The sequence below is a fragment of the Thalia democratica genome, chromosome 2 (assembly GCF_965202585.1).
Source record: "Thalia democratica chromosome 2, ktThaDemo2.hap1.1, whole genome shotgun sequence".
Classification (NCBI taxonomy): domain Eukaryota; kingdom Metazoa; phylum Chordata; class Thaliacea; order Salpida; family Salpidae; genus Thalia; species Thalia democratica.
Window position 1 is genome coordinate 94,204,849 of NC_139166.1, and position 72,089 is coordinate 94,276,937.

The 72,089-nt window shown below is 25.1% G+C and overlaps 2 protein-coding genes across 2 annotated transcripts; one reads left to right on the forward strand and one right to left on the reverse strand.

Moving 5' to 3' along the window:
* Positions 1 to 23,742: 23,742 nt before the first annotated feature.
* Positions 23,743 to 24,546, reverse strand: LOC145829945 (histone H3.3 type 1-like). Its single transcript, XM_082937832.1, has 2 exons — positions 24,414 to 24,546; positions 23,743 to 24,020 (listed from the first exon to the last, which is right to left on the reverse strand). The coding sequence occupies exons 1-2, from the start codon at positions 24,544 to 24,546 to the stop codon at positions 23,743 to 23,745; spliced, it is 411 nt and encodes a 136-aa protein (XP_082793958.1).
* A 27,548-nt stretch (positions 24,547 to 52,094) lies between these two features.
* On the forward strand, positions 52,095 to 52,979 carry LOC145829673 (histone H3.3 type 1-like). Its single transcript, XM_082937528.1, has 2 exons — positions 52,095 to 52,227; positions 52,702 to 52,979. Exons 1-2 carry the CDS (start codon positions 52,095 to 52,097, stop codon positions 52,977 to 52,979), a joined length of 411 nt encoding a protein of 136 aa, XP_082793654.1.
* The last annotated feature ends 19,110 nt before the right edge of the window (positions 52,980 to 72,089 follow it).

Genomic DNA, 72,089 nt, shown 5'->3' on the forward strand with positions numbered 1-72,089 from the left:
TTTACTTTTACTTGTTTACTATATATAGAACTATTAATAAATAAAGAGACTTTAAACTAATTTTAGAGTGTTTACTTGTATAATACAGGCTAAAAAGAGCTAAAAATAAACTTTAATGTTACGTTTAAACAGTAACAAACAAAAAAAAACGTAAAATTATTATATATTTTATTGACTATTTCACAAAAATTAATAATTAACGCTAATATTGCACAAATATATTTACATAGTAGAAATAAAAATGTTTACATATATAGATAACTTAGTAATATCAAAATTTCAGAATTTAAAAGTTTTAAATATTAAGATTTAGATTACCTAAAAAAAATGGATATCGTTAATTATGTTTTAAAATCTTTATATATGTTTATAATCTTAATGAAAACTTATTTTTAAAGATTTAATTCATTATTTTATACAAATTGAGATTTAAACGAAAAGTAAATTTTTACATGACATTTAAATATAAATGAAAATTATTTATCAAACAAAGAAAAAGCTTTGAATAGTTTTAAGAATTAAACAAAAGTTGATTTTTTAGTGTAATAAGACCTTGAATAATTTTTTGCTTAAAGATTCAAATCGGCTAATAATTATTTTATTTGAACAATTTTTAAACAAACTGGTCAACAATTAGTCACAGTAATGGTTATAAGAATAAACAGTACTTATTTCTGTTGAAATTGGTGTGAAGAAGCATTCGCAGTAACTCGGCACTCGTTAAGTTGTTTATAAAATTTTTAATTTTGTGGCAATTATTTATTTACAAAGCAACTTTAAAGTTAGATATTAGAAAACTCGTCATGGTGCGTAATAATGAGTTAAATGTTTCAATTATAAGGTAACCAGTTTGTTTTAACTATTTTCTTTCAGGAACAAACATCTTTAGTTCACTTGTACCTATTCTTTAGTTTTAAGGTTATGATTTTTTAATCAATAAAGAAAATAAGAAAAAAAGAATGGTAATTTTGAAAGTTTATAAGAAGTAAATATATTAGAGACCTTTAATATAAAAACTTTAACATAAATTATAATGTAATTTAGGCTTTTAGACAGGAGAAAACAAAAAGCGGTCAACATTTGTTATAAGTATATTTAAGTTGAAACTTTAATTTCAAACACAAAAAAATTTAAACAACAAAGTGAGGTAATTAAGCTGTAGTGCATTTTTTTAGAGTACTTAAAATTTATATTATTATATATATATTTCAAATAAGCAGTAGACTACATCAACGTAAATTTATAATTAAAGCTTTTGTTACTTTTGTACTGCCAAGAGTGAAACTATGATAAAGGAAAGATTTTATAGTATCATAATTAAGATAGAGTTAATATAAAGTAAATACTTGTCGTTATATTACCTAACTGATAAAAAAAAGTAAAAAAAATATTTTGTTAGCATACGAACACAGTCGCAAAGAATATTTTAAAAACTATCATGGAGTAATTTAAGTGTGTGAGTAACAAAGTGACGCAACAATGCTTGAGCGTAATGTTTGATTAAGAATTTTATTCATAAAGTCAACAGTCACGTAGTATTAGCTACTTCTATTTTAACAATGATGAGTTTTTTAGACCGCATCTAGCGGTATACAAGTGATAAGTACCCAATTAAAACTGAATATTTCTTTAAAGCATATTTCTTTAGCCTATCCTTTATATAAACTTATAATTATTCTAAAAGTTGAAAATAGCTCTTGTTTTATGTAAAAATGAAGCACAATACATTTAATATTAATAAAATTATCGAAAACTTTTGATTTAATTTCTTGTTGATTTGTTTAAAAATTTTTATAAGAACATTTTCTAATCAAAAACTTTGTAAACTAATTAGTAAAGTTAAAGTTGTTGCTTACAAACCAAAGGTTAACAATTTTGAAGTCTGTTATCAAATCACAAATGTGTAAATGACTATATTGACACAAGTTTAATGCTATAACTTTAGCTAAAAACAAAAACATGTAACTTGAATTTAAAATAGGTCAAAAATTTTCGAGAGTTGAAAATAACAACATGTTTAACAATTTTTGTGTCAAAGGTTTTATTGTTGCGCTAACAAGTTATGGGAATAATTTATTGAAGCAATTCTACATATAACATAGTGCCCATAAAATAGTATACATAAGGTCAAACAACTGCTTCTATAAGTTTAATAAATATAAATTACATATATACAACTATAAATCAAACAATTGGCATACGTGTGTTCAATTTTTTTGTTTTTTGTTTATAAAATCTTAAATAAAAAAGATATCAAAATTATTTGTAATATGCCTTTTAGTATAGAAAATAGAATAACATAAACAAACTTTTAAATCAAACAATCGGTTTAAGTATATTCAAGTTTTTTTTTTCTTTATTAAATGTTACATAAAAACTATCCATAATTTTTTAATAATTCTAGCCATTACTTATGTTAGTTTACAAAATATAGTTTGAATAAATGTTCAAATAAATTGAACCATTGGATTTTGTGTATTGAAGTTATCTTTTATTTGTTTGTTTATAAATTTTCAAATATAAAAACTATCCAAAATATATGTATAAGGCCTAGACAGTATTTATTTTTCATTTAATTGTAGCAACATTTAAATACTACCCATAATTTAAATGCAATCCCATTAAACTATGGGCATAAATAATTGAAGCAATTCTACACATAAAATAGTGCCATAAAATAGTACACATAAGACCAAACCACTACTTCTATAAGTTTATTAAATATAAATTACATATATACAACTATAAATCAAGCAATTGGCTCATGTGTGTTCATGTTTATTTTATTTCTTTTGTTATAAAATTTCAAATTAAAAAAATATCAAAATATTTATAGTATGCCAAGCCATTACTTCTGTTAGTGTATAAAATATATATTACATAAATATACTTTTAGATTAAACAATTGGTTTAAGTGTAGTAATTTTTTTTTTCTTCATTAAATATTACATAAAATACTATCCATAATCTTTTAATATGTCTAGCCACTACTTCTGTTAGTTTACAAAATATAATCTAAATAAATGTACAAATAAGCTGCTCTATTCAAGTTATTTTTTGTTTATAAATTTTAAAATAAAAATCTATCCATAATATTTATATAAGGCCTAGTCAGTATTTTATTTTTCATTTAATTGCAGCAACTTATTTGCAGCAGCATCTCAATACTACCCATAATTTTAATGACATAACATCAAATTATGGGCAGAATCGATTGCAGCAATACCCATAAAAAAGAGCCCATAAAATACTACCCATAAAAAATCCTACCGTTTTCGTGAAGTATTTTTTAAAATTACGTAGTGGTTTTCATACGAAGTATTCTAGATTGTCTTCATAGAAATACATTTACTGCATAACAGCGGTTTTTGATTTTTTTTAACAAAGCTTGGCTAAAGCTTAAATGAAGATAAGTTTGATACTAAAAGTTGATTTATTTATTAATCTTAATTTGATAGTATTTGATAACATTAAAAAAAGTTTAAAAATTATTGTTTTAAAAACTTAGATGTATACTAAAAGACTCATTTTCCGTTATTTACCTATCACTTTTATTTTAAACAATTACATTTAAAAAATGAGTCGCTATTTGAAGATAATAGGTTTGGAAGTTTCAACGTTGGTGCTTTGTAGTGACACGCACAAAAAAAAAAACGAAGATAAAAACTACAATTCATAAAAGCATCCTTTTGCTCAAAGAACCACTTGTCTTTGTAAAGTAGTTTCACTAAAAATATTTTTGTATCTTAGCTAGAAAAAATTTTAGATAACTCCTAAGATAAAGCTTTTTGATTATGATAATAATTTTAATAAACAAACGATGTTTAAACACGGAACTGGTAAAATATGTTTCTTATATACTTACATATTTAATATAGCATTAGTGATTAAAAATTATAATTAAAAAAGTATTGAAATTATATAAAATATAAAAATGTTTACAATATATTTATAACAAAATATATTTCAAACTTAAAACCCTTTCACGATTTTGACTACTTTTAGATAATTTAGCAAATGAAAAGTTTTTAATGTAATAAATTTTTAAACTCAAAGTTACACTTCATCGTAAGTTTGCTCTAAAAACTTTTAAAGGTATTTTTACAAAGTGATACATAAAACTTTGTAAAACTATTGAGTAAAGATAATCATTCTAAAAACATTAAAATCCACAATTAAGTTTGAGCATGTAAAAAGTATAAGAACGTAACATCGCTTTTACCAATAATTTTTAGATAAATATTTTGTATATTTATTTCGTTACATTGAATTTTAATATAAAATTTTATGATACACATGCTTTTAGTTGTTTGACGGCAAAGAGCGGGTGCACAAATTAAAGTTAAAAAATAATGAAATTTCTAAAATTGTTTTACGTTTTAACATTTAAGTACTGTTAATTATCTATTATAATTTCTTTTGAATTACAGTTTTAAGTGCGTATTATATAAATGTAATAAAATTAAAGCATATTTGTTTTTTTAAAAATGACATAGAATTTTAGCAGTTATAGCTAAATTAAGCAACACTTACATCCGATTACTTTTACAAGTGTTATTTTTAAACTCAAAAAAAAAAATACAAAATTTTACCTACCTCAACCAATAAAATTTTTAAGTTTGATGATTTCCGCTTTACAGTGACGTAATACAAAGAAAAACGTTGATTATAAGTAAGTTTCGTACAAAAAATTAGCAAGGTACAAATTCTTCGGTTTAATAGAACACAAACTATTTCAATTAAATGTTTTTACTAACTAGAGCCGTTTTTAATTGTATATGATTTAGTATTTGTTGTTGCAAAAAATTGAGAAATACTGTTATTCAGTATGCCTGAGCTTATTGCTATCACATGAAAAAAAATTTTTGAAATTATTAAAAAAAATCCGTCGTTTTTTTAACTTCATTTATACAACTGTGGCCAATTTCTTCATCTAATAGCAAAATTAAGTTGATTTTTTGTTAGAATCATAACTTTTGAAACCTTATTAAACAACGTTTTTAACATTACTTTCAAAACATGAAAGAAACTAAACAGCCATAATCAAACGATACTAATGTTTATCTACAAATTTGGGAGTAACTTTTAAGATTTTAAGCACATGAGAAGCACAGTGACGTAATAAAGCAACTACTGTTAGTTTTCCGATAAAATTTTAATAAAATAATGTGTTATATCCTAATTGGAATCAACAATTCCCAGACAGCAAAATACAAATTTATTAAATCGCATAAAGCGGTTTAAATAAGTTTTTTAGTTTTGAATTTAAAACTTCTAACATTTGTGAAAGTTATAATAACTTTTATATTAAATTTTTACTTGAATATCAGGTATAATAATTTTCATACAAAACAAACAAACGTATTTTACTAACAAAAGTTTTTTATAATTAATTAATATTGTTTTACAAAAGCTATTTTTTAAACTTAAAAATCTGTTAAACAAGTTGCTTAAAGTTTAAAAAAGTAAATAATCCTTTATTTTGTTGAAACCATTTGTTTTTCATGTCTTATTAATAGCGAATCTGAGTTGTTCTGTTAAGGACTATTTTTTTAAAGCTAAAGGTTTTTCTCATTTATTAGTTAGCCAGTATTAATTTACGTTTTCAAACACTTGTAACTCTTATTTAATTTAACTTCGCTAAAAATCTGTACTTACAGTGTTGTTTGAAGAAAAACTTTTCAAAAAAGATTTTAGATGTGAAAGACTAAAAACTAAAAGTTTTGCTGTGGTGTTAGTTAATATTAAAGTTAGCATTTAAAGTCTTCAGAATTGGATTGTAAACACAGATATTAAAAAACTACTAGTAACGTGTAGAAAATACTTAAACGAATTACAATTTTTAAAGTTGTTTTTCATTTTTTGATGATAGTTTATTATTACAAGATAAAGTTTGTTTGGAGACAAACAGCTTTAATGATACAATAACAGTTTTTAATAGCCAATTATAAACGAAAATCAATATTTTATTATGCAGTGTAACAAGACTTCGAAATTCAATTTTAAAATTTCAACGTTAATTTCGTATTTTTACAGTTTATAAGTATTAAGTTTTAAATGCGAAAATTAATTTACAAGCACTTCTTTAGACAACAAACGAATACATAACTAAACGTTTCGATCACAAACTGCTATAAAAAGTGTAAGGTTTCAATATATTAATAAATTCACCTAAATATAAAGTGATAACAATGAAAAGTATAAATAAACACTGTATTAGATTTTATGTAGCCATATTATTTAACTTTATACATATCATAAAACAGTTATAATTTTTCTCGGCATTTAAATTAACTATCTTTTATCTTGCAACAAAATCTAATCACTTCACTGGAGTGCCTATTTGTTAACTTAAATATTAAGTTTGATATTAATTAAACAATAATAAATAATTGTTAAGTTCTAAAGTACAGTTTAGAATTCATAATCTGCATTTATTTTGTAAGAATAGTGATGGTTTTATCAAATATTGAATAATTTTAAATAAGCATTTAGAAATCAATAAAATAATGTTTTTGATATAAGTATATAAACACATAAACAAAATTTTAAAACTAAATCTACTAAACCTAATAAAAAATATAGAAAAAATAAGCCCTGAGATTTTTGTTGAGATTCAAAAAAGAAGTCAAAACATTTTGAGTTATTTAACTTTCCTGATATTTTTTATCATTTTAAATTATTTTAAAATCGCGTTATTTATTTCGCGTTTATTCGCGTTATCCTGAGAAGCAAAAGAGTGTAGCTACCTTGAACCAATGAAACTCTCAAAATTTCATAGCACATGTTTGATAAGTTTCTTTTAAATAAAAAAATAACTGGTAGCCTCACTAATACAGTAAATTAAATTCAAATTAAACAATTTACTTTCCCTTTTACTGTTAACATTATACATAGAGTGGCTATTCATTTTAAGCTAAACTTTTAACAGAATTTAAACTTTTCATTTGAAGTTTGTAAATTTTTGTTTAAAATAATAACTTCATTTTATAAAACTAACCAAAATCACTATGAATAACTCGAGTCCATTAAGAAAGTACACTGTTCAAGCACTGAAGAGACATAAATGCAATTAGTAAACAAAATTTGCAAGTTAAACTGACTTTTTCTCCAATCTTTATCTAAAAAAATTCTTATATTTTCTCAGTGTTTTAACTTTGTTTATTACAACCGGAAAGCATGCAAAAAGTTCTTAGTTTGATGATTATCATTTTTTGTTTACGTTAAGATAATCGAATCTGATTCTTTTTTTTAACAAAACCTTTATTTTTTGAAAATATAGTAGTTAAATTGTTTTAAATAATTTGCTGATGTCTTACAAAAAACTATTAACGAATGGTTTAAATACTTTTATAGAGTTATTGTTAATTATTTATTGATTATATTTTAATGTACTAGTGTATGACCAAAAAACTTAACTTTCGTCGAAGTTAAAGAGTAAAGTTGTAAAATAAAGTATCTAACTTTAAAACTATATTTAATGATAATTAAGCAATGAACGATGTTATTTAAAGAGAACAGTTTTGAAAATTATCAAAAACTATTTATTATTTAATATGTATCACGTCGCACCAAGAAAAAATTAAAAAATATAATATAAATCTTTTGAAAATGCAGCATTTTTAAGTCAGTAGTTAAAAATTTTTTTATTTGTTTTACTACATTTTTTATTTCATCAGAACTCGATAAACTACAACATGTTAGATTTTTTTAAAATGATAATAAAAATTAATAAACGAAGCTATAACACAATAAGAGTACTAAATGTTTAAACAGTTATTAGTGCAGTAGTAATTAAAAAATGATAATTAATAATAAACTTATATTATAACTAATATTGTAAAAGTAAATAATGTATCAATGAAAAAAAAACTTAAAATGGTATAAAATTCCCGTTTGTCTACAATATGGCTATAAATAAATACTTCAATATAAAAAGCTTTTCATTTTTTTTTTTTTGAAACTATTCCGAAATTTTTAAGTTACATATTTTAGTAACACTTTTAAACGTAACAAGTGTTTGAATTTAAAGTAACACTTTATCTTAAGTTTTGTTTAATAACTTTAAAAGGTGTATTTACAAAGCAATATGTATAACTTTGTAAAACTACGCGGGTAGATATAAGCATTTTAAATACAAAATAATTTAGAATTAAGTTTGAGCATGAAAAAAGGTTAGTGACGTAACATCGCTCGTTTTGATAATTTCTAGAAAATAAAAATATATAATAATTTCATTAAATTGTAGTTAAATACTTGTGATAGGCCTTCATTTTTTTGACTGTATAGAGCGGTTGCACGAACTTAAAACTAAAAATACTGAAATTTTTACGTATTAACACTCAAGTATTGTAAATTTTTTATAATAATTTCTTTTTGTCTCCAGACTTGAAACTACACTTACAAGATGTTATTATAGTTTTCAATCACAGTTTTTAAAAGCTACAATATGAAATAAAACAATAACCTCTGTAGAAAAAGCAAAAACAAAAATATAATTTAAACATTAAATATTAGCTTATGGACTTTATGTGTGCACGTTGGTTTTTCTTAAAAGTTTTTAAAACCGATTTTTAAAATTAAATAAAACGTTTTATAACCTGAAAAAATAATTGCATGCGTGCTTAACAAGACTTAACAACTTAAAAAAGCATCGATTTTTTTGTAAAATAGTAATATAAATTATGGTTGTATAAAAACTATTCACCATAAAAATATTTTTGTATAATCATGAAATTATTAACTATATTTTGCATTATTCAGTGTCTAATTCTTATGAAGAAAAATATTGATTAAACAATCTATTTTATTTTAACATTAAAAATTTACGATGCTTTAATTTAAAACTAGTATTTAAAGTTATATGTATAAACAACAACTTGATTCTGGAAACTAATTTTGACATCAAATTTTTTTATAATTTTTTTTTCGATTTTATTTCTTCTAAATCATCTACCAATACATTTAAGAAAGTTTTAACTTACAAACTTAAATCTTAGTCTAAATTTATTTAAAATAGTAAATATCAAGTGTTTTTTGTAAACCGTTAGAAATGTTGAAAGTAGTTTGAAATAAAAAGTAGTAGATAGTAAATTTGTAGTAATCATTATTATCATTCAAAACGGAACTGTACGAAATGTAGTTAGTTTTTACATTTAATTATTTCAATAAAAATGGATAAAAACACATAAAATCAAAAGTTTTTGTCAAAACACGCGTATATCGAACTAAGTGCGTTATCTATTCATTTAAAACATGTATTGACGTGCGGTTAAAAACTATGTAACAGCGAAAACTATTTCGGATTTAGATTTTTTCTTTTTAACCAGCAATTTAGTAAAAATAAAGAATTTTTCTTACATGATAATTTTTTTCAAATTTGCGTTTTGAAGTATATAATTTACTATTTTTCTGTACTAAACTTGTCTATCAAAAAATAATTAAAATTTGTTCTATATTCAAAATTTTTATTATAATATATTTTTATGCAGTATGATAAACAAAAGCTTAAGTAATCAACTTATGCACAATTAATTTTTTTTTTTTTCAAATATGTGCTTAATCTAAATTTTTCCATAAGTTACTAAATAAATTATATAAGTGATATTATTAAATGCTACTTATCAACAATTATATATATTTTTACCGTTTTCTTAATCTATCTTCCTAAATCAAGAATTTTCTATGTGTTTATCAAAAGAAAAACAATTTTTCTAAATAAGAAAACCAATTTTTCTAAATAAGAAAACCAATCTTGATTGATTTTCGATTAACTTAAATTCCACTAATTTTCCTTAAACTAAGTTTTTAAAAATTAGTGAAGTTCTTAAAATTAATTTTATAGTTAATAAGTATTTTTTAAAAACTATATTAATTTAAATTATTATTGATACAAAATAATATTGTGTATTTTGTTTATTAATATAAAGTTAAAGTTTATTTAAAGACTTTAGTTTAATAAAGTAGTTGTATAAAAACAAACTTTCATTTTCATTTCATATTTAGAAGTATAATAGTTTTTTACGGTAAGGGTAAATAAAACTTACAACTTTTATAAATGCTGCATTATAAACTTAATTTATTATTGAGACATCTTATTTAATAGGTAGTTATTGTAAACATTGCATTTTGTCAGAGCTAGTAAAAACTTTGGATAAAACAATTATAATTATTTTAAACCAACGTTGTTTAAGTACAAAAGTGAAACTAAATATTTCTTTTATACTTAAAAAACTCAAATTGAAGTTGAAATCAAAAAATGATAATGCTAAAATACTTTAGAATCGTTCAAAAAATTACATGAACCTAAAATATGTTTATAAATAAAATAAATTTCAAACTAAAAACCTTTAATACTTTTTTTTAATTACATTAAGATTTTTTAGTAACGAATAAGAGCAAAAATTTTTTTTAAATTAAAATTATTCAAATTGTTTGTAACACTTTATCTTGTGTGTATTTTTTAATTTTTTAGAGTTATATTTACAAAGCGATACATAAAACTTTGTAAAACTATGAGTAAAGATAAGCATTTAATAATTAAAAAAAAAAAAAAAAGTTTAAACATGTTACAAAATAGTGACGTAACACCGTTTTTACTGATAACTTTTAAATAAAAGTTCTATATAATAGTTCCGTTAAATCGCGTAATTTATCGTAAAGTTGTTAAACCTTTAAGTAAGCATGTATAGAAAATTAGATTGTAAACACAATAACAAAAATCAACTGTAACATGTAGAAAGTATTTAAAAATACAACTAATATTTTGATTAATTTTCGATATTTTTTGTGTTAAAATGATTGTTATACGATAAAGTTTTGTTTAAGAGTTTTAATAGGACTATAACAGCTTCGAGTTACTAATTCAAAACTGAAAATAAAATAAAAAACTTTTATTGTAGTTGAACAAAATAGGGTTACCTTAATTTTTTAAACTTAACTCACCTATATTTTAAAGATTATATAGTGAACTTAAAACAATAACTTGGAAAAGTTTGTTAATATTTATTACATTTTCTTTTACAAGTTAATACTAAAATGTTGAGTTCTAAGTTTTAAAATCAATTTATATACATTAAAAAAAAACAAATGTATTCATAAATAAACAACTTCATCTTAAAATTTCAAACTTAAACTAAAATAAATAATAAGGTTTCAAATTACTTACTAATTAACATAAAAATTCAGTCTTAAAAATGAGAAATATATAAATAAAATAATTCTTTGTACTGAAATAACTATTCTGTACAGAAATTTATTCTGTTTGAAAACAATTTTTTTCAAGTACATACATAGAGTGGTTCACAATCTAAAAAATTATTCGCAAGTTCTTTTAACAGTGATGCAATAACTGTAATTAACCAATGTTATAAAATGTTGATTTTATATTTATATAATAACAAACGGTTGCAACACATTAACTTAAGTTAATTTAACATTAATGTAACTATAATTATAACGGCATATTGAGATTTTTTATTAACAAAGTTTTTTGAAATAAACTTGGTAAAAAGCAAGTCATTAAAGTTGTTAGGCATTCAAAATTTTAATATAAAAGTTTATATAAGAAAACTAAAAGTTATAAGAATATTTATAACGAGTAGCTGAATTTTGTGACCATTATCGGCTTTAATTCTTTTGGTTGATTATGTTCACTTTTATGTTTCGAATACTTATAGACAAAACAATTAATTTTAGTGTTTAAATGGAAGTAATAAAAAGACTCTCCTACTGTGTAGAAATTGCAGCTTGTGCACTTAACAATAACGTAATAAAGCAAAAAGCGGGGATATACTGTAAAAACTTCTATAAAGCCAGTAGTTGTAATAAAGATTTTAACAACATTTCTGATTTTTTACTGTATATTACGGTTTCAATTTATACTTAATCAAAACTAAACATATTTAAAAAACAAATTTAAATATAAGTATGCTTTTAATTTGTAGTTTCAAAATATTCAAACACAAACCAATGCTTAAAGCTACATGCTAGTATAAATAACTTGTTTTTGAACTATGTTTAACTCTTACAATCTATAAAAGTTTTAAAACTTTTATTTCACGCAAATACACTTCTACTAACTAAAATCTAAAATATTTAATAGTAAAAAACTAGTTTTTTTAGAACTTATATACAACATTAATAAAACGCAAATATAAATAACAGACAATTAACAAAAATAATTATAAATATAAATATTAATATTAGACACTTTAAAAAAATTACTATAAATATTAATACTGTATCTAGTAACTATTATACTTGAAAAAATCAACAAAGATTATATTTTTCATTCATTATTTTGCTTGCAAGAGTTTCAAAACTTTTATCAGCATGCAAGTTAAGTATTAAATAAACTAACTCAAAATTTTATTTATATATATTGGTTATTAAAAAGTTATAAAAAACTGTGACATGACTTTAAAAATTTAATTTAAAATTTTACATTTGAAAAGTTGGTTTACAGTATGTGTATTCGAAACTTTTAAAAGTATTAGAAATGGCAAAATTCGTAACAATAATGAAGTCTTATTAAGGAAAAAATAATTGATATTTATCAAAAGACAATGTTTAAATCAAGCTTAGTTTTAAAACAGTTTAGAAAATTAATAAAAACTAGGTTTTGGATGTGAACACAAAGGCACCCAAAATGTTATGTGCTTTGTTCCTAGTCTACAGTTTAAAATTACAGACATTTTTATTCAATTTATACTTACTAGGATTGAAAGTTTTTAAACATTTACAGCTAAAATAGGTTTTAGATACATTTATAAAAATCAATATTATAAAACCCGTAAAAAAAGTTACTAACTCTTTAAATTTTTAGTAGATATCTATATGGTTTTTACTGAAACAAACTATGTTCTTTAAACGAACTATTTTACTGTTTTTTTTTGTGTTTGGTATTAAGTATAAAAAAACTAGTACTATTAATTTAAAATTAAAAAACAACTAAATAAACTTTTTTGATAATCAACGAAAAATCAAGAATTCCACAAAACTCTCTTAAATCTAAAAAACAAAACAAATATAAAAATCGTTGTATATGACAAAGGTAACGGAATTTGCTTAATGTCTAAAGATGATTATCTTAATAAACTCAATTCTATTGTTGAAGATAAAACTAAATTCATTCAAGTTAGTAGAAAAGGACAAAAGTAAAAACTGTAGACACCCCCTAATAAGAAGAATAGAACTTATAAAAGAAATGATAAAACAAAACCTTAAACCTTATATAGACAAAAAGACATATAACAACCTTATTACAGGTGTTAACTCGACGGGCAAGTTATATGGCACGTTTAAAGTCCATAAAAAAAGATTACCCATTGAGACCTATTGTATCAATGCTAAACACACCGTCATATAATTTGGCTAAATATCTGGATGTAACAATCAAACATCATATCCCAAAACAACAAAGAGTTTTTAGAAAAACTTTCTAAATATGAACGTAAAGACGGTGATTACTGCATTAGCTTTGACGTAGTCTCACTATTTACTAATGTACCACTAAATGAAACAACAGAGATGATTGCAAATGGATTACGTGAAAGTACCATACCACAATAAAACATGTTAAATCTTTTAAAGTCTGTTACTGGAGGTATATCCAATATAATAAGAAATTATATACACAAATAGATGGCGTAAGCATGGAAAATCCACTAACGCCTACTACAGCAATTTACTTCATGAGAACTTTGTAAAAAAATCTCTTTAACACCGAAGATGAAAATAATCCAGTTTTATACCTTCGATATGTCGACGACATATTCTGTATCTTCCAAAAAGATGTTTCATTCGAAAATTTGCACAAAAAGTTAAACAAACTACATAAGTGTATCAATTTCACATATGAATTAGGTGGAAACGAACTCCCATATTTGGACATTAACATCAAACCAAAGAGAGAAGAAATAACAACAAAGTTACATTAATAAGAAATTGATACAGATGTCATTTTAAACTTTAGTGCAGTGACACCAACTAAATGGAAAAGAGCTCTAATACTGTGGTTTGTAAACAGAGCAAGAACTATAGCTTCTACGCATAACATTTACAAACAAGAAATCACAAACTTAAAAGAAAAATTCTTTAACAATGGTTATCCAATGAAGTTTGTTGATGACATAATCGAAATATTTATTAATATTAATAAAGACTTGACTAAGCAAAAACTAAGTAACTCAGACTTCAAAAATATTGTAAAGGTACCTTATATTGTAAAACCAAGTATTGAGTATAAAAAGAAACTAGAAAAGCTTTTAAACAATTACATCGAAGATTTCAGAGTAATTTTTACCACACAAAAGTAAGCAATTACTTCAGTAATAAAGATAAGACACCCCAAAAATTAAAATCCAACGTGGTCTATAAGTATAAATCCAATATATTGGATTCACTTCACGACCATTAGTAGAAAGAATTAAAGAACATTTAAAAGGCAAAACATCTGTATCTGACCACATTAGCAATTGTAATGTTTGTAAAAATGAAAAAATAACTGTTAATAATTTTAGAATTTCGAAAGAACGTAGAAATAAATTTGAGACCCTGATAAGTTAAGCTCTACTAATTAAACGTTATAATCCAATTTTAAATAAATAATTAACTAAACCGGGTATTACCCATACACTAAGAATTTTTGGTTAGTTTGATATATATTAGTTTAACAACTTGTTAGTATTTATGTAACATATTATTTTATTGTAGTTTATAATCTTAATTTATAAATTTTTATATACTGTATTACTTAAAAAATGTTTGTATACTTAGTGGTTTATCACTAATTTTTAGTTATTTTCGCACAGTATTTTGTTGATAATGACTAATGGAAAGTCGAAACGTCGTCATGCGAATAAATTTTAAACGCAGAATGTGTTTCTTACTGAATTGGTATTTAAATAAACTTTATTAATACAGTTTAAAAAAATAGTTTTTATTGTTTATATCACCGTATATGGTAACAAATCAAGCTTTATTTTTAAAACTATAAATAATACCAAAAAATATTTTGTAAAACAAAGTATCTTATTTAAGTCAGTTAAAGCAATGGTGTTTAATAATGGCTAAAGTGTTACTTAATATACTTTAAAACTATTTGTTTTCGGATCTCAAGTTGGAAACATTTGATTATTGTTAGGCAAAGCTTCTAGTATTTAAGCATTGTTTTATTGATAATCACACTTTTAATTTTCATCTAGATTTTATTGATCAAACATTTAATTCAGTTTTATTAAAACTCATAAATTTTTCTTTAATAAATTTAATATTTAAAAAACCTAAACTTGTTTGAAACTAGTCTTTGTTTTAAAAACAATACTGTTATAATTCTGGTGCGTTTTATAAGTACTTAGTTATATGCTGTGTTAAAAGACTAAAATTAAATAAAGACTGAATAATTAGACTAAGCAAGCTTATTAAATTTTATTATGTTTAGATTTTTGTTGATTCTAGTTTGTTTAATATTATAGAAGATTTCAATAATTTAAATTCCTGAATTTTGTACACATTTTACTATTTATTATAAAAAAGATCAATTTTTAATTTTTTTTTCACTAAAACTTTTAAGTTTAGCTAGTTTTATTAACAGTTATAACATATAGAAAATATTATTAAAAAAAATTTTATCAAAGAAGAGATTTTGTTATCTCAGTTTACCGAAATTTTGTGGTCTGATGATCGAATTAGGATGATTAACAGTTTAATCAAAAGAATAAATGCAGTAGGTAACTGTTATTATTATATTTTAAGTTGTATAGTTTCAGTTGCTTTACTGCTAAAAAGTATTATGTAATATCATACATACGCTAAAAAGTACATAAGAGTATAACTAATTTTTAATTAGTTAGTATACTTATATTTTTTTGGCAAGCTTTATACTATTTTTAGATAAGTTTATACTAGCGAACACTTATTTTAGTCTGTTTCAATTTTAAAAAAACCTAAGATGTAATGACGTACATTGTGTTACTAAAAATAATTTATAGTTCTAAGTCTATAAATCTAAATAAAGGGTTATCAGGTATTTAGGAACTTAGGGCTGATATTATTTTTAGTATATGTTAATTAAAATATGTTTAATATGAAAAGTAAGTTATTTCACTACAAGCTAAGCTAGTTGACCATCTTTTAAGTGATAATCAAGTTTATATGTAAAAGGAAGTTATGTACATTTTTAAAGATACCGTGTCTCGATTGCATATTAAGCTTTACAAAGTTTAATTATTTTACTAACTTTCTAATTTTAAAACACAAAAAATAATTTGAGTTGTAAAGTCAGAATAAGTAAGAATGCATATTATGAACGAATTTTGGTACATTTTACTAAATAACTAGCTAGTTTTTAAATAACTTTAAGTGACTAACAAACTAATGTAACTGTAAAAAGGCAGTTATGTACTTCTTAAAGATGGCATGTTTGTATTGTGTTTTTAACTTCACTAAGTTTATTAGTTTACTATCTTTCTTATAATCAAACATATAAAAATAAAATTGAGTTTTAGTTAAGTAACACATAAACTTTTGTATTTTCTGAACGCATTTATGTTCCTATGTATTTTAAATACTGTTTTGGCTTTTAGACATTTTGTATTTTGAAAATATCAACGATTTTACTAATACATATGTGTTTGTAGTAGTAATCAAATCGACTTCGTCATATAATTTATTTGATACTATTTAATTGCAATTACTTTCGTATCATAGTAACTACGAAGCTATAAAAATCAATTACATAACTTACTTGATACAATGTTTATTTCAAAAAATTCCTATATCAAAATGTTTGTTAGATGCATCTTTTAATTGTTATAAAGTTAAAATTTGACCAGGTTAATAATATACTTATATTACAAAGCTTATTCAAACAGAAACTATTTAAGCTGCCAGTTTATTTTAAATTTGCACATGTATATAAGTTAAATAAATTTAACTTTTAGCTGATTATACTAAACCTGAACTGTACATATGAAAAGCTTGAATGGAATTTTTATTGGTTTTGAGATTGAACATAAAAAATTATTTATATTTAAAAAACAATTCATCCACGTGTTATTTACAACAACTATTAACTTTAATTAAAAACTTAATTTTCAAAATCGTATTAAACTAAATTAAATTTTAAGTAGTATACTGTTTGGAGTTTTTAAATATTTTGTTTTTTAAACTAATTTAGTTTTTTTAACTTTTTGTCTCGCTCTATGTTTCATTGTTTTAAGTTTTTTGATTTCCTTCAAAACAAACTCGACCCTCATTTACTTAAAACTTAGGTAGTTTAGTCAAAGTCTAGTTATCTGATAAACTTACGTTTCAGATTTGTAACAATAATCATCATTTTTTAAACAAGTCTGGTCCGCAAGATATTTTTCTGGTAAGTTTGGCCCGCCGACTAAAAAGTAGTTTAGTCTAGCTTAAGTTTTTTTTGTTTTACTTTTTCTATTAATGATTCTAAGGAACTTATAAACTTGGTTTTGGCTTTTAAAAAGCGTTAGTAGCGTTTTAAAAAGTTATAAAACTGTACAACTTCTACATCATGACGTAATATCGAAATAATGTAATTTCAAAACATTTTTCACTTAAAACATTCACTTAGTAAACAACTTTGCTTTAATAACACAAGAGTTTACAAACTTTATGTTTTCAATTCTATTTTGTTTTAAATTGAGTTGCTGTTTATAAACGCTTTGGTTTGTGAAAAAAAAAAACAAACTTTGAAATGCAGTAGAATGCAGATTACTTTTTATTATTCTAAATATATTTTCTTTCCATTTCTCTCAAAAAGATTATCTGATCATTTTGTCGTTAAAGAATTAGAGCTTTTAGAAACTTTTTTTATACTTTTGTTCTTTTGTTTGTACCATCTTATTTCATTAAATCGAGCTTAAAAAAACTCGTTGTAATCTATGTAATGTAGATAACTATAACACTTATATCAACTGATTCAAGTTGTCGAAAATCAAAATGATTTTTCAGGGTATATGTAATTCATATTGCTTGAGAATATTTGAAACTTTAAACTATCATTTGTAAAAGATTACTAATTTTAAGCTCATGTCTACCTTTTTCATTTATTAAATCTCTAACAACTGATTTATAAAAAAAAACAAAATCTTAGTTCTCTACTGATTCAAACTTTCTGACAATTTTTTGAATATGTTTTTTTTTGAGCTTAAAAAGCCACCCCTGGTCTTTAATGTATTCTAAAACTTCATTCAACTCTACTTGCTTTTCAATGTAATCGTCTTTAAAGTTTATTGTTAACATCTTCTAAAAATAAACTTTGTACTTACTGCTACTTGTGTTTTACGCAGAAATTCAAAGGTTTATCATACTTTGCTTAACACAAACTTTACTTGTGATAGTTTTTTGTTTGAATTGAAAACTTCATCATTCACAGTAAATTTCTTTAAGGATTTTAACGATCATAAACTTTTCATTAAGTTACTAAAACTCAACTTTTTCTTTTACAATCACAGCTTTGATTTGTTTTTCACAAACTTTATTAGAGCAATATATTGAAATAATAAAAGTTAGAAATCTTTACACCTCGAAGTAAAATCGAAATACGTTTAATAAAATTGTTTGTATTTTCGAACATTATCAAGTAAACAAATTTGCTTTGTTCAGACTAAAGCTTTATTATAAAGTATTTTGATTTTCTACCTTGTATCATTCAGAAGTTGTTTACAATCACATTGGTTTGTATAACCAAAAATATTTCTAAAAGCTGTTGAATGTAGATTATTTGTCAAGAGGCTTTAATGTATTTATTTTAAGTTTTTCTAGTCTAACGGATTACTCAAAATCTTGTAAGCATCTTTTTGCTATGTTTAAAAAGAAATTAAATTTCTTTTATGTAAAATTTATAAAACTAAAGGGCTCAAAATTGTTCTTCAATAAATAAATTTCCAATGTTTGTTGTTTAAATAAGTTTAACCTTCATAAAGTCTTTGTTTCAGTACTAAATTTTAGTTTAAAAAATCTTTTACAACTTAATCAAACATAACTAATATATAATTATGTATATATCTACTGGTTCAAGTTGTCTGAAATAAAATTTTTCGTATTTTTATCAAGTTTTGCTTGCAAAGCTACTATCAAATTTATCTTAACTTGGAACCTATTTTCCATTAATAATCCAGGGATGTCACATTACATCTTTTATTGTCAGGATTTCCAATTTCATTAATTTGAAATAGTTGTTAGTCGTTGATTTGACGATTCAAGTTATTTGTTAAAAAAAAAGAACATCATTCGGCTTTTTTCATTTTTTTACAAGGTTTACGTTACTTCTACTCCGAGTTTTCTGCCTTATTGTTTATTTTTCAGTCTTTTTTTGTTCACTATGAGACGCACATGGGCAGCGTTAAATGAGCTGTTTTCACCTTTCGTTTCAAAAAAATCTTTTTAAAGAGATTCGTTAATTATTGAGAATTTTATTTCCACCTTATTGCTGCTTGTAAAAAGCTTTTCATATTTTTTGAAATTTGTTTTCTTGTTTTCCGAAACTTCCTCGCTCTATAGCGTGATTTTAACTTCGTCACTAGTAAGTCTATTTTTTTGCTATTTTTTTTATCTTTTTTTCAACCACAATATTTTCTTGGAGTTCGTACGTAAAATTATTTTGTATTACACGGTCCTAGTTTTGTTTAGAATTTTTTGACCTCCTTTACAATTTCCTCAAGTTTTTATTTACAAAAGGCACACTTAAATAAATTTCACAACTTTGTAGGATTATGACGTAATATCAAAATAATGTATTTTTGAAACATTTGACATTTGTATCAAACTTATTTATTAAAAGACTTTGATTGTACAAAACTTTTTTTTATAAAATATTTTGATTTCAAGTCTAATTTCATTCTAAAGCTGTTTTCGAAAACTTTTGTTTGTGAAAAGATGTCGTAGACATGCTGCAAGAACGAAGATCATTTTGTGTTGTGAATTTTAATTTGATTTTCTCTCTAAGAGATTACTTAGAAATAACCTTAAATATATAACCCCTGAAAAAGATAGAATGTGCATATTAATTTTTTGTTGAAATTTATACTTGATGTTTTACCATTTTTTAACTTTTTCATTACACCAAACTAAACATCTTATTATAAATGTATTATACTATTATACTATATATAATTGAAACATAAGTCTCTACCTATACAAATTGTCTGAAGACAATATGATACTAATATGAAGGTTTTTATCAACTTTATTACAATTTTGAGTTTTGTAAGAATGTTTGCAGCCATCTTTTCATGTTTGCCATCAATATTGTCTTGAAAACTTTCATCGAATTTTTATCAGCTGACTGGTTTCAATCAGTTTGTTTTCACTGAAAGAAACCTGCGAAGGATTTTACTTATTTGCAGTCTTTCTTGTTTCACGTTATTCATGCCAACACCTGGCTCCTTATTATTTTCTTCACTCACAACGTTTTAATTTTCTTTGCTCTCCAGGGAGGTTTCAAATTCATCACTAGTTAGACTATTTTCCAACGTTTTTAGTTGCAGTCTACTGAGAAGAAACTTACTTCTTCAAACTCCTGTTCACAAAAACTAGCTCTACTTGTTCTGTAGCCAAGATATTTTCTTAGAGCTCTTTTACACTCTCTTGTATATTTTATTGTTAGCACTCACAACTTCAATTTTCTTCTAGTTAGTGGGAAACAAACTCATTCTCAAGCTCTACATTATTTTTCTTTCATCTTGTAAATCTCGGCATTGAGCACTTAGCTTCAGGAAACTTTTTATGCTGTCAAAACATTATTCCTACTTAATCTTTCCTATTCGATTTTTATTTTCATATATTCTAAAAACTTATCATAATTGTTAATCATTACTGTTCAAAAATATAAATTGAATCGTTTGTCCTAAAGATCCTAGCGAAACAAGTTCACTGGAATATATAATAAAAACAGTTATATTTTTATTACACTAACACATGTTTCTGTGTATTCACAGATTAACAAACTTCAACGGAGCTATGAAAACAAGGAAGTTTTTCCTGCATTTATTTGTTTTTCATAAAAACAAATATTCTATTTGCACATTTTTTCAATCATTTAAGCTCAATTTAGAACTTTTTTGCGACAAATTCAGCAATTAACAATTCATTGAAAACTTTAAAGAAAATAAAAGAATAAATAAAATTAATGTAACTGTTCAAAATATAGTTTTAAATGTTTGCTAATAAAAGATCCTAGTAAAGTAACTTCACTGGAATATAAATAAAAACAAATTATACAGTAATCTTCCTTTTTTCTACCAACATATGTTTCTGTGTGTCAACGAATCAACACACTTCAACTGGGTTGTTAATAGGAAAGATAACTCAAAACTAATTGGAATAGTTAGTTTGGAAGAGTTATCTTTCCTATTAACAACCCAGTTGAAGTGTGTTGATTTGTTGACACACAGAAACATATGTTGGTAGAATAAAGGAAGATTACTGTATAATTTGTTTTTATTAAAATTAATGCAATCAATATTAACCTAATTTGTCTATACTCAAAATGATGCTTTTTCTAAAAACTTACTTTTTCAACTTAATATTGTTTAAATATTTTATACTGTAATAATAAACAAAGTTTAAGGTTTTTTATATCTTATTTGTTCATTTAATTACTTTACGCTTACACTTTTCATTTAACTAATTTAAAACAATTTTGATAAAATCCAAAACACTATACCTACTAATTCAAGTTGTCTAATAGCTTTATTTCTTTAGCTTTACAAGCTTTTTTAGTTTTTCAATTTTAAAACCTTCGTGTACCTTAGTTTTTGCATACTATATGCTTTTTAAATTTCTTAACAATGAAGCTCTTCGTAGTCTCGTATTAAAACTCATTTATAATTTTTAAAGAGCCCTGTGAATAAGATCTAAAAATTTTTAGAAAAAAACTGTGTTTGTATATTTTTACGAGCCTAACTATAACATTTTTAATAATAAACAATGCTAATGGTTTGTTGCTCATTTTAGATTATTTTTCTTGTTTTCAAACGCATCAACCTCGCTCTCTAGGGAGTAACAAACTTCTTCACCAGTAACTAAATTCTCTTCCATTTTTTGTTATTCTTCTGAAAAAATTTTTCTACGATTTTTTGTGATGTTTCAAAAGAAAATTTATTTGTATTTCATCAAAATTTATATTTTTAGGTTTTAATTTAGTTGGGGTCTCTCAAGGCAGCATTTGTTTTACTTAACACTGCTAATTTGTTCTTAATTTTCTTGTATTCAGAAACATTATTGATGTAATTCATAAAGATATTTTTGCTATTAAGCATGGTTTTCAACTACTTTATTCCTCTATTAAGTTAGCTTTACATTTAACTTTTTTCTAACAGAAATATTGTTTTTAATTGATTGCTATTTTATTCTAGCTTTTTCCAAGCAACACCTTGTTCTAATTATTTTTTGGGGTTTTTATACATATTTTATGATTGATTCAGCAATATATTAATATTTAATGTTATTAAACTAGCTTGGTTTTCGTGCTTTATTTTATTTATTCTGCGTTTCTTCTACAAGACTACTAAAAATAAGTAGTTACATCTTCTAATCATTTTTATAATTAAGCGTTTTCTATGTTGATTACAAAACATAAATTTGTGTTGAATAAAAAAAAAAAATTGTAAGGGTACAGTTGTATTCTAAAATAAAATGTTTTCTAACGATTGTATTTAAAAAAAAACGTTGAAGCTTTTGACTTTTTTTGTTGTAGTTTATACATTAACATTATGTTTTTATCATTCTTTTGTTTACTAAAACTTCAACAATTTATTAAAAATGATTATAAAAATAGTCTCTATTGATTCAAACTATCTGAAGAAATGGTTTTTTTTTGATCAGCAAAAGCTTTTAAATTTTAAAACTTAAACCTTACTTTAATATCCGTCCTTCATTGTCAGCAACGTAATTAAATCTTGAATTAAAATATTGTTCTCATAATTTTTAGCTGTAAAATTCTCATAAGTTTATGTGAAGATTTAATTTTTAAACTAGCAAAGTTTGTATTAGCTCACTGGTTCTAATAGTTTTGATCTCATATAAACTAAAAGAATCAAATTAAAGCGCTTTACAACAATCTTCACACTTTTCGCTTTTAGATTTTTGCTATTTTCATTTTGATCAATTTCAAATTGAGGTGTAGAAGCTATATAATGTTTTAATTAAGTCTACCAGCTCGATAGCTTCTATTTACATAAACGAAACCATTTTAAAGAACCCTTTTACTATTGTCCTAACTTTAATCCATATTAGATTTAAAAGTTTACAAGTATAACTATTTAGGTTAAATAATTTCTTGAGATTAGGAACTTTTGTTTTGGATAATATTGTCATGAATTATTTCGAAATATCCATCACTTGTAAAAATAACTCTACTTTTAATTTTTCTTTTTCAACAGCCTTTTTTGTATTATTATAGGATTGTTTTTAAAGTTCTTATTTACCATCTGCAACTTAGTATAGAGAGATTACTCATATTTATTTTATATTTTATTTCACCAACGTTTTCAAAACTATTCAAGTTTCAATCGTAATAAGTACACTTAGATAAAACTACTAAATAAAAATCTCTTATTTTAATCTAAGATCAGTTCTAAGTCTAATTACAAAAGTATAAAAAATATTTTGAACTACTTAACAAACAAGCAGCAATTTATCTACTAGGAATTTATTAGTCGAACAACACAAAAGCTATAAATGTTAGTTCAACAAAAAATAAATTAATGAAGCTTATTAAGCACGTTCACCACGGATGCGACGGGCAAGTTGGATGTCTTTTGGCATGACTGTCACTTTCTTGGCATGAATAGCACACAAGTTGGTGTCTTCAATGAGTCCTACCAGGAAGGCTTCAGAAGCTTCTTGAAGTGCTGCGATAGCTGAACTCTGGAAACGCAAGTCAGTCTTGAAGTCCTGGGCAATCTCGGTGACTAACCTCTGGAAGGGAAGCTTGCGGATCATAAGCTTAGTGGGCTTCTGGTAACGACGGATCCCACGAAGAGCAACGGTATCTAAATAACATAAATTCGTTAAAAACAAGTTTGATTAATTAATTTAACTTTTACAACCTAGATAACTAAATTAATACTAAAACGGTGTTAATCTATGTAAAATTATGAATTTGTGTTCCTACTGTTAATTATTTAGATAATAAACTAATAATTAAATATTAAATATCTGAAGATTATTTTTGTGTGCCCTATTTAAGTGTCTCAGATTTTGATGCCTGAGTCCAACATTGCACAATAAACAATATAATAATACTTATCAAAAAGTTGTAAGCATAAAAGTTTTTGATTTTTATATTGCAAATACGTCTGAAAATGTTTGAGAAAAAGTTTAGTTCAAAAATATTTATATACTTAATTTAGAAAAAATATCCGAATAGAATATTTATTAACTACCTGGGCGGTAACGATGGGGTTTCTTAACTCCACCTGTAGTTGGGGCGCTTTTTCTTGCTGATTTGGTGGCGAGCTGCTTGCGAGGAGCTTTTCCTCCGGTTGATTTGCGGGCAGTTTGCTTAGTACGTGCCATTTTGTAATTTAGTATTATGTTATGTCTACAAATGTTGTAGTAGTTAGTATATAATCTAAAAAGTTAACTAGTTATAATCATGATGCTTTTAACAATTTTTTTTGATTGAAGTTCTCATTTGTATATAAATTAAAAAATATTAAAACAGTAATATTTAGAACAAGAATTTGTCACAACAAAAATTTTACTTAAACTATCTAAACCTAAAACTAAAACTATATTATTAAATATAAATATATAAAAGTTAAACCTCATTAAAAAACGATATAACAACTAAAATCTAAGAGAAAAATAAAAGAAAAATTTGGCTGAACAACACCAATGTATATTTAGTGTTAAACTTTTCAGAAAAACTTAATTTTTTATTTTTATTTAACAAACAAAAAATAAACCTTTATTTGTAAGTGAAAAATATGAGTTAGTTTTTCCAAATTTTTTACACATTTAGAGTAAAACTGGAATTAAAAAAATTGTTCATCAAATTATAATTCATTATTTGTATATAAGTGTGTCAAAAAATTTAAAATGTTAGTTTCACTGACTCTTACTTTTTTTTAATTACTTTTTATTGTATTGTTATACAAATTTTCAACTGATTAATATTATCATAATACAATTTTCAGTTTTATAAAAATAACTGTGAATTATATTATAGGAGCCTAAGTTAAAAGCATATAAGTAAACTGAAACAAAAGTAAATATTGAAAAAATAAAGTTCTAAAAATTTAACTTAAAAGCCAAAATAATAACAAAAAGAAATAATAAGTACATAACTATTAAGTAAAAAATTTCGATTAATTGAAACTATTCTGATGTTTCTAAAATGTTATCAGTTTTTATTAAATATTCAAAGCGCTCTAAGATATTAGTACAAGCCTGTCTTAATTAGCTTGAGTTATCTAAATAAAACAAGAATATGTCACTCCTGAACTACAATTTATTTTTTTTAATTGCTAAGCTTTACATCCTGAGTTATTATTCTTAACTGTGTTAACTACGACTGATTTGAATACTGTATTTTGCTTAAATATAGTTTTATGTATTGTTACTTTTTAAAGTCCTTAATTAGTTCCAATTAAGTTAGTGTAAGGATACTAAATGATGATCAATGTATTTATAATTTTTTTTTCAAACTTTTAATTTATTAAAACAAAATGGCTTGTGAGTTAACTTTTAAACTGAAATTTAATTAGTTTTAAATTTAAAATGGAGGTGATCGCTTTTTAAATAAAAAACATACCACCTCAATTGGTAATCTAACTTAATTGTTTTATGCGCAGGAGTAGAATTAACGTCAAAAATAAAATTCAAATGTTCAATTTCTTTTCTAAATTTAACAAAAAAATTTCTATACTTAAGAAGTAGTTACTATTCACAAAGTATACCAAGAGCTAGCATTAATCAGTAGTAACATATACATTTTATATATAGTGAGTTATTTTCTTTGGTGAAACTTACCAAAAATTGACATAAATTAGCATCTTTTAAAAAGTACATAAATCAAAAAAAAATCCAAATTGACATAAATTAGTCTTTATTTGTAAATGTGTCCAAATTATAAAATTCATACTATACTTTTTGCATTAATTTACCTATAAAGTCTACTTACACTAAAAAAAAATTAAAAGGGAAAGGTTAGCTCAGTCATGAAAAAAAAAATTCACAACGTTTTGACTTTTCTCAAAGTAATTTCTTTATCACATAAAATGAATCTTAAAAATTTTACTATTGTTAAAAAGTGTTTTGATAAATTTCACAAAAAAAATATAATTTCAAATTTAGTTAAATTGTTTGTAGTTTCAGTGGCTTCAAATATCCAAAACTAATATATAATACAATAAAAATATACAAGAAACTTGTTACTGCTATGTAACTTGAATATTTACAACGAACATTTTACTGCTGTGTAACTTGAAATTTCACAATGAACTTTTGACTGCTATGTAACTTGAAATTTTAAATAGAACTATTTATAGCTATGTAACTTGAAAATTTACAAGAAACTATTTATAGCTATGTAACTTGAAATTTTACTTGTTCTATGAAACGCGGTTAAATGCTGATGCTATTTTTCATAATATAAAACATAAAAATGAGAAAAAAGCTCTCTTTTATGTTTGACTAAATTTAGAAATTATAACTGCTGTTAACTACACATGGTATAATGTATATACTAAACACAGAAGTAGTCAAAAGTAGTTGCTTTTGTTTTATTGTGAAGTTGTTTTATCAAACATTGGTACCTTTTATGCTAGAGTTATAATATTTTTTTGAAACTTTTACTAATTGGTTTTTTTCCCATGGTTAGAGATATTTTCAACAGTAAACAAAAAAAGCAATCAATATAGCTTTAAAAGTACCAAAGTATAACAATGTTTTTTGTTCATTATTATATTGTTAATTAGTTCATTAAAATAAAAACTTTGTGTTTTATATTTTGATAAATTTAATTACATAGGTTATGACATGTTAAAAAATTTGTTAAAGTATTTATTTTATCTTAAACATTAAAACTTGGAATTTTTATAATTGATATACTCAATGACCAATATTTAAAACGATGGTAATAAAATGAAGTATTTTTTGATAAAGATAAAACTATTTTAATAATATTCAATAAAAGTAATGAAAAACTTTAAATGAACTTTATTAGAGAATTTTTTTTTAATCAGTATAAACTTAGAATTTGTTGTCGTTTTAAATTTTATTTAGGTTTTTATATAATCTTCTTGAAAATAGAGGTTTTAAATTTTAATATTGTTTCAAAGAATTAAATATATCAATATTTTATATTAATTTGTAACAATTAATTAATTTAAATTATATTTAGGAATTTTATTGTGCAATCATTCAAAGATTAACACAGCTTATAAATTAATAAAAATTATTGGATTTAATAAAATTGTTTTTAATAGGGTTGTTATCTAATATAAGATTTTAATATTTTAATTTAACATTTATTAATTGTTTTCAAACTATGACAACAAGAATAGCTACTTAGTTAATTTAGTGTGTCAGTTGAAAGAAAAATATCCTTTATATGGTTGATTGATTTTATCTTGAGAAGGTTTGTATTGTTCGTAAAAAAACCAGGGTTGTTATATATTTTTTAAATCTCAGTCAAGTTTTTATAGACCTTGAACGAGGTTCAGTTTTTATATTTTAAACAAATTATTTATTGTAGATATTTTCTTTCAAAAACTTATTTTATTGACTTTTAATTTTTTAAAGTTTATAAAAGATCTTTTTAAATGATTTATCTAAACTTAGGGTGATTTAGGACAGTTTAAGGTTACTTAGAAAAGTTTTTGGACACTCAGAATTTTAATCTAACTTAAAGGTGGCGACCCTGAGTTTACTTAATAAATTATAAATGTTGATATTTAGTTATAACGGCTTGTGAAGACTATTAAGATCAACACATTAAAACCAGACGATTACAGTTTCTAAATAATTGTGTAACTAAATTATTTCGTATTTAGTTAAATTTTTTAAATTAGTACATTTAATTAGACACTAGTTTTTTTCTAAAGTTTTTATTTATTCTTTCAATCCACTACATATTGTTCTTTTTTTTATTTGTTGTTTTTAAGAATGTTTTAATACAGATGAGAATAAAATAATAAGATTTATACACTAGCAGCTAGCAAGTTCAACAAGTTTTATTGTTAAACCGTTTTACAATCAAAATGCTCTTTTATATATTTTTAAACTGATGCAACTTAAGTAGGTATGCAACATAGTTAAGCTTTTGATATAAGAAGATTTAAGCTAAAACTTCAATTAGTAAATAACATTTTTAACAATTAAACATTTTGTTGTAATGTCCTAACGAAATTTTCGATCCTCATTTGTTAGAACTAATAAATTCAAAGTATAATTATATAATGATAAAACTAAAAAAAAAATATTATCAGGCATAAGTAAACTGATGTTATTTTTTTTTAAATATCTTTAAACTTTTCTATTTATTAGATTACATAGTTGAAAAAATGTATAAGTTTCGACAAATAAAAATGATGAAAAAAAAATTGTAGTTATAAACATGGTTTTAATTAAAGAAAAGTAACGTATTTTTTTGTTGTTCTTATTTTACATAGCTCTAACATACATAATAAGAAAAATGTTCGTACTATTTACTTTTCAACACACATATTTTGTACCAGCATGCAAACTTTTGAGATATTATTTAATTTTATTTCGAACATTCAAAACATAAGACAAGTTTAAACTAGCTTAATTTTCAAATAAAATCAAACTAGTTTAATCTTAGTGAATACAAATTAAAAAGAAAATTCATTAAAAATTAAGGTAAATTTGTTAACAACTTAATACATTTTGGGCATATTTTTACTTAATTGTTTTTCATATAAGTAATTACTTTAAGGTAAAATGTTTTTTTTTAGTTGTAATAATGTTGATGCTGCATTTCGAATTGAACAAAATTATTAATATAGACCAATCATATACCCATAAACTAATAGATATTATTTTTTTTTAAACATAATTTGTTAACAATAAAATTAATGAGTCCTGAAATTTGTCATTAATAATAAGTGCTCATTATTTCTATATTCACTTGTTTATTTTATGATATTTCTTAAAAAGCAAAATAAAAACTAACTTATGAATAAGGTACCAAATTGTGTTTCAAGATTTTTTTTTTTTCATAAAATTTTAAGCAACCCACTTACACAGTTCCTATAGTTTTAATGATGAAAAACTGTCTGCAGGCTATCATTTTATTTTGAATATAATGAAATTCTTGTAAATAAAACAAACATTAGAGTGCAATATTGTCGAAGACATTTAATTTGAAATAATAAGTTTAGATGGTAAAATTTGAAATGTTTAACTTTATCTTTTTAAAAGGTTTGCAGTAGTTTAAGTACTGCTTTGTATATAGGCTAAACTTAGGTAAATAACTAGCAATGAAATTATTTCTGCTTAAAAAAACTTTTTAGCACCACTTTTGTGTTTTATTTGAGTTTGTGAAATTTATTTTAGTTATTATAAGGCTTATACTTAATGGTTGACTTGTTTCATAATAAAAAATGCATTCGTACATAGACTGATGTAACACCGTTCATAACAGTTTTAGATATAATTTCAGTATAAAAGTTCTGTTTTGTCTAAATTGGAATTATAGGTAGTCTGAATTTCATTATAACAGTTAAGTTTATTTTAAGTTGTTCAAACACAATTTGATTAAACATTTTTTGAGAAAGTAATTTGTATTAGTGATTTGAAGTGGCTTAATCTTAGAATAATGATTTTTGTTAAACCTTTTTAATTAAAATTACTTTTAATTATTGCTTTTAACATATAAGAATACTGTTTGAAAATTAATTTTACTTATCAAAGAAAAAATAAGTACTACTTTTATGGTTTGAAAAAAAATGAGTAAAAATACTGTAACTGTATTTATCTTGTTATTTTTAAGCTCAGGTTTTAAAGGATTAAATGTTTTAAACCTTTAACCATTTAAGTTTTTAAAACTAAATTACTAACAGGTCAATTTCTTAAAGTTTGTTTATTTTGAAGTTTTTCTTCGAAAATAGAAATTTATGAGTTTTAAATACATATGCAATGCTAGTACAAAGTCGAGTTCTTCTTTATTCTGAATTCAGTTGACCAATTTATTTTTCAATTCATTCGTCCATCCAAAACTAAACATGGTTTTTTTTTTATATCAAATAATTGCTGATGGATGAATTTAGTATAACTTTGAGTTTTCTTTTGAATATTTCAGTTATATTTTAGCAACAGTTGCAAAAAATGTCATAATCATAAGAATAATTTTCAGCTTAGTTCTTTATACCTCACTTTTCTTTACACATACATCTTTTATGTTAATTTTAATTTATTTTGTTTTATTTTTTCCTTCTTTATTTTTTAATACCCGCAATAACCTTATTACAGTTTTATTTTGATAAAGTAAAAATATAAGTGAATCAAAAATCAATATATTTGTTATAAATTTTATTAATATTGTCTATTATAGGACTTGCATTACATATTTTGTTTTACCTTTACAAATACCTTTAAAAAATATACAAATATTTGTAATATTAATTGGTAAATTGTAATATTAAATGGTAATTCAAATTTAAGCTGTCTTGCTTTTTGTGATCTTGTAACTGCAATCAAAAATAAAATATAAATGTATTTAAATAAAGTACTTCTAACTTTAAACTTTGATTTAAAGTTGTATAAACTAACTAGTTAAATGTTTATAAATTTTTAACAAAAAAAAAGTTTATAATTTAAAATGAACAAATTAAATTTGTTATAAATACTCAATGTTCACAAAGTAGACAAAACCTGTTTAAAGAAAAAAAAAATCAATAGGTTTGGTTAAAACCTTAATATATTTTAAATAACTAATGATTTTTACAGAATAAACTTTAAGATTTACCATGCATCTTCACGGTGAAGATCAGTCTAGAAGCAAAAGAAAGGCCACTCATTTATTTGGTTAGTTCCTTTTAAAATAATGTTAATATCTACTACATATTTCTAAGTAAGTCATATTTAAATAGTCAAGCTCAGTAGCTAACCTGAAAGTATTTCTTTGCATATATGAATTTGAACTTATCCTAAAATTTATCAAAAAACATGAGTTTTGGAATTGTTTGAAAAAACATAAAAACTTTAACAAAAAACTTCTATAAATACATCAATGACTTTAATTTAATGTTCAAATAAACAGTTTAACATTACTAAGGTTTCAAATCAGTTTTTCCTGAAATGGTAAACCGACAATTCCCATCCACGATTATTTCCTGTCCGATCAAATCCCACCCGCGTACAATTTCCACTAAAAAAAATCTTGATTTACTCCTCATTTTTTTAATAAAATTTTTGTTATTTTTTATCATTTATCAGTTTTTACTATTTATGTTACACCTAACTCTTACCCTTGGTCGGTTAAGCGGTTCTCAGATTTGACCGGGCTAGATATGATCGGGTAGTATTTGATCGCGGTTGAAAATGATCGGCTCCTCCTAAAATAGTATCCTAATAAAGTAAAGGTATTTAATGTATTTTGACTATTAGAGAAAAAAATTCATTTATAATAAGTAAATGAGGGTAAAATATAAAAATATAGAAAAATAATTTTTATGTTACTTATCAATATTAGTACAAATAAGAATGTAAACTATGTTTTAGATAAGAATGAAAAAAAATAAACATAAGTTAACCATTTAACAGACTTATATTTCTCAGCTGAAATGCATCAAGTAATGAATCATGAAATTCCTGAGAATAATAAAACTACAGAGAACACTAATATAACTAAAGGTAAAGAAGTTCCTGATATTATCGGAAATCCTAAAATTAAAGTAATTCCTGAGAATAATACATTTCCTGAGAATACTGAAATACCTCACAGTACTGAACTTCCTAAGAAAAATTAAATTACAGAGAATACTGAAATTCCTCACAATAATGAAATTACAGAGAATACTGAGATTCCTCACAATATTGAAATTCCTGAGAATAATGAAATTCCTATGAATTCTGAAATTACTGAGAATACTGAAATTCCTCACAAAATTGAAATTCCTGAGAATAATGAAATTCCTATGAATTATGAAATTACTGAGAATACTGAAATTCCCTACAATATTGAAATTCCTAGGATTACTGAAATTCCTATGAATAATGAAATTACTGAGAATACTGAAATTCCTCACAATATTGAAATTCCTGAGAATAATGAAATTCCTATGAATAATGAAATAACTGAGAATACTGAAATTCCTCACAATATTGAAATTCCTGAGTATAATGAAGTTTTTATGAATTATGAAATTACTGAGAATACTGAAATTCCTCACAATATTAAAACTACTGAGAATACTGAAATTCCTATGAATAATGAAATTCCTGAAAATAATGAAGTTTTTATGAATAATGAAATTACTGAGAATACTGAGATACCTCACAATATTGAAATTCTTATGAATAATGAAGTTCCCCATAATATTTATGCTGGAGGACTGAGCAGTAAAGAAGGTGGTAGAAATGTTCCAATGCTTTTTGGAGGTTAGTTTTATAAAAAGTATTATTTAGATCAGGGTTTTCATAGTATTTTTCATAAGGCCCCTTTAAAGAAACGTAAAAAGCTATTGCCTTTTTTGACAAAGTTTCTTAGAAACTACCATATATGCGCCTAAGAAATCTTTGAATTTTGTTCTTTAACATTAATTCCAGAAAACCATTATGAGATTCAAACTATGATTTGTGGCTCTCCATTCTTCATCTTATCACCCCTTAATTTCGACAAATTTTCTATAACGTCTAGTATAAAATTCAAAATAAATTAAATGTACGTTAGACGTTTTATTTCTTTTTGGTGTCCATCATCAACTCCAGATTATGTTTCAAATATGGCCTCATGGTCCACTTAAGACCTTATTCGCTGTTTGTGGCCCACTTTGGAAAGCCTTGTTTTAAGTAAATGATAGTTTATATTTAAAGTTATTGTTGTTTTTAACCAAATTTTGTGTTTTGTAGTGTTGTGGTATTATGTGCTGTTAGAAAAGGCTACAAATGTGCAACTGGTGAAATGCTATATTTTATACTAGTTACAAAAGTTTGATAGTCTTTCTTTATACATGCATTTTGTCAACATTTAAACTCTATCTTTGTCCTTAATTTCTTACAGGGTTGTAATTGACAGTGTAAAATTGTAAGAACCTTACTTACTCTTTTATTCAACGTTACTTCAAAATATACATTGTCTTATTTTTCAGGAGCCGTTGCTGTGTTTGTAACACTCATGTTGTTAATTCTGGTTATTATCCTGGTCAGGAAGAAAAGAAGTAAGAACTATCGGTTCAACAACAACAAAAAGTAAATAAACTTTATTTAAGAATCTGTATTGTTTTTCTATTAGGCTAAGAAATGCTTGATAATTTATAATGAAGTCGTTCTAACATTAGCTTGTTACAAAAGACATTTTAACCTTATAAAATGTGAATAATTTTTGTATAATTTTTTTATTGTGTATAAAAATATAGTTATACTATCTTAATGTATGAGTAATAAAAACTCAATAAATTCAGTAAATTGTTTTGTTGTTTGACTTTGATTTGAAAAATTTTGAACTTAAACAATTTTTTCCTCTTATACACTTTATATTAGTTTTTAAATAACATTCTAAATTTTAACAAAATTTGATTAAATTTGATCTTAAGTTTTGTTATTTTAAAAAAAATCCCTTCAGGTTGAGTATTTCTGATACAGTTTTAAACTGTTGAGCAACAGTACAAAAAAAATTGTATTAAACAAATAGAAACTTAATCAAAGTTTGCTTTTACAGAAACGGTTCTGTAGGTATTGAGATGAAGCAAGCCAAAAGTTTCAACATCGTATAAGAACAAACAACCGTTTCTTTGACCTTCTTTTTTTAAGATGTGTAAATGTTCTGGCATAACGATTTTTTAAATATCTCTGTATAGTGTTAAATTAACCTGATTAAAAACTTCAGACGTTATAATATACGGCTTAACTATTAGTTTCTTAGTAAAGTATGATTTCAAGTCGTTTGAGTTAGAATAAAACTGTTTAATATTTTTAAGGTGTTTTTATGTTATATGAACAATAGTTTATGTATTAAAAGTTTTACCTTATTATGTTGCAAATTAGATAGTCGTTACTATCATTGAAATAACTGTCTTGTTAAGAGTGAAAAGGTTCATAAAAAAACTAGTAACTGTCCTTCAAAAAACTGCATGATAGAGTCATCTCAGAGGGAATGCATCAGGGGCGTGTTTTGACTGGTTTCCTGTTTCCTGTGAATCCCCTGAAAAAAAAAGAAAAAAGAAAAAAAAATCTTAGATTATCACTAAAAACGTTGTTTATTGACTTTGTTTTGGTTATTTGATAAACTTTGAATAATGAATGTTGAATTTATAACACTAAAAGCTTATTAAGTTTTTTTAACAAAAATTGCTCTATTTTGCCCAGCTGAAAAAGATTTTAAATGAAATTCTAATTGTGACGTCATAACAGGTAAAAGTGTTAAAGCTGCACTTTTTTTTCTGGGAAACTTTTTACTAATATTCTCTTAGTTTCCATTAAAAGTTGAACTTAGTGTAAATAAATTTTGATTAATTATTGTTTTTCAACTAGTAAGTACAATTTTACTTAAAAAATGTCCAATATAATCACTAAAGCTTTATTTTACTTAGTTATTTGTGTATAATAGTGTTGTGTATGCTTTGGTACTTTTAAATTTATACTTTTTGTTTATGTGTCAACCAACTGGGTTCAAACCTTTAAAACTTTAATTTAGAAAGTTTTCAAAATCATCTTTAGACCACTACAGAACCTGGTAACTCATTCTTTTATCATTCAATGGTAATTTAATACTTTTATTTAATTGTTATATTTTTGTATATCTGTTAGCCACAAAGTTGGTTCTTGGTTTTTAAAAATTTCAAACTCAGAGATATTCAAAATCATCATTAGAATTCCTGAACCATCAGGCAAACATTTAATTATAATTTTAAAATATTTTAATCTAGTTAATAAGCCTAAATAATTTTTGGTAATTACCTCGGATGATGTTGCACCAATATCAAGCTGAAATTATATTATGTTTAAGATCTTTTTAAAGCATAATTTTAGGCTTAAAATCAATATTTTAAGCCGTATATGATTGATCTAAATTATCCTTTGCTTTAAACAAGCTATATAAATACATAGTAAGAATTAAATTCATTTATTCTAAACTAAAATACTTAATTGATTTTATTTTACAGTATTGTAACGTATATAAGTCATTTTATCATTTGCTTTATTTTAAAAATAAAAGCAATTGAAAATATAATATATATTGGTTTATGATGAATAAGTTTTATTTATGTATTTATAAAGTATAACTTTTAAGATTATAATTATGGGAAAAAACAACATTGAATTTAATATAGTTTCAGCTTGATATTGGTGCAACATCATCCTAGGTAATTATTCTTTTTTTTAGTGCAATTTCAATTTTTATAGATTAAATTACTTCAAAAATTTTTTTTTTAATTATAAATACTAAATTTTCCGGTTCTTTTACTTTTAATTTATTTAAATTTAATACAGTATAATAAAAAAATAAATAGTAATTTTCTCTTACTACCATTATATTTTTTTTGTTATTCATAAACATAAAAAAGCATTATAAACACAGAGTTTTTTGGCTAAATATTGCGTATTTAAGTGGCAGTGCATACCTTAAAAATGCGTACTTAAGCGAGAAATTAAAAACAAAAAAATTGTAAACCCCCTTTGAAAAAAGTCTAGACACGCCCCTGGAATGCACCCAGTAATAGGAGGTGTCAAGAAGCTTCATCGTAGGTATTCTATGTAACTTTGTAAACTATGTAAAATGAATGAAGTAAAAATTTAAGTTCTAAAAAAACAGAATTTTAAAAATTTTGAACGAATCACTTCACAAAAACTTCGTTTTACTGTTGTTGTATTAGTAGCACTATTGTATTACTATATTAATCTTTACGTTTATATTTTAGTTCACTCATTTATAATTTGAAATTTAGTGATGTCCAAACAAATGTACTACGAAGAAACAAGATTTTACTTTTATCCAAACTACCCAACGAATTGCGATCAAGTTGGTTCACTGCTTTTCAGGTACTGAGTAAACTTAAACAAATTATGTGTACAAAAAAACTATAAATATTTTATAGCTACTCTGCTATTCAAGACCATTTCAAAAATTATAACTTGATAATTGAAAATTGTTAAAGAAATACATATCATGCATAAAAACGAATCATAAAATGTATGACATAGCTTTAACTAACATTGTAAAGAGGACGCATAGTGGAATTGGTCCACAGTAGTGGATGTTGATAGCTTCTACTGTTTCTAGTTGTTGGTGCATTATTGTGAGTGTTTAAAATTTACATTGTAAAATATCTGACTTATTGCAAACCATTCGTTTCTGTACAACATTTCTGTTGTTTTGGTTGTTGGTTATCGTTTTGAGTTTTAAAAAGGTCACAGAGAAATCTGACTAGTCGTTAATAAGTTTTAATCTTCGTCGAAAAGTATATGATAAAGCTGTTTTTATTCAATAATGTTCTGAATCATATTTTAAAACTCTACTAGCTAGTACGCACATGTGTAGTTCCTACTGCGTCAAATGCTTCTTAAAAAAAGCTTGTTACATAATTCCTTTACGTTTTTGAAAGTCTGACAGTAGACATAAAAATAAATAAAACAAGTTAACCACCACGTTAGAAAAATGCATATTTGTTTGTAAATAAGTTAAACCTTCACTTTTTAAGGTCACCGTATCAAAATGTTATAGAGTCAAATTCATGGAGACCGCATCAAAATTATTTCCTGCACTCTTCTGAAGTCGATGGTTTTAATACAGAGGTCGGAAAACGGCGGACCACATTAAATTTTTTATTAAAATATTTTAACATAGTAATATTTTGAAAACACAAGATAAAGTTTTAGTGTTATATTTAAAAGATATTATATCGCCTAATTTTTTTTTGTTCAAAAAAATTGTCTTTAAAAATGTTTTTTAAAGCACATAAAAAAACGTTCCTTTTTGACCTGCCGACCTCTGTTTTAATACTTTAAATAAACTGACATAAGTGACTTATATAAAGTCAACAAAAAAGTAAAATGTTTACATTGCCGTCGGAAAGTACATTTTTTTTCTAATATTTTTTTATTACATTTTAAGGTAATAATTTAAAAAAAAATTACGATTCTATAAAACCGTTAATCTAGAGAAATTTTAGTTTAACCTTACAAAAAAACTTCGGCTACTTAAGGGTGAATTATTTAAAATTTTACCCAATAATAAATAGTAGAAAATAGATTTAATTGCATTTAATCGCATAAAACGATTTTTAACACGCTTAATTTTGTATAAAGATTTTTTTTCTCTTAACACATTTTGAAGTGCAAAACAACTTTTTTTCTTCGAAAGAGTTTAGTAACTGTCACTATAAAGTTTTGGATCTATTTACTTGTAAAGAATACAATGTGCTCAAAGTTTATTTTCTTAAAAAAAAAATCTCAGCCCAGCTTTCACTTTTTATAATAAGCTTATGTTTTGACATAATATGTATGATATAAACCAGAGGTCGGTAGATTTATTCAAACCACAAACTAAACAAAATCAGCAATAATAAACAAAAAGTGGTTTATAATTATTGGTTTAAGAGTCTAATAGTGAGGACTTATTGCAAAATTAAATTCAACAAGTCAAAAAATGTAAGTTTTGTGCGCTGCAGTTTTTAGACATCTGGTAAAGACCAAAATAGCCACAATAGCAAATCACTACTTGTATTTAGAAACCAAATCCATTCCATTCGTGAGCCTGGCTAGCTTAAGTCGGTAGTCTTTAACCCGTCGGACATTTAAACCAACGGTTAGGAGCTTAATTTTTGCAAAAGGCTCTATTTTCGTTATTAATTTAAATACACTAAGTTTTTTTACCTCGGTCTTATTTTTCTCAAGGGATTTTTTAATTGTTTTTTACTTAAACTTTACTAAAAATTTTCGTTTAGTTATGCAGGTTTCTTTTGACTCTGACTAGACATCGAGTTCAGAATTTACATTAGCTTCTCTTAAACTGCACAACTTAATAAACTTTTTGTTTTTAATAAAAGTTTCGATATAAATTACTAAACATATTTTTTGACATTCGATTATCACAACACTTTAATATGTTTACTAATTATAACATAATTCCTCTAGCTCAGGGGTCAGCAGCCTTTTGAAAGTCGCCGCTTAATTTTTGTAGAATATTTGCTAGTGGGTCGGACTAAGAAATGTTTATTTGGCAGGCCGCAGTTGTTTAAAATAATTTTCGCAATTGATATTAAAGTACTAGTTTAAACTAAAAACACAATGCAATATATACAATACAAGACATTACTTATACGTAAGTATTTAATTAAAAGCCTAGTGGTAATTCTTATCACAAAAACGTTCTTACAGATTGTTTAAAAAAATATTTTTCTAACTTAAAAAATACCTCACAGTTTTATTTATGTTTTAAGAACGCATTTGGACTCGGGCTGAGTCGGTCCTCTACTATAGCATATTTCTTGATTATTTTTGGAAAAACTAAAATTAAAAAAATTTCTTTCTGGAGTTTAAACTTCAACATTGTTACTTTTCTTTAGCTTATAAATTTGTTAGCTATTTTGTGAGTTTAAAGGTTGCAGAACGTAACCCTTAAATAACTTTTAAATAACCTTGACTGTGCAAGTAATTATAACTTTAAAATACTTGAAACTACTAAAAATAGTTTAAAGGTTTTAAATTTTTTAATAGTATCTTAAATTTACGTAATAGCATATGTTTTTAGCTGTTTAGTTTAGTCTATAAATATAGTGCAATCAAATTTTGTATTATAGTTTAATGTAACTTAATGTACCTAAGAGTGAACTATATTATTATAACTTTGTAGTTTGTAGTATATAAAAGTTATTTCGCCTTTTTAATTACAAAAGCATAATTTCAATATACACTTTTACAAGCTGCAATTTATGATAGAGAACTAAAGTAGGGGTGGGCAACGTAAATAGTTGACGGGCCGCATCCACAAAAATATAGTCCTCAGCGAGCCGGATCATTTCAAGTTAGTGATCTTTTGGATTCAGCTGGATTCTTTTTTAGATCCGGATCCCATTTTAAACATATTATCCGGATCCGGCTAAATACTAATTTTAGACAAAGATCTGGATCCGAATGGAAGCTAATTTCAAAAAAACTAGGATCCGGTTAGATGCTTATTGATCGGGTGTTTCAGAATTTTGAATCAAAACATTAATTACCAAGGTTCTCAAGTATGAAATTTTATGTTAAATTTAGTTAAGTATTCATAATTCTATATATATATTATAACTCTGGACCGAATTAATACTAGGTAGTCCTAGAAAAATTATAATTTTGTTACTAAAAGTTACTCGAGCCTAACATTTCAAGCTAAAACATAAAAAAATTGCTAACTATTCGAAATTAATTAGTTTTGGAAATCCTTACCTGGAGTTTATAGTGATAATATTTTTTCAAAAATTAACAAACAATTCAATATTAAACTACTGTTATTTAATTTAATTAAGCTAAAGAAGATTCTTTACATTTTTTTGCATGTATAAAAGAAACAAAACATAAAATAATTCTGATATAATAAACAGTTTTACCATAAAAAGCAAAAAAATAATAAATAAAAGAACTCGATGAAACACTTAAAGTTGATCATGTATTAGAGTTGTTTAAATCCAGTTGGATGAAAGTTTTGGAAATCTGCAAGTGCACTGAAAAACCGATTAGGTTTGAAGATAGCTTATCCTTGTTAATGTTTATGGTCGGAAATGTTTGTTTTTAAATGTATGAAGTATCGAACAACACAACTAGTTCCATGATCATCTTTAGAAGTTTGCAAACTTTGACTCGATAAATAATACATAAAATCTATCTAAAAATCTTATAAAAGCAACAAAAATTGTATGTTTGATTTCAAATTTTCTTATTAACTTATTTAAAAAACAGTAAAGTCTAGATATCAAATTACTTTGGTTTGAAATTTTAACACTTTTACTTTCAAAATATCAAAAAGTTATAATTAACTTACGAAATTTAACTAAATTCTGTACTTTAAAAATATTAATAAAACAGTGCACCTAAAATACTTTAATAAGAGTACTAACATAAAATAGCGAAATATTGAAACAAAAAATAAATTAATATATATTTTTAGCATAACAAACATTTTAGTTTAGTAGACTTTTAGATTAAGATCGATTTCACCAGTGAAAATATTACTAAACGAAAAACTAAAACATAAAACTGTCACTCTATACTTTAAATGTTAAGCTTAAAGAATTTAGCAAGAATAATTACACTAAAAAGAAATCAATGAGACATTTTTGGATCATAAAAGTTTTTAACAAGTTGTTTAAAATCTGGAAGTTTATTTGAAGTAGATATTTTCAGTAATGACTGCAAATTGGTATAAGTAAGATTTGAACACAGCACACTTTTGTTTATATACATGGTTAAGAATGTTTGTTTGCAAAAATATGTAGACTCAAACAGAACAATTAACTTCATTGTCATCTTTTTTAAATTAACAAACTTTTACTTGTTAAGTAAGTCTTAAAATCTGTCAATTTTTCAGTTTTGAACTTTTCTTTTTGTGTACTGCCACATTGAAGTTCAACAGTTCTAACAATATTACTAAGTAAATTTTTGGTGTCAAACGTCGACGGTGATGAAATAATGTCTAATTCTTCACTTAATTGTTAAAAGTCTGCAAAACGACGACAAAACTTATTATCAAGTGGAACTATTGTCATCAATTGGTCATCACTAAACTTAACCATATAATTAATCAAAAAGTCCTTTATAAATAAACAATAGCAGGAAAAGTGCAAATGGTAGTCTAAACTTAAAACATTTGACAAAAGTTTAAATTTGAGCAGTTTGACCTAAAAAATTTGTCGATGTTTTAAAAGATATTTTTTTTCACTTTTATAAACATTTAAAAAACAACTCAATACTTATCTGGAAAAGACGGAAATTTTTGACATTCTTCTTTTTAAGAAAACATTATGGTAGGTAAGATCATCAAAATTAGTTCAGCAAACAATTGCTTTTGGATAATTTGAGGAAGGATTACTTCAACTGACTTCAAACAGAATAAAATACTATAACAAAATAGTGTTTTATCACCACAAAATAATAAGCCATTTTAACAAACGTTTTCAGGGTCAAAGTCTTACAGTTTTGTTTAATGAAATAGTTCAAAAACGGCTTTGTACAAGTTTTGTAATAATTAAATTGGCTGGTCGGATTTTATATAAGTTTTAAAAATGCTTAGCGGGCCGGATCATCTACTTGCGGGCCGGATCAATGTTGTCCTCGGGCCGGATTGCATTTAAACTTAAAAAACGTTTGGGGGCCGGTTATTTTCACTCTGCGGACCGGATCCGGCCCGCGGGCCGTACGTTGCCCACCCCTAAACTAAAGCCTCTAAGGTTAAATAAACTTGAAAATTAAAATACATTTAGATAAACTAGCGTAATCTAACCAGATTATCTTTTTTACAATAAATAAAAGTGTACAGCTTCTTAATTATGACGTAACTATTTATTTGTATAATTTTATTGTAATTTTGTACTATCATATCATTTACTCAAAATCTATATTAAAACAACACAGAAAGTTTGTTTAGTTCAAGTTTTTATTTAAATGTTGTTTTAAAGACTTCTTTCAAAACTATATTGTAAAAGCGATGATCTTTGTTACTCATTTTCTACTAAACTGTATTTCATCTTACTTTACTTCTGTTTCTTTGGTTTTCTACTCTGCAACCTCAAGTTGCTATTCTTTCAAAACCATACTTTAGAGACTTTTAACGTTTACTGATTTAAATCGTCTGAAGAACAAATAATACTCAAAAGACTCTAAACTAGATCCAAACATCTTGATTCTTTTTACTATCTTGTTCGGTTTGAAAAGCTATTGAACTTTCGAAAGCATTCTACGTAGATAGTTATTAGTTTCAGATGAAGCGTATACACTTGTACATGTAAGTATTAAATATTTAGAATATGTTTCAAATGGTCTATCAACGCGGAAAAAAATCTGCAAAAGTAAAACTAGTATTTTTATTTAGCTTGGTTTTTTCTATAAACTATTTTTTCTTTTTTATCTGATCCTTTATAACTTTCTTCGGTTCTTACCGTTAAGAGAGAAAGTTAATCTTAAAAAGTTATCTTTAAAGACTTTCTATTTTATTTGCATCAACAGATGAACTTTTGTTGATTTTTAGTGACCTTTTAGCAGCTAATGGTTAGGGTTTATGGTCAGCATTTTATATGTAATTCTTCGTAGTTAGTTCAAATTGTAATTTTAGCATTTTACTCTTAAATTTTACACTTTGATGTAAATAGTTTGACTATATTTCCTGGTCTATCAGTGTGTAAACACTGACCAGCAAAGACCAACAGAGAACTTTGTTTTCATCTTATTATTTTAACTCTGTTGATTTGAAATAAAGTTTGTACATCTTTCTTTAATTATTCATCTAATATATTTTTTATGATCGATTCCGTTATATTTCTTCTATTTGATATTAACATACTTTCATATTACAAAAAAAATTCTTTTAATTTCGGGATACATCTATTTTTTTTTATATTATTTTGATTTTTCTTCAAGAACCTTCAAATTGCTTGATTCCTTTGTCGATTGGTAAAGTTTCTTTTTTAGAATAAGCACAATTGCTTATTTGGCGTTAAAAAATGTAAATTCTACAAAAATTTCAAACTCTTGTTGATTTTTATTGTCTGAACAAACGAGAACATTTGTCAAATATTTTTATTTTCATTACCGGAATTGATGATTACTTCCTTATTAATTCTTTAAATCTTAGATTTTAAACTTTCAACCATTTTGACGACTTCGTGAACTTTTTTAAACATTTAAATTTTTTATAACGTGCATTTACGGTTTATAAAACCCACAACTAAGGACTTTATTGCTACTTTTTCACATTTATTTTTCATTTAATTTCAAATATTTCCTTTTTTTCTTAGCCAATTAAAGTTTGAATTGTTTTTGTTTTATTTTCGTATGTAAGAAGTAAGACTAAATTTCTTGTTCTGCCGGAGTTTATTTGATTCATTGCTTCACTAAATCTTTATGTCTTATTTACAGTTTACAACTTATTGACGAGATGGCATAGCAAATTGAACTTGAGGTTGTTTTGAATACTTTCCAAACTATATGATCAACTTAATTTGGTTGCTGGAAGGTATCGCAAATTACAAAACAGCTTAAGATGGGCTGACACAATATCAAAATACGCAGCTTGAAATTTGAAATTTAAATTACTTTACTTACTTTGAGACTTTTGATCTGGAAACGTTCTTGTATTGAAATCATTTTTACCAACGATGATACTAAGATTTATCTAAAAATTCCTTTTAGATTACAAAAATAAGATTCAAAAGATGTAAACTGTCAACAGCTAAGCATTGAATAAACTTTTTAACGTCTAGATATAACTTTAGGGCCGAAATTTTATTTTAATTTTCTTTTAACACTTGTTTGTCGAAATTATATTTTAGAAACAAGCACATGAAATATTTACTTTATGTTTTTAGTCTTTTAAATTTCGATTGTTGTCAAAATACTGATATAGTTTCTAAGCTTTTTTTTTGTAACCTCTTTTATTTTGTTGTTTTTCATCACCTCTCTAAATACAAACTACATTGCAAGTATAGATTTAACTATGTTTTGAATAAACTGTTTGGTTTGTATTACTAAAGAGTATTTTTTCTTTATTTCTAGTTTTAATTTCTACTGAATTTCGAGTCTTTAAAAGGGATTTTGTTTCATTCAAATAAAAACATTTTATATTCACACTTAGTTTTACATATGTTTTTTCTATTAAAAAATCCATTTCAACTTTCATTCAAATTCTAAAATTGTTTTAGTTTTGTCAACAGTATAATGTAGTTCTTTTATCCATATCAAATAGTAAAGTTGAAATTTGTTAAAATTCAGACTAAATTTTCACATAAATTCTAAAAAAACAACAGAAAACGTCGTTTACTTTCAATTTAATGTCTAAACTTTTTTTTTAATTTTAATGTTTAAATCTTTTGAGCAATTTTTGATTTTATTCTTTAAACATTTTATTTCAACTAGTCTGTATTACACCTATTTTTTCCAGTATTTCTATTGAAACACTCTAAGTTTTGTTAGTTAACTTGAAATGTTTATTTTTCAAAACATTACTTTAAAAAATTAAAGAACTGACTGACTTTAATCGTCTGTACAAACTACCAAATAATAAAAGTATTATACGAGATATTTGATACTTTTCTTCGGCTCTTGCTAGGTAGAGAGAATGTTGTAACCGTTGGACCTTTTCTCTTTTGATCACATTAAAAAAGAATTTTTTTTCAACTTTTTTGAATCGTGTCTGGCAGCTCACAGTTCTGATTTACGGTCAGCGTTTTATATGCCAACTGGTAAGGCTACATTTCTTTGTTTGTCAATTATTTTTCTGTCGTGCATTTTAAGCTTTTAAAACACGTTAGTGAGAAAGTTTTTGTACGAAACAGTCTTTATAGTTACTTTTTTTCTACTTTACTATATTTTTTATATCTTTCCTATGTTTTCAGTTTAAAACACACAATTTCAATTTGGTTAACATTGAAGTATAAAAGTCATATCATAAATATAAATATTAAAAGATTACTAAAAAATACTAAAAACTTATTTTAATTGTTTAAACAACAAAAAGTTTTTATCAAATAAACTTAAAATTTACTTAATACAAGTGATGGTAATTTCGTTGTTGTTTTCTATATATTGTTATATGTTTTCTTGTTTTCTCTTACTTTTGGATGTAAGCACACTTGTAACTTTCATCACCGTCAGCTTGTTTATAAACTATTAAATAATTTTTTCTCAACAATAACTTCTCTTTGATGTTCACCTCCTAAGTTAACCATTCTTACGCTTATCCGACTAAAAGCTGTTTTTCAATAAATTTTTTTATTGCTGGTCCTTCCCAAATTTGTTTTCATCATTCACAATAAAATTTGCTTATTGCAATTTGTGTAGGTTTACGAGCAATTTTTTTTTGGCAAGGTTTGAAAAGATTTTCTTCGTAGTCAATCATATTTTGAATAAAATAAGTAGTTAGGCTACTTTTCTTGGTTTGTCAACGTAGAATCAGTTTTCTCTCATGTATTTTATTGGTTTAAAAATTCCGCTATTTATTACTTCATAAGCTCCTTTTCAGTTTCAGCAGGGATGACATCATTTTCTGCGATATTGACAATTGAAGGGATTCTCTTTATTATCAGTAGGGATGACAACACCTTCTGTGAGACTGACAATTGAAGCTTCCCTTTAGTTTCAGTCAGGGATGACATCACCTTCTGTGAGACTGACAACTGAAGGATCCCCTTCATTATCAGTAGGGATGACATCACTTTCTATGAGACTGACAACTGAGGGCTCCTCTTCAGTTTCAGTAGGGTTGACATCACCTTCTATGAGACTGTCAACTGAGGGCTCCTCTTCAGTTTCAGTAGGGATGACATCACTTTCTGTGAGACTGTCAACTGAGAGCTCCTCTTCTGGAACTTTTCAAAAAATATTTTAACAGTTTTCTTGCTTTTCAGTTTCGGGTGTTTTTGTTTAAATGCGTTTATTTTTCCATATACTTTAATTATTTTTTTAAGTTTACACTTAACAAAACAATTCGTTTTAATTTTTCTATTCAATATCTGCTTTACGTAATCTTTATTTTGTAAGAAATACACAAAATATTTGTTATGTGTTTTCGACCGTTTATCGACTTATAACAACTTTATAAGTTTTGCTATAATTGTACCAAGTATAAGTTTTGTAATCGTTTTTCAATTATCTTTTTAATTACAAACTACTGAAAAAAGTATAACTTTACCTAAATTTAAAGTGTACCTATGTTTTGTAAAAAGCTCTATGCCTGGTATATAGACTAAGAAATTATTTTTCTGCTGATCTTTATTATTTACAGCGTAATGCAACTTTAAACAGAGTATCTCTTTGTTGCAAATACCAAAATGAAAATAAGAAGTTTATTTTTATACGAATTTAGTTTACTCAAGAGCTTTATAAAACAACACAGAATATCGTTTAATTTAAAAAAAAAAGTTTTTATTTCAGTGTGTACATCTTTAAAACATTTAGTAATCTTAATCCTCTGAACAAACAAAGGTATACTTTAAACAATGATTACTTTCTTATTATTTCTTTGAAACTTATCGCAAACATTTTAAAATTTCGTTTTTTAACTTAAAACATTTTTCTCTTAAACTTATTTTAAGAGACTCGTAATTTTTACTTATTTCATCATATTGAATATATGATTTCATGATATTTTAAAATTGTTGTTAACACATGTTTTATTGACTCAATCGTCTAAACAAACAAGCATATGCTGAAAAAACAACTTGTTTTCCACTGAAAGTTTTTCCATTGTAATCAAACTAATATGTAATAAATGTAAACAAACATTACTCTCTTTTTCACTCCAAAGTTTTCTTCCTTGATGTTTTGTGTTTTACCTTTCAGAGATGAAAATTTTCTCATTATACTGAAACAGAGAATTTTTCCTGTCGAGAACTCTCTGTATTTTGTTTTAATTTTAACTACTTTGGTGGCATGGGTAGCTTTTGGTGACTTTTTTGTTGTTTTTTTAACAGCTAACTTACCTTTGAACATATAAGCAGTTAACTTACCTTTAAGCATATAAGCAGCTAACTTACCTTTTGAACATATAAGAAGCTGACTGACCGTTTTCTTTTCAAAAGTTTCATCATTGACGATTTGTATTTTGCTATTTATTACAATTAGTGGTAATCTTTAACAAAAATGCACAAGTTTAAGTCGTAATGACATCGTGCAAAAGTGTCGCCGAGCAAAAATTTTGCGGTGAGAAGTTTTCACCATACAAAACAGTCGCCATGTAAATATGTCCCATCTCTAAAAAGTCACGCACGTGCAAAAGTGATATGTCCCCGTGTGATGAAGTACTATCATTATTTTATAAAAAATCAAGTTAAAACAAATAATCTCTAGACTACTTTAATCTATAAATAAAAAATGTTACACACTGTGAACTAATTAAAGCATTTTTTTAACGATTTTCTCTTCAGGCAAGCTTTTCGTAACTTTTGCAAAGTGTTTTGGAAGCTAACTTCAAATTGGATTATTTTTTTTACTGTAGAAGTGAGGCTATAATTAGTGGTTTATCAAGATTTATATTCCGCAGCGATAATTTAGTTTTTTTATTTTTAACCTCATTTTGTTTTTTCTCTATAGACTTTATAAATCGTTCGTTTTGCGCTTATTCTTTTTCTTTTGTCAAAAAACATTGAGTTCAATATAAATTTCAATAATTCGCGTATTGAAAATTTGCAAAAACTTATTATTTATACCATAGGTGCCAGATTTAAATAAGCAAATCGCCACACAACTACTTCAGCGTAAATTTTTAAATTCAAATAAACAAACATTTATAAACTGTTTAGAACATTTATGACAACTCTTTTATGTAGCATTAAAATCAATATTTTTTGAAAGTTACAAACACCTTTAATGACTTATATAATCAAGTTCAATAAAAGACAGCTTTGATATATCATCAATCAAAAACCATTTTATATAAAGTTTCTATGAAAATTTAAAACATTTCATCAGGAACTTAAAATTTGTGCATGGAAAAATATCTAGTAGCATTAATACATTTACAGGTTTACAACACACACAGAATACTTTGTCCTCCAAGGACAGACTTAAGATTTAGATTAGCTTGGGCTTACTCATACTAACTAAAGCTTTATAAGAAACTTTCAGCTTGACTCAGGTATCTTTGAATATATTTGAAAAACTCAGACTAGTTTTGATATTTTTCAAAAAGATCAGATAGTCTTTACACTTTTATGTTTTTTAAATGTTATTTTAAGTCAAGTTCTAGTATTTTTTTATATTAAATTTGCTTATTTTTTTTTAGTTTCTAGCATGAATAATTGTTTTGGTTTTTGATTTAAATTCTGAAGTTTAAGTATGCTAGTTTGATGTGACTAATGGTAGTTTTTGAAACTTAGACTGTCTTTGTTTGTTTTGAGACTAGTAACCAGAGTGTCTAAAACTCAAATATATTTTAGTAGCAATTGAGTCACTAAAATCAACCATAGAAAATATAAAACAAGACGTATATTATTATTTTCTAAATTAAATTGTAAATAACTAAATAATTAGGTAATTAAAAACTGTTTTTGTTTGTAAAAGATCCTTAAATGCAGTTATATATTAATTTTAGATTATTTTTTTTATCTTTTTCAAACAAACATTGAAATTGTCTATAGTATTTTTCAAATACAGTACTAAAACATTTAAACCTGGTGCTACACAAATTTAGTAAATTTCAGTACTAAACATTTTTTTAATTATTTTTTTAAATTTTCAAATTAAAATATTTATTTTAAAATTCATTTATTTAAGTTAATATTATTTTTTGATGCTTTTGTTACATTTGTACTCGAGTTTTTTGTTATAGTAAATGTATTAAATTAGTTTTTTACTATGAAATGTTTTATATTTATAGAATTTTACAAAAATTTACAAGAGTTTTGAATCAAACTTGGAAAACCCTGGAATTTTAAACTATAGCTGAAAAAAACTTAAAAATCTTATGTTTACAAGATTAAGAATAAATAACTGGAGTTTTAAACAAAAATTACTACAAAACGTAAAAACTCTCACTTAAACTATTTTTTAATTTTTAGAAAAAATTTTTGACTTGACACAAAAATTTTAAAGTATTTTTGTTATCATCAAATTATTTTAATCAAAAAGCTTCAAAAGTAGCTTTAAAAGATCCTTTTATTTTTTTTATACTGCTTAACACAGTTTTTAACCTTAAACTTAACTTTTGACTAAAAGTAGACTCAAAAACGTGTATTTAAAAAACTAAAAAGAAATTCACATAGCTTTAAAATTTTTTTTTAACTAGTGGTAACCTTGTTCTTTTTATGTTTGTGATACTAAACTTGTCATTTAACATGTTTTTAATAATAATTATAGAAATAAATATTTTGAACATGTTGTGAAAACTTTTGATTAATAATTTATTTTAAAATACAGCATCAACAAAGTTTTATATATTTATCTTGTTACTCAAAATTAATTTTTTGTAAAGTGGATTATTTGATTAAAATTATTTTCATTGAACTAAAAAGTATTTATTTAAACATTTTACAATTATAAATAAGAATAAAAAATTATAGCGGTGTTAATTTTGTCTAAAGCTTAGTTTATTAAATAGATAATTATAAGCTGACTAGATATTAGTTAATTCAGAAAATACTTTGTCATGTTGTGCTGACTCAGGCTTTTTTGCATACTTAACATAAATTTAGATGATTTAGAAAAAGTTTTGTCAACTAAAAATTAATCAATTATAGTAAATTGCAGTAAGTTAAAATAACTAGAATCAATTTATTTACTTAGAATTTAATTGAAAAAAATATTGTTTTTATATACTCATAATCTTACTTGATAAAAAATTTTATCAGGAACTTGTGTTTTTTCTGGGAAGAACCATTTTTACTATTAGTGCACTTAAGTCTTGGTAGTGCATCGGTTAAATTAAACATGTCAAACTTTGAAATTTACCAGAATAACATATTAAATTTATTATTTAATTGTTTGCTTTTGTCTATTGTATTAAAAAAAAAAAACTTTAGTACTGTGTTAATAATCAGACTATTTTGCCCTGACTACAATTTTTGTGAAAATAAGTCTCATAACACCAAAAACCTACAATGCATTCAGTGTAGAAAACTTACAGCATCAGTATACGTAAGTTGTGGTTATGGTAAAACTTACGAAAAGTTAAGTAAGGCAAATGTTTTTTAATGTTACTGACAAGTTTTGCTTACTTAGACTAATCATGTCAATTCAGGACATGTTACAGCAACTTATTTTCATTATAACCATCTAGTACAAATTTAATAGCTTTGGCTTACATTTATCTAATTTTAAACTTTGCTTCTACTATTGAGCTTTTTATAATAATCATTTATAATAAATATTTTAGCTATAGAATACCCTTATTTGTTATAAGGGCGTCAAAATGTTGCTTAAGGATTTTTACCATTTGTAAAGTTAAATGTTTATATAGTAGTTGATTTTAATTTAGTTTGGTTAAAATTAATTTAGTAATGGGTTTCAAAACCTTATATTTTTGTACTTGAATAAGCTGAATATAATTCTAACTTTCTAGTGACCTTATGTAAAGCAGGATATTTAACCAGTGAAACAATCTCATGCTATTCTGAGACAGTTTTAATTAATATTTCTAAACTATGCTTACTTAACATAAGTCCACTAGAATTTTTTTTAAATTATTTAACTAACTAACATATTAAAAAAAAAAATTAGAACCCCATTACTCATTTAATTTAAAACAAACTTGTACATACAATTACTAATTCAAAACTATGTCCAATAGGTACAAGTCGACATATTAAGAATTTATTTTAAAAAGTCATACTTATGTAGTTTGCCAATCAAAAATAGTTTCTCTTCCAAATAGTCCAAAATTTTTTTAAACTATATATATACCCATTAATTAATATTTTTTTACTTCAGAGTAGGATCAGTACATTTAAGTAGATTTAAGATTTTTTTAATTTATTTCATAAGTTAATGCATAAATTTATAGCATTTGTTTATAGGTTACCCATAGCATTTTTTCCAGCTAAAAATAAAAATTCTGAAAATGTTTCTGGCTAATTTAGGCGGTGGCTATTTATGTCAATTCAGGACAATATTTTAAAATAAAAGATTATTGATAACCTATATATAGATATACTTACATAAGTAATCTTAGATTTTCTCAGCTTCTTTTAAAGCTTTCAACATTGCATTATGGGCTTATCATTTATTACTGTACATTAAGTAATAGTAGTACACTTAGGTTGTTGCTATTTAATGTTCAAATTAAAGTTTTCAAGTTTTTAAAACTTTTTTTTTTTAACTCATGTCAACTTAGTCTAGTTTAAGCATGTTAGAAAAATTCAGGCTTCTCTAAGAAACTCCCAGCCATTTATTAATAACTTAGTTAATTTTTAAGAGTTTAGACTTACTTTCATAGTTTTGAATCATAAATAAGTACCAAATTAATAAAGCTATTTTAAAATATGTAGTGTTTCATAAGCAACTTAATACATGCTAATAGCATCATTACAATTAGGTTATGATTGTAGAGGGTTTAGTAGAGGATAAGTAGCTTTACAGTTCTATAACATTAGTTTTTTATATTAAAACTATTTTAAAACTTATTATTATATTGATTTCTTAATATTTTAAAAATTAAATTGTCAGATATTCTTAGGATTTACTTTTTGTTATACACGATGAAATATTAAAAAAGAACAACAAAATTTTTTAACAACATAGTTGGGATTTATTTTATAAAAGAAACTGAATTTGTTTAATGTTTTTTGTCTTTTATCTAGCTCAAATCGTGTATTTGTCAAAATGTTTCTAAAGTAGTATTAGGGTTGGCTAAATTTAAATTAGTAGTCTAAGGTTTGGTTTGGTTAACTAAACAATTACAAAAAAATCCTTATTTTTACATGTGGATCAAAAGACAATTTCTAGTAGACTGATGTCAATTCAGGACAAAATTCAATTACTTACGTAGACTTATGTCAACTTATAAATTATTTCAATTAATAATTTTTATAAGTGGAAAATAATTTGGATAAATTTATTCAATTAAACTGACTTCCTTCTAACCATGAATAGTTATAAAATTATTTAGACTCACTTATTTTTTTCTTAATTTTTATTTGTTGAACTACTTTAGTTAATACTATATTAGTCCTTCCTTTTAAAACTAGTTACCTTTATACGTTCCATACTAAAATTTAATACGTTTTATAGACATAAAATAAATACTAAACTACACAATGGCACGTACCAAGCAAACTGCCCGCAAATCAACCGGAGGAAAAGCTCCTCGCAAGCCGGTCGCCACTAAGGCTGCACGAAAAAGCGCACCGACAACAGGTGGAGTCAAGAAACCACACCGTTACCGCCCAGGTACTTCATACATATTCTATTTGTATGTAACTTTTAAACTTTTTAAATTTATTATAGTCTGTTAGTTTTATTTTAAACAATCAATTTTGTGTAAATGTTCAAAGTAAATTTAATTGTTATCTGATGAAAAATCTATTAATAGTATTTAAAATATTATAAAATATAATTATACAGTAAACATTGAAATATTGTTATGCGCCATAGTTTAAAAAAAATATTTTAAAATTAATTTTGCGGCTAAAGTATAAGAAAATAATAGTGCTTATATATTTATTATACTCTAGTAAATTATACATATACCTTTTGTCCGTCTTTATTACAAACAACCCCTCATAGCTAAATTTGCTTCCAAAGGGCAGTATTGCTCTTTTAAGGAGATCCGGTTATAGATAGTTGTTGTTTACTCTTTATATAGAAACTTTCAAAAATTCTAAAAGAATTGTCAGTTCTTTAACAGTTTGTTTTTTTTTGCAGGTACCGTTGCTCTTCGTGAGATTCGTCGTTACCAGAAGTCTACTGAGCTCTTGATCCGCAAGCTGCCATTCCAGCGTCTTGTACGTGAAATCGCTCAGGACTTCAAGACAGATCTTCGTTTCCAGAGTGCAGCCATCGGAGCTCTCCAAGAAGCTTCCGAAGCCTACTTGGTAGGACTCTTTGAGGACACAAACTTGTGCGCCATCCATGCCAAGAGGGTTACCATCATGCCAAAAGACATACAACTTGCCCGTCGCATCCGTGGTGAACGTGCTTAAGAAAGATGACTTCAAGTAGAGTCTAGGACACATTGATTTTCGTTTATATTTAGTGTCCAATAAAATTATATTTAGTGAAAAATTTAGTACTTTTTGTATTAGTTTTATTCTTTCCTAAGATTAATATATTTTTATAAGTTTTTATAGTTTACTAAGCTATTGAGACTAAAGAAATTTTAAATTTACTGTTTGTAAATTTTTTTTAGTCTACAAGTTTTCCTAAACAATGTTTATTAACGCCTTTTTGACAAACCAAAAAAGAACCCTTATTTGTTAGATATCACTCCTGAACTGGTTAATTACCTAAATACTTTTTTTTTCGTCTTTTAGAACATTTTTTCTCAAATCCTATGAATTTGGGATCTGCTTGCCAGTTCTCAAAATCAAATTCTTGTGAACCACGTAATTTTAAAACTTGAGATAACTCAGAACTTACCATTTTCATTTGCCTTTTTTAATATATGTTAAGGTCTGAAACTATCGAACTAAAACTCAGTAATAAGTAGAATAGAGTTAATACCCACTAACTACTATTTATATAATTAAAAAATGTTAGCACTTCAAATTTATTTTGTTATGGGTGCACGACTATTCAAATTCGGAAAATTCGAACTCCGACTATTCAAATTCTTAATGAAAATTTGAAACGGCTAAAAATATAAAAGTAATGTGTATTTGTCTGAAATGTAAAATGCGTATGTAAATTATATTAATATGAACAAAAAATCAAATACTAAAGTAAAAAATATAATTATTTTTAGTATTTTTAAAATATCTTGAAAAACATTTTAGATTTTTCAATAAAGATAAAAGTGGTTGTTAGATATAAGATCTACATATACATTTTTTATTCTTTCAATTTTGTATAACTTTTTGAAATGTAGTAATTTTTTATTTATTTTTGTTAAGAGTTTGAATTGTCGGAATTTGACTTGTCCGAAGTTGGTTTGTCTTCTAATCTTTTGTTATATATTAGGGGTGGGCAACGTAAATAGTTGACTGGCCGGATCCAAAAAAAAAATAGTCCTCAGCGGGCCGGAGCATTTAGAGTTAGTGATCTACCGGAATTGGCTGGATCCTTTTTTAGATCCGGATCCTAATTTGAAAATATTATCCTGATCCGGCTATATACTAATTTTAAACAAAGATCCGGATCCGAATGGAAGCTAATTTGAAAAAGAATTCGATCCGGCTGGATGCTAATTGATTGGGTAATATAGAATTTTGAATCAATATATTAATTACCAAGGTTCTCAAGTTTGAAATTTTGTGTTAACTTTTTTAAGTATTCATAACTCTATATTTTTTATAATTCTGGACCGATTTAATACTAGTTAGTCTTATAAAAACAATAACTTACTTACTAAAAAAATACTCGAGACTAATATTTCAAGCTAAAACATTAAAAAATTGTTAACTATCCGAAGTTATCTAATTTTGGCAGTCCTTGGCTAGAGTAATCATTGATAATAATATTAATAATAATAATAATATTCAAAAGTTAACTAAAATTACAAAATTAGTTTACTATCTTTTAATTTGAACAAACTAATTAAGACTTATAACATATTTTAGCACGTATAAAAGCAACCAAACAACAAATAATTCTGATATAATAAACAGTCTACCATAAAAAGCGAAAAACCAAAACTAAGAGATCTCGATGAAACACTTAAGCTTAACCATATATTACAGTTATTTAGATCTAGTTGCATGACGGTTTGGGAAAATCTGCAAGTGTACTGAAATACCGATTAGGTTTGAAATTAGCTTATCCTTGTTAATGTTTATGGTCGGAAATCTTTGTTTTCAAATGTATTAAGTTTCGAACAAAACAACTAGTTTCATGGTCATATTTTGAAGTTAACAAACTTTGACTCGTTCAATAACACATAAAAATCTACTAAAAGCAACGAAAATTGTTTGTTTGATTTAAATTTTCATATCTACATATTTAAAAAAGAGTTAAAACTAGATAAAAAACTACTTTGGCTTAAAATTCTAATACTTTTACTTTCAAAATATCAAACAGTAATGATCAACTTATGAAACTCTACTAAGTTCTGTACTTAAAAAATAATATTATTAAACATTTCATCTAAAATACTTTTGTAAAAGTACTAACATAAAACAACGAAATACTAAAATAAAAAAGAGATTAATTTATAATTAAACATGATAACCATAATAATTTAATAGACTTTTAGATAAAATCAGTTTCACGCACGAAAATAGTACTCAACAAAAACTATCATGTAAAACTGTCATAATATGTTTAAAATGTAAGGTTAAAGAGTTTAGCAAGAATAATTACACTAAAAAGAAGTCAATGAGACATTTGTGGATCATCAAAGTTTTTAACAAGTTGTTTTAAATCTGGAAGTTTATTTGAAGTAGATATTCTCAGTAATGACTGCAGATTGGTATCAGTAAGATTTGAACTTAGCTAAGTTTAATTTATATACATGGTTGAGAATTTTCGTTCACAAATATATGTAGACCCAAACAGAACAAGTAACTTCATTGTCATCTCTTTTAAATTAACAAATTTTGACTTGTTAAGTAGGGTATGAAATCTTTCAAACTTTTAAGGTTTGAATTTTATTTTAGTGTACTGTCACATTGAAGATAGTTTAGCAGTTCTAACTATATATTACTAGGTGCATTTTCGGTGTCAAACGTCAACTATGAAGACACGATATCAAATTCTTCTATAAGTTGTTGAAAGTCAGCAAAACTACAACTCATTACGGAGTGAAACTATTGTCATCAATTGGTCATCACTAAACCTAACCATACAATTAATCAAAAAGTCATAAATAAAAAAAATCAATAGCAGAAAAGAGTGGAAATTGTAGTCTCAACCTCAACTTAAGCTATTTCATTAAAATTTAATGTTGAGCAGTTTAGCATAAAATAATAGTCAATGTTTATAAAGATTTTTTTTTACTTTTTTAAACAAGTATAAAAACAACTCATTACACATCTGGGAAAGACAGCAATTTTTGACACGTCCATTTTTTATGAAAGTCATTATGGTAGGTAAGACCATCAAAGTTAGTTCAGTTAACAATTGTTTTTGGATAATTTGAGAAAGGATTACTTCAACTGACTCGAAACAGGAAAAGATACTTTAACAAAATTTTATCACTACAAAAATAAAAAGCCAATTTTAGAAACGTTTTCAGGGTCAAAGTCTTACATTTTTGTTTTATTAAAACAATCTAAAAAGGTTTTGTACAAATTTTGTAATATTTACATTGGTTTGCCGGATTTTGAGAATCTTATAAATTTTTAAAATGTTTAGCGGGCCGGATCATCTACTGGCGGGCCGGATCAATTTTTTTCGCGGGCCGGATTCCATTTAAATTTAAAAAAGGTTTTCGGGCCGGTCATTTTCACTTTGCGGGCCGGATACGGCCCGCAGGCCGTACGTTGCCCACCCCTATTTTAGAGTATAGATTGAAGTCAGAATGTTGCTGGAGTTTAAAAATATGTTTATATGAGTTTTCATCTTTTTTAGTCGTAAAATGGTAAGTCAATTTTTTTTTTTTTTCTTTCAAGTTCAAGTTTAAAACTGTGTTAAAAGTTTTTCTTTTGAAAAAATCAAAAACAAACTCCCCATAAATTTAGCAGTCGTCGTTTGTTAAATAAATTGTTGTGTTTTTGTCTCTTCGACCATTATTTGAAGCAAATAATTGTTTGTTGTTTAATAAGCACACCTAACACTTTGCTCCTGCTTAGAAATAAATATTTTGTTTATGAGTACCACAATAAACTAAAAAAAAGTATGAAGATTTTGTGTTTATTTTATGACGTTAAATTGAAAACTCCTTCGGTCATAGTTTTTCAAAACTAGGTAGAAGACAGAAAGCCGAAAAGTTTTCTAAAAGAATATGATCGTTATACACACCAATAAAGATTGACTTTTTAAAGAAAAACATTCATGCCCTTAGTAACCACCGTAGAAAAAATAGCCGGAAGAGAAGAAACCCGAAGTGAATGATTAAGAACTGTAGAATATTCCATATTTATTTTTATTTTTCATGATATATTTTATCTTAAATGTTGTATATTATGTAATTTTTGCTATAATAAGTTTCCGTTTCTTAACTTTTGATCTGCACTTTTAACACTTGTGTATAAGTTTAAAGTTAAGAAGGATTTTAAGGACTGAAAATGTTTTTAACCAGGCTTTGTTTACTAATTTAAAAAAATAAATTTAAATAGTGTAACAAAATATACATTTCATTTTATAATTTTAAGGCATGTGAATAAATATGTAACTTTTTGTAACAATAAAACCAATGATAAGCTTTCTCAAAACACGTTTATTTCCCAAAACAACATTTTTTTGTTTATTCGAAGGAATTAATTTCCTTTCAATTAATAAGTAAAAAACAGTTTTCTTTGTTTTTAATATAAAAACAACATTTTAAAGTTAAAGAGCATTCGGCAGGGCATTCGACAATAGTTGGTGAGCTTAAGCATGATGCATTACAAACAACACGTTTAATTTAAGATGCTTTCTTGATTAAGTTCTGAGATACTTATTAGTATTTTATTATCATTTGTGTTTAAATGTAGTTTTAGTATAGTGTGATGTAGTTATAATGTATCTTTGTGTTTGTTTAGTTCATGTAAATAAAAGATAAGTTTTGTTTCGATTGTTGTATTAATCTGCTATACTATTCCCTAATACCCCTTAAAAACTTCTCTTCACGAGATATTGTCAAAGTAAATAAGTTTTTATCACTTATTTTAGGTTTTAAAACCAACAAAAGATGATTAAGTTTAATCATTTTTATATTAAGACCTATTTTTTGCCTGTTATATTTATTAATTTCATGAAGGTTGTCTAAAGGAGAACTATGATAACAAAAATAGTTTGTTGGCATCAAAAACATGTAATATAATTATAGTGTTAAATATATGGTACTTTGGTATCGGTTCAAAGTTTTCCCAATTTATTTCTTGTCTAAATCTGAATTATATTTGTTGAGAATAATCCAAACATATTTCTTATATTTATAAATATTACCTGTTTTACATAATGTTGTCTCATTTTCTCATATTTCTTTTAAATAATTGTTTGAAATTTTTTAAAAAACAGCAGTCTTTAGTGTTAGTTTTTTTTATTAAGCTATACTTCATTTTTTTATTGTTCTTTTTCAGCAGATAAGCACAAATTTTTATATTATTACATATAACGGTTATTTTTTTCTAAATTACTCAATTTTTACTAATTTTAATCGTCTTATCAAACGAGAACAGGCCTTTTTAGAAAAAACCAATTTTAGGCCCAAAAACTGAAAATTTTTCCTTATTAATTTTTAGAAACTCGTAATTTAGTTTTGTATTGTTTTATATCAGGGGTCGGCAAACTGCGGCCCGCGGGCCAATTGCGGCCCGCGAAGGGTAAATCTGCGGCCCGCGAGCACGTTATTTTTTTGAATGGAATGCGGCCCGCGAAAGAAAATTTTGTGGCCCGCGAGCATGTAAAAGTGGCCCGCTGAGCAAAAATATATTTCAAGTAAAAATTTTTTCGGTAATTCGATTTAATTTGTTTAGTTTGGTTTTAAGTCTCTGTATAACATTAAAAAATAATTAGAAGAAGTTACTACTTTAATTTAAAAATGTGAAAAAGACAAATTAGCATTCTAACAGGATATTTTTCTGAGTTTCATAATAACTTCTATTTTACAACAGCAAGTAATTATCTGAAAAAAGAGTGCTTGAATTTAATAAGTTAGTTATATTGGTTTACTATCATTTCTAACTCGCTATCATTTCTAACCTGATCATTTCTAACCCGATCACTTCTAACCCGATCATTTCTAACCCGATCACTTCTAACCCGATCACTTCTAACCCGATCATTTCTAACCCGATCACTTCTAACCCGATCACTTCTAACCCGATCGTTTCTAACCCGATCATTTCTAACCCGATCATTTCTAACCCAATCACTTCTAACCCGATCATTTCTAACCCGATCATTTCTAACCCGATCACTTGTAACCCGATCATTTCTAACCCGATCATTTCTAACCCAATCACTTCTAACCCGATTACTTCTAACCCGATCATTTCTAACCCGATCAATTCTAACCCGATCATTTCTAACCCGATCATTTCTAACCCGATCACTTCTAACCCGATCATTTCTAACAAGATCATTTCTAACCCAATCACTTCTAACCCAATTAAACCCGATCATTTCTAACCCGATCATTTCTAACCCGATCATATCTAACCCGATCATTTCTAACCCGATCGTTTCTAACCCGATCATATCTAAACCGAAATTTATTTAGCCGATCTGTATTAATATATTAATTTATTTTTTTTCAAAGATAAGGATTTGTTTAAAAAAAATAATCTCAACAAAATTGTTTTTTTTTGAAGTATAGTTTGTTTTGTTTAAAATAAAACCTAATGTTCAGATAGCTTTTGTTAAATATTATTTGTTGATATTAATTGGTTCATTTATTGTTTTGACAATAAGGTTTAAAATTGGGTTATTAATCAAGTGTAGTTAATTAGTTTTAAAAAGCATTAGGAAAAGTATAAGTCTTTTGTATTCTAAAGATTGAATTTTAAGTTTTGATAGTCGTCAACGTAAGAAATATAATGAGTATCGCAGCGGTTAAAGTATTCTGTACTTTCTTTTAAAATGATTCTATATGGTTAATATTTTTTTAAGTGTAGAAACCAGATTACCAATTTACCTCCAAATTCAAGGAGAATTTATATGAAATACAACTATTTGAAATATTTATATCAGCGTTTATGAAACTTTAAATAATACAGTTAATAAAGTTTAGTAATTGTAATTATAATGGTGGTTTCTTTTAAAACTAATATCATTAAATTCTAAGTTCTTTAAACGAAAGTGTATACTATTTAATACAAAGCCAAAAGTAGAGGTAGAAGGCTTTTTAAATATTCAGAACTTGTCATTTACTCGAACTTTAATTTAATTTTAATTCTTAAATCAACTGGTAAATTGTATGTAAAGATTAACTGTAATTAAGTTAAATTTAGTTATAATAAACTTAACTATGAAAGTTTAGTGACTTATTATAACGCATTTTAACTTTTTCTTTTGAAATAAAGCTTATGTAGGGAAAAATAAATTTACATTTTTCATAAAATTTTAAAAGTTTTCAAAATTTAAACTTGCAAAAACACGATTATTCTCACGATTAATAGTAAATATTTCTAAAATAATTTTCTTGATATCTTTTAAAAGTTATTGTTTTACATGTTTTCAAAAACCAGTTTATATTGTGAAACCTGTTATATAGGTTTAAATATTTAATAAAGAAAAAACTCATCATATTTATAGAAATTTAGAGGTGCAAAATACCACCGAGAATAAAGTCAATAGACTGCAAGCTGGCTTTACTGTAATGAATAAAAAATAAATATGTTTTGTGTAATAATCGTCTAGAAAAATATTTGATTAAAACAAACAAAGAACTTAATGAAGTTTTTATAAAAATCTGCTTATAATTATACTTAATTCAACTATAATTAATTTATTATTCTATTTCAAAATGTTTTATTTTTAATACTTATTTTGTTTTTACTTACGTTATTTCAACTGCTCATAATAAAGTAATTTGAAAGAAGTGTTTGTCAATTAAAGTACTAATTTAAGTCGCAATTAAAACATAGGCGAGATTTAATTACTCTCGAACTTGTTATACAAATAAACTTGTCTGTTTAACTGTTAGTGTTAAACAATTATTTTTGCTCTAAAACTAAGTAGGAATTTATTAATGATGTGAAATCCAGACGGTCAATCGACATAACAACTTTTGCGGTTTAGTTATATGACATACCTGTTTTAATAGCTAGTTTCTATTAAAAACCATGCTTTTCCACTTAATATAATAAAAGTTTTTAGCTTCTCCTAATGTTTGTTTTAATTCCATTATCTTAATAGGCCTATGCAATTTGCATAACAATTTGTATAAGTTATCAAGATGAAACTTAAAACTACCCTACTATAAAAAGTTAATACATTAGTAAGCAATAACAAAACATTTACGTAAGACTTTCAATGCAGTTTTTAAACCGTAATATAAAAGTTTATGTATTTGAATATTACAATTGTAAGAGTTTACTTTTTAAAATTTGCTTATGTTAAAACTATTTTAGTCACGTTGATTACAATAAGATCCAACTAAGATATAATTATCACTGCTTATATTAAAATTTTACAAAAAAGAGTTCAAAATACTTTAAGGTAAACAATTTAGTAAATTGTATATGACTAACAAAAAACGTCTCTTAAAGTGTATTGGAAAAAACAAAACAAAATAATAGAAAAAAACTAAAAATATGTGTAGGATACTGAGGTAATAAAAATATATTAAGGTTATGTTAAATTAAGTTAATAATAAGATTAAAATATATACTTTAAATATTTTTACGTTATGCAATAAAATCATTATGTTTAAAGTAAGTAAAAGTTTAATTTTTTTATTAATATTTTAATAACTTCATTAAGACTAGTTTGTTTTTGCACGAAATTTAGATTAAAAAATAAAAACGTAACACAAGTAAAATGGGTTAGAAACGATCGGGTTAGAAATGATTAGGTTAGAAGTGATCGGGTTAGAAATGATCGGGTTAGAAATGATCGGGTTTAATTCAGTTAGAAGTGATTGGGTTAGAAATGATCTTGTTAGAAATGATCGGGTTAGAAGTGATCGGGTTAGAAATGATCGGGTAAGAAATGATCGGGTTAGAAGTGATCGGGTTAGAAGTGATCGGGTTAGAAATGATCGGGTTAGAAGTGATTGGGTTAGAAGTGATCGGGTTAGAAATGATCGGGTTAGAAGTGATCGGGTGAGAAGTGATCGGGTTAGAAATGATCGGGTTAGAAGTGATCGGGTTAGAAGTGATCGGGTTAGAAGTGATCGGGTTAGAAGTGATCGGGTTAGAAATGATCGGGTAAGAAATGATCGGGTTAGAAGTGATCGGGTTAGAAGTGATTGGGTTAGAAGTGATCGGGTTAGAAGTGATCGGGTTAGAAATGATAGCGGGTTAGAAATGATCGGCTCCCAGTTATATTATACCTATTTATCAAATAAACTAAATGCAAATGTTTTCCATTTTGTACAAAAGTAATGCACAGTAATTAACTAAAGTGTCATTTCTTTATAGCTTAGATATTTTTTCCAATACTTTTTATACCTAAGTTTCTTTTATATATTTTTTATTTGTAAATACTATGTTTTAGTGTAAAAACATTTAAAATAACATATTAATAAGAAAAAAAGGTTTATTTAAGTTTTGTTTTGACACATTTTAATTTTTTAGAAGTTTTCTTTGCACTTGAACTAATTTATATGCACACCAACTTAAAAAAATGCTCATGTTTTAAACCACTTTTTATAAAATACTTTAGTTAGTTTAAGTTTAGTTTATGCATAATTTTTTAAGTTTGTTTTTTCTACATGTAATATCTAAATTTGTACAGACACAATTAAAACAATATATATCACATAAACTAATATAGTTTTTGTTAGGTATACATTTTCATTTTTCAAAAATTGATTTTGTCAAACTAAGTTAACTTTTATGCTTTGCATATCAATACACACATTTGCTGTTTTTTGGAGCTACATATTTAATATAAACTAGACTTAGGGATAGTTTATAAACATTGACACACATTCAGACTATCACTATTTGAAGACTTCAAATCTCAGGCCAACTAAGTCATTTTATAAGTTTTTGGCTAGAATTGTTTTTTGTATACAAAAATATCAGGAACTTTTTTGTTAATTCAGGCTGGCTTTTTTGCTTAAAAGAGTGGCAAATTAAACTTATGATATAAGTTTTGTTCAACCCAAACTGTTAGTTTCAGTTATAATATATGTTATGATATATCAAGTTCAAGCTTTGAACTTGAAAATTTATGCTTAAAAATTTTGGAAAAAAAACTTGAATTTGAGAATTTTTGAAAAAGCCTGGAGTTTCAAACAATTTTTACATGTAAAGTAGTGAAATTTCAATTTGACCCAAAAAATTTAGCAAATAAACATTTCTTTATTAAAAAATATACTAAAGTAGCTTGACAGTGTTTTTTATTATTGATATACTTTATAAGACACTTTTTAAACTTTAATTAAACTTTATACTAGAAATAAAAGAAGGAATTGTACTTCTAAAAACTTTTGGTGCATTGCACCTTTACTTGTAAAATTTCACCGATTGTTGTGCTTCGTGTTTGAACTAAACCAAGAAATTATACTAAAGTGTCGAAGTTAAAAAAACATCTCTAATAAAATTCTCAGATGAGCAATAGTTTTTCTATCAGTGCTCTCATCTTAACACTTATACATAACATTAAAGTCATAATTTGATTTATGCGACTTTATAACCTTAATGCATTTCCTAAATAGGACTTTTTGTTGTCATTGAAGAAATAAACAAAAGTTTTTCATTACTGCCAACAAAAATTCTTTAAAAAAGTTTTCAATTATAAACGGTATCTCATTATTAATAATAAATTTTGCTACTTTATAACTTACCTTAACAACTTTTTTCTGATAATTCTGTAGTTACTGAAGATAATCATGTGCTTTGTTGGAACTGACTTTGGTGATTTGTTTTTTATCGTTTCTCGCAATAACTCCTAACTAACGTTTTTTTTTTTGTTGCTCGCATTTTATTTTACAACTAATATTTTTAAATTGTTATTGCAGATAAAGAATTGCTGTAATGTTTAATAAAAAAGAGGTTTTTCTCTTCGCTAATGGCTCAATTAAGTTTTATACTTTTGTTAAAAATGTTTAAGAAAGTGTTAATTGTCCATTCCAGCTGACTTATATTTATTTGGCATGTAATTTGTTTACTGTTAATAAGTTTCGTTATATCTTTATGTCGTGAACTTTGTTTTAACTGGGCTGCTACACAAACAGGCTATTTTAAAAGCTTGAAAACTCAGCTGTGTGTGAAACTTTTATTTCAAACACTTTAAATAAATCTTAGAATTCCCAGAATAGTTTTTATGACTGTCGTGTAGTTTACTAATTGTAGTTTTTTCTTGTTTTTTTACACTTTGTGTACTTTTTAATGATGATGATATTTTTACTAGGTACTTAAGCTTGATTTACAACGATTTACTAGGTTTTTAAACTTTTAATGAACTTAGGCTGGTTTGATACAACTCAGACATTTTTGCTTTTTAAGTGACAACCATGTAAAAGACTAGTTACTAATAAGATATTTTATTAAAGTATTTGAGAATTAATTATTTTAAAGAATTTGTTCTAGCTTTCTATAATACAAACAGGTATTAATTTTATTAAATTAACTAATTACTAAATTTTTTAATGAATGTAAACTATTTAACACGCAAAAACTTTTTTTTGAAGTTAATATTCTTAGAAATATGAAAAAAGGGGTTGATAGTATAACAAATATATAAAAGTAACTAATAAATTTTCATTCAAGTTTGGTTTTTATAGAGAGTTAAATTGTATGTAAAATTACAAAATTATTAAATTTAACTTAGTAAGTGCTTATGAAAGTACAAAGTTTATTAACACTTAAGTATATTAGTCAATATAAATTTTATTCTAATTTTATTTAAATTAATTTAAATAGTCATTCTATGTATAGCTAAAAGTTATTTAAAATGGTAAGGTGAATAAAAGTAAAACTTTTCTCTAGTGTGACTAAAACTAGAACCAAAAGATTATTCAAATGTCACTAAAACTAAAACTGCGGCCCGCGAAGACTTTGTAAACTTGAAATTTGGCCCGCGACCACCAACTGCCTGCCGACCCCTGTTTTATATTTTTTAGCGAAGATTTTGAACTTTATTTAATAGTTAACTTCAGACTTTTGTAGTTATTGCTCCCAAAATAGCATAAAAACCAATGGAATATACTAATGTTAGCCAATATGTTTCAGGATATGTACGGACACTTTAATTTATTGTGTCTACATTATAAAATTCATACTGTACGTTTTGCATTAATTACCTACATAATCTAATTTTACTAAAAATCAATTAAAAAGAATTAGTCACTTCAGTCATGAGAAAAATAGTTACACAACGTTTTAACTTTTCTCAAAGTGTTTCCTTTCTCACATAAAATAGATCTTAAAAACTTTTTTTTTGTTAAAAAGTTTTTTGATACATTTCGAAAACAAAAAAAAAAAAAATCAATTTAATTAAATTGTTTGTTGTTTCTGTGGATTTAAAAGGTTCAAAACTATTTAGTTGATATACAAAAAACTTGTTACTGCTATGTCACATGAGTATTTACAAGAAAATTGTTATTGCTTCGTAATTTGAATATTTACAAGGAAATTTTTTACAGCTGTGTAACTTGAAAATTTACAAGGAATTTTTTTACAGCTGTGTAACTTGAAAAGTTACAATGAACTTTTTTTACAGCTGTGTAACTTGAAAAGTTACAATGAACTTTTTTTACAGCTGTGTAACTTGAAAAGTTACAATGGACTTTTTTACAGCTGTGTAACTTGAAATTTTACTTGGAATTTTTTTATAGCTGTGTTACTTGAAAATTTACAAGGAACTTTTTTACAGCTTTGTTACTTGAAATTTTACATGGAATTTTTTTACAGCTGTGTAACTTGAAAATTTACAAGGAATTTTTATACAGCTGCGTAACTTAAAATTTACAAGAAACTATTTATAGCTATGTAACTTGAAATTTTACTTGTTCTATGAAACGCGGTTAGATGCTGATGCAATATTTCCTTAAATAAAACATATAAAGAAAAAATTTCTCTCTTTTATGTTTGACTAAGTTAAAAAATTAAAACATTTGTTAATTGTACATGTTATTATGTGTATACTAAAGACAGAAATGGTAAAAAGTAGTTGCTTTTGTTTTACTGTGAAGCTTTTTTATCAAACGTTGATATCTTTTTTGTTTTAGTTACAACAGGGAAGTTTTTTGAAATTTTTAGTGCTTTGGTTTTTTCTAATGGCTAATGAATATTTTAACCACAAAGAAAAAAAAAAGTAGTTCAATATAAACGATAAGTGATATGTTCTGCTTTAAAATATTAGAACTTGGTATTTGAGAGTTAATATGTTGAATAACAAAAATATGAAATAATATTAATGATATTAATATTATTATTAATTAAGAAGTTTATTAACCAACCATTTTTTAAACTTTATAAGAATTGTATTTAGGAATTTTTGTGTGCAATTATTCATAAATTTACACAACTTAAAAATTAATTAAAATCGTTTAACTTAATAATGTTTTTTATAATAGGGCTCTTGTTTGACTCTAAGGTTGTAATTTTATATTCAAATATTTACTGTATGCTGTCAAAATATGACTGCAAAAATAGCTAGTTAGTTTAGTTGACGTGTCAGTTAAAGGAAAAACTTCTTTTTATGGTTGATTGATTTGTTCATGATTAAATTAAAATGAAACTCCGCTCACTTACAAATACACTGAAGCAACTTTGTTCATATAGTTTCATTTATGATTTAGTTATAAAAGTGATGTCATGTCAAAATTAATTATATGAAATTTGTTATAACACATGAATTTATTTCGATTTGTTCAAGGACATTTTGATAAAACATGTTCCTGAAAGTAATTTTAATTAGTAATTTTAAGTGACATAACCTTAAAAAAATGAGTTTTGCGTTATCAATACAAAAATCAAAAAAAAATTAAGGTTTTTTAGTTAAACCTTTTAAATAGCTGTAAATTATTGTTAATAACCAATAATAAACAGCAGTAAAAGTCTGTGACACTGTCTAATTGAATTATAAAAAACTTATTGATAAATCCATGCTTATATATTTGAAAAGCGCTTGTTTTTATTGAAGCCAAATTTATATTTGCAATAAGAGTAAATATTGTTTGTTTTATTTTAGTTGTTATTAATAGTATAAAAAAACATTAGTTACTTTTATTTTATAATTTTTGAATGAAAAGTACATTTCCCAAAATTTCCTTAAAAATCTATTTAATTTTTGTTTTATAATTGTAACACCAAGTTATTTATTTTTTTAATTTAAATGCTTTAAAGAGATTTAAAGCATTAAGTTTAAAAATAGGTCAAAGGAACTATCTATTTGTTCTTATATTACGGTTAGAATTGATATACCAGCTTCTAAAAACTTAGTGAAAAGTATTTTCAATCTACTATTGTTTGAAACTGTTTTAGGCATAAATTATTTTCTAGTAAGTATCATAGTTTCTTTTCTTTTAAGTTTATTAAAGTTAAATTCTCTATTGCTTATAAGAAAACATTAATTAATTGGTAGTAATTGTTATTTTTGCAATAACATCAGTAAAAGTTGTACGTTGAAAAATGTTTAGCATTTTATTAACTGGATTCAAACTTAATAATGTTATTTTAAAAGACAAATCATTAACCAATTTTTCAACTTCAATTGAATTTGAGTTAATCAAAGTTTATACAGTTGAGTTATAATATGTAACCACTGACTGTCAAATCCAAAAAATAAACAAAGTTTTCATTCTTTAAGGTTAAATTATTTTATATTGCTCAGTTGTTGAGTAATTGTTGAGCTCGATTTATTTTATTCAGTTTTAAATTGTTTAAAGTTTTAAAAGCTTATAAGCTAAAAAAAGAATACAGTTTAAAAATAAGCATTGTTAGAATAAGTTTTAAACTTTTAAGCTGAGGATTAGTTTAGATTTTATGAGAAAAATATATAATTATTATAAACTTCAATTATTTCCACTTTAGCATTGTAATGAAATAATAAGATAAGCAAAATTATTTTAGTAAAATTGAATATGCGTTTATATTAAAAAATAAATTATAAAAAAAATTCAAGACACTTAAACAAAAATTGTTATAAGCTTTATACTCGGATACACTTATAAAAGTTTATTATAATTAGGACAGTACAAATTTAATTCATATAGTAGTTTAAGTTTTGTTATTTATTAAAATAAAATTTATTTTAAAGAATTACGATATTCACAAGTTAACAAAAGTTTAGCTATTTGTGAGTTTTTTTAACTTTTAAAATTATATGTGAAGTGCTAGTTTAGTTTTTCTTGACGTAGAATATGATAAAAAAATAATATAAATGCAACTATATAAAGTATTTTTAAACATTAAAATTTAAGTCAAAATCAAGTAAACCAAATAAATGATTATACTATTTAATTTTAAACAAAAGAAAAGCAAGAAAAACTGTTAATAATTAGAAATTACTAAAAACTAAATCTTATAACTTTTACAGAATAAACTTTCAAAACAAACAATGCATCTACACAGCACAGTCAAGTCGAGGACTAAAAGAGTTGAACTTAATGTGTTTGGTTAGTTACTTATAAAGTATCAAGCTTTTAATATTTAAATCATTGTAAACGAAAGTAAAACTAAAATATATGTACACATTATTTAAAATATATATTGTTTCAACTTAAAAGAACTTTTTTTTAGATTGACAAAACCAAATTAACGTCATTAAATTAACTACAATAGAATATTGATTTAATCTCAATGATAAAATAAGTAGCTAAAAGTTTTCAATAAAAGTTAAAAAACATTAATAATTTTTTGTTTTCAGATGAAATAAATCAAGAGATGTCTATGAAAACTTCTAAGACTACTAAAATACCTGAGACTACTCACGTTCTAGAAGTCACCACTGCAGTTACTGAGGTTCCTAAATCTACCAGTGCAGCTACTGAGGGTCCTGAATTAACCACTGTAGCTACTGAGAATCCTGAAGTTACCACTGAAGCTACTGAGGTTCTTGAATTCGACATTAAAGTTACTGAGGTATCTGAATTTACTACTGTAGCTACTGTGATTCCTGAATTTACCACTGTAGCTACTGAGGTTCCTGAGTTTACCACTGAAGTTACTGAGGTTCCTGAATTTACTACTGCAGCTACTGAGGTTCCTGAATTTACTACTACAGCTACAAAGGGTCCTGAAGTTATCACTGAAGCTACTGAAGTTCCTGAATTTACAACTGCAGTTACTGATGTTCTTGAATTTACCACTGCAGCTACTGAAGGTCCTGAATTTACCACTGCAGTTTCTGAGGTTCCTGAATTTACCACTGCAGCTACTGAGGGTCCTGATTTTACTTCTACAGCTACTGAGGTTCCTGAATTTACCAATGCAGCTACTGAGGTTCCTGAATTTACCACTGCAGCTACTGAGGTTCCTAAATTTACAACTGCAGCTACTAAGGGTCCTGAATTTACCACTGCAGCTACTAAGGGTCCTGAATTAACCACTGTAGCTACTGAGAATCCTGAAGTTACCACTGAAGCTACTGAGGTTCTTGAATTCGACATTAAAGTTACTGAGGTATCTGAATTTACTACTGTAGCTACTGTGATTCCTGAATTTACCACTGTAGCTACTGAGGTTCCTGAGTTTACCACTGAAGTTACTGAGGTTCCTGAATTTACTACTGCAGCTACTGAGGTTCCTGAATTTACTACTTCAGCTACTAGGGCTCCTGAATTTACCACTTCAGCTACTGAGGTTGAAATGAAGACGGAAAAACATGTTGGAGGACCGGGCAGTCAGCAAGAAAGCGCAAATGTTCCAATGCTTGTTGGAGGTTAGTGTTTATTGTTATTTAAAACATTTGATTGAGTTTTTAAGTGTTGTGTTTATATTTGTTGTACAGCACAGGCAATAAATGTTTAACTACTAAAATGATATATATTCATATAAATTAATTTTTTGCAGTATTTATACATTGTATTTTTTCAAATCTGTCTTTTACAGTATAAGTTAATAGTAACCTCAGTTTTATAGTATTTAAAATTACTTTTAAATATAGTATTTTTACATGCAAACTTATTACCACTAAAATTCATCATATAATAAGAATTTTTTACAGATTTGATATTAACAGTATAACTCTATAAACATCTAAATCACTTTTTATTAGAAACTACTTAAAAATAAATATTGTCTGTTTTTCAGGAGCCGTCGCTGTGTTTGTAACACTGATGTTGTTAATTCTGGCCATTATTCTGGTCAGGAAGAAAAGAAGTAAGAACTCTTGGTCTAACCACAACAAAAAGTAAGTAATTTTAATTTTGAATTTATTAATTCTATTACAAGGAATGTTTTATAGCTTAAGATCTAGGTATACTAAGATTAGCCTATTCAAAAAATGCAGTCAAACCTTTTAAGTTGCAAATAATTTTCGTGCTGTGATTAGATTATTTAACAAAGTATTTAGTTTTATGTATAAGTAAGGAGTAATTCATATTAATTTTTAATTAAGCATATAATTCGGATGTGCTTACTTTTATTGAAAATAGTTCAGAAATTAAGATCAAAATTTTGAAAAAAAAAATTGATATCTTAAAAGTTACATATTTGTTGATTTTTTCACTTATATAGTAATTAAGTTACCTATACATGTCATAGACTTACTGCATATATTTAAATATAAGCTTGTATCTTTAAGCATAAATTTAAAGACATTTCAACTGCTTTTGATTCATTATGACGTCATAATAGCACAAAATTTACATCATTTTTCTGTAATATCGTACTTTTGTAATATAAAAAACAAATTTTTTTGTTGTTTTAACTTTTAATTTCTTTTGTTTTGAATGTCAGTAATCAGTAATATCATTACTTAATATAGTATAGTTAATATAATGCCATTTCAATTTCATGTTGGTATAGAAAAAGAATGCATTTTGAATCACATTCAGTTATCAGATATTATGAGTAATTAGACTACCTTACCAAGAGAAACATAATTAGACCCGTTTTTTTAGTGAATTGCATTTAAATTCATTAAATATAGTGTTATTTAGTTGTTTAAGTATAAATTATTTTATTCAATCAAACAATAGTTATTTAGTTGTATTAAGTTTTTTAAAATCAAGTTTAAATATGTTATGGTTTTCAAAAATAATATTATTGAAACTTTTAAAGTATTAAACATTCAAATTAATTAAGATATAATGTGTCAGTTTTTTTCATTGTTTTAATTCTGTAAATTAAAAGCTATAAATAAAATGTTTTTTTTTTGTTTTTAAATCATAGCAGTTTAGTACTATGTTATTGCATAAAAATGCTATTTGAAAGACTTAGTTCTTAGTAAGGTATAAGCTTAATCTATAAAATGTTCAAAATCTTAAACCTTGCTAAGCGCTATACTATACATATACTAAAACTACATTTTACTCGGTACTGAGTTGATAATAACTATTATTAATTACTCTTTAAAGAAAAAAAAATTAATTGAAAGAATATTTATAGTAAAAAAATATTACAATTTTATGATATGTAGACAGTAGTTGTGATTTGCTTTTTTGTCAAGATATTATTATATTATATCTTGGGACACCTTAATTTTTATTTCTTTTGGAATTACTCATCGTGCACTTACTTAAAAATATCATTTACTGCTACTAACAAGTTTCGTTTAACTTTGGTTTTTCGGTAGTTCATATCCTACAACGAATGCTTTGGTTCACGGTAAAATGAGGGCTTCTAAATAGGCAGAAACACAGTCTTGCATCTTATTTGGTTTTGGCATACATTAAGTACTTAAGAAATTGTTGTCAAAGTCGACCAAAGCATTTGGTGAAGGATATGTTTAATCATTATATGTAAAATGAATCATGTTAAGGATAGTAAATGATTACTTTAATAAAGTGTACGTGGATCTATTCAGAAAAAATAATAAAAAAAGGTGTCCCAAGAAAAAACTTGCTTTATATATTTATGAATGTACAATTTTACAGACAAAGTTTGCATATCAGATGTAATTTTGACAGTATAATAAATCAAAAGTGGTCGAATTTTTAAATCTATGATCATAACTATATGTCTTCAAATAAGATATAAACTGTAAGTTTAAGACATGTATAAGTTACTTTATTACTATCCAAGTAAAAAGCATGCAATTTTAAATGTCTAAAGTTTTTTTTTTTAATGTTTAATTTTAATTTTTATCTTTTTAAAAATAAAGCCTTAAAACATCGATTAATATGATTAGATATGTCCAGCAAACATCGCTTAAGAACTGCTACCCATATTTTATGTATAAATATAAATAAAAACAATAACTTTACTAAATTATTTACTAATAATTTATAGGTT

Bases quoted from the DNA above. Each gene is read 5' to 3' on its own strand.
- LOC145829945 (XM_082937832.1), bottom strand. From the start codon at position 24,546: ATGGCACGTACTAAGCAAACTGCCCGCAAATCAACCGGAGGAAAAGCT. The intron at 24,021-24,413 runs GTAGTTAATAAA...TATGTTATTTAG, and splicing joins ACCCCATCGTTACCGCCCAG to ATACCGTTGCTCTTCGTGGG.
- LOC145829673 (XM_082937528.1), top strand. From the start codon at position 52,095: ATGGCACGTACCAAGCAAACTGCCCGCAAATCAACCGGAGGAAAAGCT. The intron at 52,228-52,701 runs GTACTTCATACA...TTTTTTTTGCAG, and splicing joins ACCACACCGTTACCGCCCAG to GTACCGTTGCTCTTCGTGAG.